The sequence below is a fragment of the Nicotiana tabacum genome, chromosome 23 (assembly GCF_000715075.1).
Source record: "Nicotiana tabacum cultivar K326 chromosome 23, ASM71507v2, whole genome shotgun sequence".
NCBI classification, from domain to species: domain Eukaryota; kingdom Viridiplantae; phylum Streptophyta; class Magnoliopsida; order Solanales; family Solanaceae; genus Nicotiana; species Nicotiana tabacum.
The window spans coordinates 145,503,070-145,554,640 of NC_134102.1; the positions used below are offsets into that span (position 1 = coordinate 145,503,070).

Sequence of the window (51,571 nt, forward strand, 5' to 3'; positions counted from 1 at the left end):
AGGACAATTCCTAGATTTTCGTATGTTATAGTCCACGCAATTTGCATGAATTCGGACGCGTGTTACGGGCCCAACAAAAATGAACTAATGAACAATACTCATCACTTCACCATGATCGTTTCACATTTTTGTCATTTTAGGGCCATAAAATAGAATTCAAGATGATTCCTAGATTTTCATGTGCAATAATCTACCCTATCTGCATGAATTCGAGCGAGCGGTCCCGAATCTCCTAAAATTTAATGGGCCTATTAAAATTACCTAACGAACAATAGTCATTGTTTGACCATGATCGTTACTCGTTTCTTGATATTTTATGGCCATAAAACAGGAATTCAAGACTATTCCTAGATTATTGTGTGTTATAGTCCACGTCATCAACATGAATTTGGGCGACCGGTCCCGAATCTCCTAAACAAATTTCAGGCATATAAAAAATAACATAATGAAGAATAACCATGGCAAATTTTGGCATTTTACGGCCATAAAACAGGAATTCAAGATGATTCCTAGATTTTCATATGCTATAGTCCACGCCATCTAGATGAATTGGGCGCCTGACCTTGAATCTCCTAAAATTTTGCAGGCAAATCAAACACGACCTAATGAACAATAGTCATCGCTTTTCCATGACCGCTACTCATATTTTGGCATTTTAGGGCCATAAAACAGGAATTCGAGATGATTCCTAGATATTTGTGTGCCATAGTCCACACCATCTGCATGAATTCGGGCGATCGGACCCGAATCTCCTAAAATATTATGGTCCCATAAAAAATAACCTAATGAACAATAGTCATTGCTTCGTCATGGCCGTTCCTCATTATTTTTGCGTTTTAGGGCCATAAAACAAGAATTAAGAACGATTTCCCAATTTTCATGTGCTATATAATCTACGCCATCTAGATGAATTCAGGCGACAGTCCCCCAGTCTACTAAAATTTTGTGGGCCCATAAAAGACGACCTTATGAATAATAGTCATTGCTTCGCCATGTCCATTCCTCATTTTTGGCGTTTTAGGGCAAAAAAATAGAAATTCAGGATGATTCCCAGATTTTCGTGTGTTAGTCCACGTCATCTTCCTGAATTTGGGCGACTGACCCTGAATCTCCTAAAATTTTCAGCCGATCAAAAATGACCTAATGAACAATAGTCACTGCTTCGCCATAACCCTTCCTCATTTTTTTGGCGTTTTAGGACCATGAAATAGGAATTTAGGACGATTTCCAAATTTTCGTATGCTATAATCTACGACATTTGCATTAATTCGGATGACCGACCCCGTATCTTCTAAAATTTTGTGTGCCCATAAAAATTGACCTAATGGACAATACTCATCGTTTTATCATGGTCGTTCCTCATTTCTTGGCATTTTAGGGTCATAAAATAGGAATTCAAGACTATTCCGAAATTTTTGTATGCTATAATCCACGCCACATGCATGAATTCGGGCAACCAGCCCCAAATTTTCTAAAATTTTGTGGGGCCATCATGAATGACCTAATGCACAATAGTCACGGCTTCGCCAAATTCGTTCCTCATTTTTCGGCGTTTTAGGGCCATAAAATAGGAATTGAGGACAATTCCCAGATTTTCGTGTGCTACTCTGATAAGTGGGAATTTTGACTACTTATTAGCGCCTTTTAGCTTTTGTTTTAGTCCAGAAACGTTTAATTGTGTTCCCGAAAACTGATACAATGTGCTAAATTGCAGGAATATTGGAAGACAGACTCCCGAGATGAAATCCAACTCAAAAGGAGTAATCTAAACTCAATGCCATAAAAGACATTGAAGCTCAGAAGTGCGGACCGCAGAATATCATTTGCGGCCGCAGATGATGAAGGAAAGAGCAGCAGATCTTTGTGCAAAGTGTGGTTCGCACATGAATTGTGCGGCCGCAAAAGATGGCTAGAAACAAAAGTTCAGAGAATGTGCATTCCAAGTCTCCCAGAAGTGCGGTCCGCACAAGAATTGGGCGGCCGCAGAAGAAGTGCTACGCGACATCAGATGTAATTATGCTAACCGCAGAAGAGCAAGATGCGTCCGCAAATGTAATTATGCGGATCACAGAAGAGCAAGATGCGACTGCAGTTACAATTCTGCGGACCGCAGAAAGAAGGCCTCGCGGCCGCAGATCAGAATTATGTGGCCACAGACCTCTAGTTCCTACAAGTTGAAGAAATTTGCGGACCGCACATGGAATTGTGCGGCCACAGAACCTCCCGAAGGGCATTTTTGTCCAAAATTTTCAGCCTTGTATAAATAGACGAGTTTCATAATTTTAGGTCAACTTTTGACATCAGCAGCTACAGTAGCCGTTTCTCTTTACTTCTTTTAGTAGCTTTTCATATTTTGAGCTATTTTAACATAGAGTTTATAATTTTAATCTTGCAATATGAGTCTAATTATTATTTCTTCTTCTTTTTCTTCAATTTCAAGCATGAGTAGCTAGATTTTCACTAAGGTTGTGACCCAACCCTAGTGTATAAACCTTATGGGTATTTAATTTAATGCATGTTTATGATTGGGTGTTTATTATTTAGCCTTGTTCATGCTTTAATTTGTGAAATTAATGGTTGTAAACATTAGTTCATGCATATTTGACTTGGTCTCTACTTGAGAAAGAGAGACTAAGTCTAGGAAAACTTGGCTAACAAGAAATTGGGTCAATCGAGAGATTGATAATCCTAATTAAAGGGTTCAATCTAGAGATAGTAATAACCCGACTTGAGCTTTTATCAACAGTTTTGTGCAATACCCATTTGGACTTGAGAAAGCCAAATTGGGCAAAATCACTCTCTAACCGAGAGATGTTGAGTGGATAATTGAGTGTTGATAGCTATAATACACCCCGATCAATAAAATAAGCATTAAGGTTTATATCCCGTTAGGCAAATACCTAGGCGATGGCCATAGCCCTAGGCTTTTTACAAAACTTGAAAAATACCAAAAAATAATTTCTTAGTTTTATTTCTCAACATGCACTCTTAGTTTTAAAATTAGACTTAAAAAATCCTCCAATTTGTGAAAGTGTAAATTGAGATAGTCAAATTCACATACTACAATATATACTCATAACTCCCATATATAGCTCCCTATAGAATCGACCCCGACTCTTGTTGGGTACTATCTCGTTGGGTACTATCATTGCATTCGACCGTTTCATAACCTTGAATTGAGGAGTGAAATTGGACGAGATCATTTTTGGCGCCATTGCCGGGGAGTTAAAAAATGGTGTTAACTATATATTTAGGTATGTTTTTGAAATATCTTCTTTTTCCTTCCTTGTTACTAATGTTTTGAGAAATTATAGGTGTAATCATGGCAAATAATGATCTCAGAAACATAGCTTTGGGGGACGTGGACGTTGAGGACGATCAAATGGATGAGGTCCCTCTTGAACCTCAAGCAAATAGACGAGGCCGAGCTCCTCAAGATAATGTACCCGCTCCACCCCCACCTCTACCAAGACGGGCTCCACACCGGGTGTTTCCGAATAAAGGGCATGCAAATGCTATAGTCCCTCCCCATATTTGGGCGGGTAACTTTCAATTAACCAACACGATACTCACTTTGCTCTAGCAACGAGGGTTTTTCACCAGTGCACCGGGTCAAAATGCATGCAAACACTTGAAGGGGTTCGTAGATACTTGTTGGGGGAGTAAACAAACTAATGTCTATGAGGATGCCTTGAGGCTAAGGATTTTTCCCTTTTCTCTACGGGGGAAACCATTAGATTCATTGGAACGTTTGCCAAATCATCCCATTCATACTTGGGATGAATTAGCGGAGAAATGTATTTCTAAGTACTTCTCTCCCGGGCACATGGCTATTTTTCGGAATGAAATTCTAGCATTCAAGCAAGAGCCCAATGAACCACTATATGAGATATGGGGAAAATATAAAACAATGGTAAAAGAGTGTCCCAACAACGATATGACGGAGAACATGATTCAACAAAATTTCGATCGGGGGATCAATACAACCAACCAATGTATAGTGAATCAACTTGCTGGTGGGAACTTTATGACTATGCCTTATGCGGAGGCGTGTGATAGTTTGGATGAGATGGCAGATACTTCATTGGCATGGCAATCCCGGACTAATGTTCCACAAGGGGATCCCAATATGATTTACCTTCACAAAGAATTGCATGACCATGGGCAAGCCATAGACGAATTGACCACCACTATAAACCAATTGGCAAAGACTCAACTTTAACAAGTGCAAAACCCGAGTCAAGTCAATGCAATGGAGGGAGTAAATATGATGGTGAACAAACAGAGAACAAAGGGTCCGCAAGTGCAACAAAGGGTGGAAAATATTTGTGCAAGAAGATAGTGGGTTTGAGCAAGAGGAAACCTATAATGACAAAGAAGGAGAGGTCCAATATGTAAACAACTTTCAAAGGCAAAGAAAAACTTTCAAGGCCCAAGCCAACAACAATGGAGACCTCAAAGCAATCAAGGTAATTGGAGTGGTGGAAACAATCAAAGCAGTTAGAATAACAACAACAATCAAGGTAATTGGAGTGCAGGCAATAATCAAGGAAAATGGAATAACAACAATAAACAAGGCAATTAGGGAGGCAACAATCAAGGCCGGTGGAATAACAATCAAGGAAATCGGGGGTCGGGTCTTCAAAGGCCCCCGATGTATCAACAACCGAGCTACCCACATCCTTATACTTCCCATGGTCCTAGTTCTTCCAACAATGAAATGGGCCATATTGAGAACATGTTCAAGCAAATGATAGAGAAGAATGTCGATTCCGATGCCCAACTTGCTTCACACAACACATCGATCCGCAACTTAAAAGTGCAAATGGGAAAAATCTCTCAAGCTTTAAATTCTCGTCCTAAGGGGGCACTACCAAGTGACACGGTAGTGAACCCAAAGGGTGGGAACAATACAGAGCATGCCATGGTAGTTACTACAAGAAGTGCAAGAGGTAGGAATGCACAACCTCAAGTCAAAGGCCACTTGTGGATGATGAGCAAGTGGTAAAAGAAGAAGAGATCCCGAACAATATGGTGCAAGCAAATATAGAAGTGCGGATTGATATTGATGAAACTGTGGAAAAGACTCAAGAGGAAGTGAACCCATCTAGGGATCATGTTATTGACATACCGGGACCGGTAATGCAAAAGACTAAGGCACCGTTGCCTAAGACACCTCCTTCATATCCTCAAAGGCTCGCAAGCAAAATGGCGAGAATCAATTCAAAAAGTTCATTGACATGATGAAGAGTCTCTCGATAAATGTGTGAGTAGTCAAAGCTTTGGAGCAAATGCCTGGTTATGCAAAGTTTATGAAGGATTTGGTGACAAAGAAGCAGTCGATGAATTTTTAAACTATCAAAGTCACTCATCAAGTGAGTGCAATTGTGCATTCTATGGCTCCTAAATTAGAAGATCCTAGTACTTTAACAATCCCTTGTACCATTGAAAGTGCCGAGTTTTCTAAAGCTCTTTGTGATCTTGGGGCAAGTATCAATTTGGTGCCTTATTCAGTTTTCAAGACCTTGGAAATTGGGCAACCAAGACCCACATCTATGAGATTACAAATGACTGATCGTACAATAAAGAGACCGTTGGTAGTGATTAAAGATGTATTGGTTCATGTTGACAAGTTCATTCTTCCGGCGGATTTTGTTATTCTTGATTGTAAAGTGAACTATGAGGTGCCGATTATTCTTGGAAGACCTTTCTTTGCTGCGGGGAAGGCTCTTATTAATGCGATAGCCAGAGAACTCACTTTCTGTGTGGGTGATGAAAAGGTGGTGTTCCACGTGTGCAAATCTATGCGGCAATCGAATAGCAATGCAGTGTGTTCTTTCGTGGACTTGGTGACCGATGTGATTATTGATGATACAAGTGCCACGATTAATGTAGGTGATATATTGGAGGCCGTATTGCTCAACTTTGATGATGACGATATGGATGGCTTCATGGAATGTGTGAATTATTTGCAAGGAATGGGGTCGTACAACTATGCACCCTGAAAACTTTCCTTGGATCTTGAAAATAGGAAAACTCATCCTACAAAGCCTTCGATTGAAGAGCATCCTACCTTGGAGTTGAAGCCATTGCCTCCACATCTTAGGTATGAATTTCTTGGCGCTTGTTCTACTTTGCCGGTTATTCTTTCCTCTTGTTTGACTAACATGCAGGTTGATTCTACATTGGCGGTGCTCTACAAGAGGAAGAAAGCTATTAGGTGGACTTTGGCAAATATTCGGGGGATAAGCCCCGCATTGTGCATGCACAAGATTAACTTGGAGGAAGATTCCAAACCATCCATTGAACATCAAAGAAGACTCAATGAAGCCATGCAAGACGTAGTCAAAAAGGAGATTATCAAGTGGTTAGATGACGGGGTTGTCTACCCCATTTTCGATAGTTCGTGGACTTCTCTGGTGCAATGTGTCCCAAAGAAGGGGGGGCATAACAGTGGTCACCAATGACAAGAACGAGTTGATTCCCACAAGAACGGTGACCGGGTGGAGGGTGTGTATGGACTATCGCAAACTAAACAAAGTCACGAGGAAAGACCATTTTCCACTTTCCTTCCTTGACCAAATGCTTGATAGGTTGGCTGACCGTATTTTTTATTGCTTTCTAGATAGATATTCGGGCTACAAACAAATCCTTATTGCCCTGGAATATCAAGAGAAAATAACTTTCACATGTCCCTATGGCACTTTCACTTTTAAGCGGATGCCATTTGGCTTATGCAATGCACCAACGACTTTTCAAAGGTGTATGATGTCGATATTTACGGATATGGTAGATGACTACCTTGAAGTCTTCATGGATGACTTCTCGGTAGTCGGATATTCCTTTGATGATTGTTTGGAAAATTTGGATAGAGTATTGGCAAGGTGTGAAGAAACGAACTTGGTGTTGAATTGGGAGAAATGCCATTTCATGGTCGAGGAAGGCATTGTCCTTGGCCACAAGATTTCAAAGAATGGCATAGAGGTCGACAAGGCGAAAATAGAGGTGATTTCTAAACTTCCACCTCCAACTTCGGTGAAAGGCGTGCGAAGTTTCTTGGGTCACGCGGGGTTCTACCGGTGCTTCATAAAGGATTTTTCTAAAGTGGTGAACCCATTGTGCAAGCTCTTAGAGAAAGATGCTAAGTTTCACTTCAATTATGATTGCATGAGAGCCTTTGAATTGCTAAAGTTCAAGTTGACAACCACTCCCATTATCACCGCTCCTAATTGGAGCATTTTTTTTGAGCTCATGTGCGATGCTAGTGATGTAGCGGTTGGAGCAGTTTTGGGGCAACACATCAACATGGTTTTTCATCCGATCTACTATGCTAATAAGACCATGAATGATTCCCAAATCAATTACACCATTACAGAGAAAGAGCTCCTTGCCATTGTGTTTGCAATTGAGAAGTTTCGCCCATACTTAATGGGTGCAAAGGTTATTGTTCATACGGATCATGCGGTACTTCGATATCTTATGAGCAAGAAAAAATAAAAAGCTTGGTTGATGAAATGGGTACTATTGTTTCAAGAGTCTGATATTAACATCCAAGATCAAAAAGGGAGTGAAAATCAAGTGGCAGACCACTTGTCTCATTTGGAGGAGGAGGGGAGGCCGCATAATGGCCTTGAAATAAATGACTCCTTCCTCGACGAGCAACTCTTGGCTATTTCAATGTAGGAGGTGCCATGGTTCGCGGATCTAGGAAAATTCCTTGTGTGTGGAATCATCCCGGATGATTTCTCTTCAAATCAAAGGAAGAAGCTCAAATGGGATTGTGAAGATTATTATTGGGACGAGCCATACCTTTTTCGGATTTGTGCAGATGGGGTAATTAGAAGATGTGTACCGGACAAAGAGCAAAATGTTATTCTTGAGGCTTGCCATTCTTCGCCTTATGGTGGTCACCATGGCGGAGCAAGAACAACGGCCAAAATGCTAAGTTGCGATTTCTATTGGCCTACTCTTTACAAAGATGCAAGTGATATGGTGAAAAGATGTGATGAATGCCAACAGACCGGTGGAATCTCGAAGAAGAATGAAATGCCTCTCACTACCATTTTGGAGATTGATATCTTTGATGTGTGAGGAATCGACTTCATAGGTCCTTTTATGAGGTCTTGTGGAAACACCTACATCTTGGTCGCGGTTGATTATGTGTCTAAATAGGTTGAGGCCATTTATCTAACCAAAAATGAAGCGAGAAGTGTGGTGGAATTCTTAAAGAAGAATATTTTCACAAGATTTGGTACTCCGCGGGCTATCATAAGCGATGGGGATTCACATTTTTGCAATAAGGCTTTTGACACTTTGCTTAGCAAGTATGGTGTCACTCATAAAGTTACGACTCCCTATCATCCACAAGCTAGCGATCAAGTGGAAGTTTACAACCGAGAGATAAAGAGTATCTTGTCCAAAACAGTAAATGCTAACCGGACGGATTGGTCAAAGAAGCTTGATGATGCACTATGAGCTTATCGGGCTGCTTTCAAAACTCCTATCGGGATGTCTCCATACCGGTTGGTGTTTGGCAAAGCTTGTCATCTTCCGGTATAACTTGAGCACAAAGCCATGTGGGCTTTAAAGAAGTTGAATCTTGATTGGGATGTAACCGCTAACTTGCGGGTTGCACATTTGAATGAATTGGATGAATTCCGGTACCATGCATATACAAGTTCGTCCTTGTACAAAGAGAAGATGAAATACCTTCATGACAAATACATTCTGAACAAAGAGTTCAAGGTGGGTGATCTTGTTTTATTGTTCAACTCACGGTTGAAAATGTTTCACGGAAAGCTGAAATCTAAGTGGAGCGGTCCCTTTGAAATTGTGGGTGTGACACCTTTTGGTGCTTTGGACTTGAAGAACAAAAATTATGAGGTATTCCGAGTCAATGGTCACCGGGTGAAGTATTATTAGGGAAAGATTGATGATGGCCACATGGTGGCAGTTATTTATTTCAAATGATGGTAATCCGTGTCGTGCCGCGACGTTAAATCATGCGCTTCTTGGGAGGCAACCCATATTTCTTTTTCTTTTCTTTTTTTGTAGATAGGCGTTATTTTTGTGCTAACTGGATTTGAAGTGTGTTGCAGGGATGAATGTACTTTACAGGAACTGTGTCCGGAAAATTGGATAAGTATGGAAATAAGTGCGGACCGCATGTACATTGTGCAGACCGCACAATTGTGATTGCTACAGCAAAAGGGAACTGCGGCCGCATAATTTCAATGCAGACCGCACAAATTAAAAGGGAAAAATGCAAACTCTCTGAAGTTGGTTTGTCAGAAAAATGGCCAAAGTGCGGCTGCACATCAAAATTTGTGGTCCACAACAAAAATCTACGGTTGCACTACAAATTTTCCGGACCGCAGATCAGCAAGGGCTTTTAAGCCCCAGGTAACAGAGTGCGGACCGCAGTAGGAATTCTTCGGCCACACTCATCGCTTTTGCCCTTAGTCAGAACGTCCAATATAAATAGTAGACTTAGGGATATTGTTCATTTTTGTTCCCTCTCTGAGCACTCACAAATCTAAAATATTGAAATTGTCTATTAAATCATCTGCACACACAATCAACATTTGTGATCCCTCATTTGCACTACTTCATATCTGGTATGCCTCAATTACTTGTAGAATTTTTTAATTTTTAGTTTATTTACATTTTGTTAGTTAGTTTTAGGCCATTTGTCAGTAGAATTCAATTTTACAACCACGTGGGGTTTAAAATGTAGTGTGTCAACTCGTAATTGCTCTAAGAGGAATGAGTGAATTGATTTTCATGTTTAAATGTTAACACCATGTCAAATTTGTGAAAAACATTGTTAACCCTAGAACTCTGCTCGTAAATGTTTTGAAATCTGCGGCCGCACAAGAAATTGTGCAGTCCGCAGATGTTGAGATTAGGGTACATTAGTCAAGACTGATTCTGCGGACACAATGAAAATTATGCGGACCGTAGAAATCCCATCGCGACCGCAGAAAAGTGATTGCGGATGCAAAACAGCCCACTCTCTATCAATAGAGAGTTGGCATTTTGGTGGTATGTGATGTGCGGCCGTGATAGAAAATGTGCGGACCGTACTCCAATTCTGCGGCCACACTGACAATTGTGCGGACCGCACTTTCAACTCTGCGACCGCAATGAAATTTTTGCGGTCCGCAATTCCCAACCCGCGGCCGCACTGATTATTCTGCGGACCGCACTCCCCTACCCTTCAAGCATGTTTTACATTAGGTTGTTCACTGTTTCATTAGTGTGTTCTTGTATGTTTGTACTTGAATTATAAATGACACTTGTTTTTTCTTGGTATAGACAATGGTTAGATCACGAGGCAGAGGTGATACTTCAAAGGGGAGGAGTGAACCTTCCAGGGGTCGAGACAAAAGTACTTTACCCCTCGCCCTCCAAACGATAATCACAAAGAAGGCTACAGCCGACCAAGGAAGAAATGCGAAGCCCTCCGAATCAAGTACTTATGCCCCATCTAGGGAAGCATCGGAGGGCAACTCAGTTTAAGAACAGCCGGTTGTCTAATCAAAGCCGCCGGGGGGGTGGGGGTATCAACTCCGGGACGAGCCTTCCACATCACATAGCACCTCCGAGGGTTCGGAGAGTGCCAGTTAGGCTTCTGAGCCCTGCTCTAAACCTATCCCTGAGGTACCAACAACTACAGTTGATGATATTCCGGATGATGGCTGAGGGATAGATACTACAATTGCCGGCCTTGAGCGGTTGAAGAAGAAAAATGTCTGGGAGGACCGGTTCGTCAGTCTAGCTGCCTTCACAAGTTTCCGTGGGTGGTGGCCAGTGAGATCGCTCACTTTTGAGCTACAGTTCCAACTGAAAGACCTTGAAAAGTGCAATCCGGCAGTCTTGAGGCAGTTCCGAGAGCGAAAGGGGTGGAGTTGGTTCACCCAGAGCATAGTGTATGCAAAGGAGTATCTTGTCTGGGAGTTCTACGCCAATGTGGCGCACATAAAGAAAGGGACAAAAGTGAGGAATCTGAAGGTGTGGTTTGACCAGCATACATTGAACACCTACTTAGGGTTTGATGATTTTGAGCCTGCACAGTACTTGGAGAAGCTGAAAATGGGAGATGCAGCTCGCCTATGCCTTGCTGAGATTCTTGCAACTCCGGGGCCACCACCACCATGGGTCACAGCAGGGTTTCCTATTCAGTGGAACACCCTAAACTTTGAGGCGAAGGGATGGCAAACTAGATCTGTGCCAGAATGAAACAAACCTTCCTATCTCGCGAGCAGTTCTAATCGCCTCCATCATGGTCGGGTACCTGATCAATGTGGGTGCCGTGATGTCGGCCAACATGTCTGTGGTCACTAGGCAAACCGATACCTCCTACCTGTATCCCAACACCATTACTGAGTACCTTATGGATGCATGGGTGGAGCCGAGAGATTTTGATATGAAGGTTTGAGCTAAGAAGCCCTTCTCATGGTATTATCTGATGGATGCACAAAACCCTAAAAGAAAGGGTATGTCCGACTACCACCATAGGCCAATATGATGAGCCATCGGTGGTAGCTACAGAGATAGCCGACATGCCCTCTACTTCAGCAAAGCCTTCAGCCAGTGCAGCAGCCATGCCCCCACCTTCAGCCTCGGTGCCTTCCATCTCGACTTTGAAGCCGGTACCTATGCCCACTGCTCCACTTTCTGTGTTGCGAGTCTCCCAGACACTGGCGAGCCTCAATAACTGGATGAAAACAGCTACTACAAAGCTGTCTGACATATCCGGTCATGTTGCAGCACAATCGTCCATTACGGCACCCCAGATTCCCCCCATAGTTGAAAAAACCTTGAAGAAGCTCTTGGAGAATCAGAACACAATTATGGCCACTCTGGTGCAGCATGAGTCGGTAATAGAAGAGCTAGAAAAGGAAGTGAAGAAGATGCGGAAGTCCTAGGCCTCCAAGAAATCAATGGACAAGCTCCGGAGATAGGTTACCAAGCTTGCAACAGCCGGAGACATTCCATTTGATATGCTGATTGACCCGCACCACCCAGGCCCAGATCCTATAACACCTACAACAACAGCTGGCCAGTCTGAGGTAGGGTTGTTCAAAACCAAGCCAAAATCGGTAACCGAACCGAACCGATAGCTTATTGGCTTATTGGTATCGGATTATCAGGGCAATGGATGGTGAACGGATTGAGATTTTATAATTAACGACTTAACAATTTGGGGGCGGATTACTCAATTTTCTTATCTAGTAAACCGTTAACCCGTTAAATTTTTTTATATTTACACATTTACCCCTATGTATATAAATTACAATTGAAATCCAAAATGGCTAAATTCCTAATTTCTATTTTCTAATTCTCAATTGTCTGCAGCCACCAGAGGTAGAGAAGTCGTCAGTCTTGTCTCTCTCTTGAGCTGAAAACTGAGAAGTAGAAAAATTGAAATCTCAATGATTAATAGGTGTATGTTTGTATGAATAGTTTTAGTGGTATTAAAAATTTGGTTAATACGTGTATGACAGTATGAGTAGTCTTGAAGACTCTTCGATTAAAAAATACTGTTTAGTTAGATCTTAGATGGTATTAAAATTTTGGTATTGATTTGAAACTGTTTGGTATTGATTGAATGATTGTTCAAAAAAATTCTATTTGGTTTAGCCGATAAGCCGCCAGACAACCGTCCGATAATTGTTAATCTAATACCAATCCGCATGTTCTCTTATTGGATGGCTAACGGATTACTACATTTATAATCTGATAACCGTTAAGCCGAACCGTTATACGTAATTATCTGCCTGATAAGCAACCCTAGTCTGAGGAGTCAAACATTGCTGCTGACACTGTCGAGGCAGTACGTCAGATGTTCACCAACCCAGCCACTCCCAGAGTTGAGAATGATGAGATCTAATTGGATGAGGCCGAGATCGGTGCCACTGTTGGGGACACATATAAGGCCACAGAGCCATAGGTAGTTTTCTTCACTCTGACCCTTCCTTTACTCTTATTTTGTTAAGCATTGGGGACAATGCTTATTTTTATTCGGGAGGGGGTGGGGGGGTGGGTTTATTTGATATATTTTGATGATTCTCAGATATTTGGCCTGTAATTAACTTAATATTATTTTTTTCTTCTTTCTCATTATGTATATATTCTCTTTACTCTCTCATTATGTATATTTGTTACGCTTTCAATATTTTTTGTTTTGTAGCTTCTTTTATGTTTGTTTTCTTATTAGTTAGTGTTTAACTAAGTAGCTTCTTTTTTATTTAATAGCTTCCTTTCATTTTTTAGTAGATAATAAGCCTTTGATTTTCTTAATGCCACGGTTCTTTCCAAAGGTAGTTTTTGTGTGAATCAGGTGACTCTTCCCAACGATGGATGGCGTGACAACTTTCTTAAGGGATTGAGTCCGTTTTTGATGTTTAGGTAATAATAGTAGTAGTAATGAATAAAAAGACCTAATTGAGTCATGATCGAAGAGTCAAACATGCTTCACTTGGTACCAATGCATTTAACTACGCGCTTATGGTGAAAAATAATGTTTTTTTGAAAGAAATAGCTCTAGTTAGTGATTTTGTGACTTTTGTGTTGACTTAGGCAATCATCGAGTGATTTAGTCGAACTATTGTGATCTTCAATCTTGAATATGGTCGTTGTGGGCCCACGACTCTATCCTCTTTAACAATCCAGCGATGTGAGAGGTGAGATGTTTTTGTTGCAAGTCCAAGTACCCGTGCGAATGGTCTAGAACTTGCCCCGGATGTGTTTCAAGGCAAAATCTTAAGTGTTGCTTGGCTTGAGAAGTGATTGTAGGCTTTCCTTGACTCACTTGAAGTTTTCCATTGCCCACCAATATTGTTATTCCTAGTCAACCTATTTGAGCCTCAAACCTTTCTCATTTGATAACCATGTCACAAGCCTTTTCCTATTTTGTTGTGACCCTCTCTTGGCACCCGAGCTTTCCTTAACACTCTTGTGAAATAATTGGCTTAAAAACATAAGTTTGGGGGAGGGATGAGGAACTGGGAAAAGGTATCAAGGCACAAAAAGATAAAAGATGTGATGAAAAGGAAAGACCAAAAAGAAAAATACAAAAAGAAAGTGAATAAGTGGAAAAGTTGAAGGGATTCAAAGAAAAGTAATATTGCAAAGCATGGAGAAATCAAAAGGGGAGAAAATGAATGTCATAATCAAGAAAGAGAGATGTTAAGTCCCCCTTTAGTTTCCCCCAAGGAAAAGAAAAATGTCTCAAAGAATTGGCAAAGTATGAGCCAAGAACAGAAAATGGAGTACTTAAGGAAAGATGAACCCGCTTTATCATAGCATATCCACCTTAGTCCAAAAGCCTTCATTGCATTCCGAAAAACAAATACCTATATGATTTCAAGCCGAGTGAGCTTACATTAGTGGTGATCTACATGAGGGGCAAGCCTATGGTACTTAAAGCCGTACTTGCGACCTTCTTTTGAGAGAGATGAGAGAACCTTTCGAAACTCTTTGGATTGAGTGCTAAAATTCTTAAGCGAGTTAGGCAAACGGAGAGTAGAGGAGGAGGAGTTTGGGATCCACAATAACCTACATGAAAGTGCGATCTTCCTTTATGAGTAAAATCAACTCTGGATGCTCAAGTGTCACACAAGATCTATTTGTGCATAAATGTTTAACTTTTTGCCTTGTTGATAATTCATAAGTTGTGTGAGTAATTGTTCCTCCCAATTGATGTGTGAATGACTCACCTTTGATTAGCTGGAATGACCCTTAACTTGTGGAGGTGGGAACTAATTTATTTTCTTGAGGGCAAGCAAAAATTTAAGTTTGGGGGAGTTAATAAGTGGAGATTTTGACTACTTATTAGCGCATTTTAACTTTTATTTTAGTCCAAAAACGTTTCATTGTGTTCCCAAAAACTGATAAAGTGTGCTAAATTGCGGGAATATTGGAAGACGGACTCCCGAGATGAAATCCAACTCAAAAAGGAGTAATCTAAACTTAAGGCCATAAAAGACACTGAAGCTCAGAAGTGCGGACCGCAAAATATCATATGCGGCCGCAGATGATGAAGGAAAGAGCAGAAAATCTTTGTGCAAAGTGTGATCAGCACCTGAATTGTGCGGCCGCAGAAGATGGCTAGGAACAAAAGTTCAGCGAATGTGCATTCCAAGTCTCTCAGAAGTGCGGTCTGTACAAGAATTGTGCGGCCGCAGAAGAAGTGCTACACGGTCACAGATGTAATTATGCGGACCGCAGAAGAGCAAGATGCGGCCGCATATGTAATTATGCGGACCGCAGTTACAATTCTGCTGACCGCAGAAAGAAGGCCTCGCTGCCGCAGATCATAATTATGCGGCCGCAGATCTCCAGTTCCTACAAGTTGAAGAAATCTGCGGACCGCATATGGAATTGTGCGGCCGCAGAACCTCCCGAAGGGCATTTTGTCCGAAATTTCTAGCTTTTTATAAATAGACGAGTTTCTGTCACGACCCAAAATTCGAACACATGCGTCGTGATGGAACCTAGTCTCTAAGAGTAGGTAAGCCAATTTAAATTATCTTTTTTTTTATTTTATTTTATAAAAACTAACAGCAGAAATAATTACAATACACAACCTCCCAAGACTGGTAGTACTGAGTCACGAACTCTAACTGAATATATGGAATGATCACGAGGACCGAATATACAATACTGTTTGATTACAAATTAACAGTACAACGAAATGAAAAGACTCCAAGGGACTGCGATGACCAAGCAGCTCTACCTTGAATCCTTAAGGTCGCGCTTTAACTCTGCTCAAGTCCGATATCTCCAATACCTGGCTCTGCACAAAAATGTGCAGAAGTGTAGTATAAGTACACCGCGGTCGGTACCCAGTAAGTATCAAGACTAACCTCAATGGAGTAGAGACGAGGTACAGTCAAGACACTTACTAGTCTAATAACCTGTGAAATATAATATACAAAATAATAGGAAACAAATAACAATAAAGGCAGAATAAAACAACCAGTGATATGCACAGCAAACAACAAGAATACCATTAATATCACTCAACAATTAATAAACACAATTACACCCAATTAAATCAAGTCCTTCAAATAAATGTCTTTCACATATAATTCTTACAGATAACTCTCTTTCAAATATAATTTTCTCAAATAATTATTTTTCAAATATAATTCTTTCAATAAATATTTTCAAATATAATTTCCTCTAATAAATATCTTTCAAATACAATTTTTTCATATAATACTTTCTAAGTAAAAATTCTTCCAAATAAATATTTTGAATATAATTCTTTCAATTAAAAAGTCACCATGTGACACCTCATTTCATAATTATAAAAATACGGGTCTCATCCCATTTTTATATTTTTCGTAAAAACGGGTCTCAGCTCATTTTCATATTTTCACGGCACCTCGTGCCCATAATTTAATCATCATATTTTTCCGGCACCTCGTGCCCTCATTTCATATCACAACTGCACGGACAATTCACGTGCCAATTATCATTATCATTTCATCACAGCACCTCGTGCCCACATTTCATATAACAACTGTACGGACAATTCACGTGCCAAATATCCTTATTATTTACTCACGGCACCTCGTGCCCACATTTTATTTTATAATCCGCCTGGCAATAGCCACAAGCGCTCAATTTCAACATAAATCAGATTGTTATCAATTTATCAACAAGAAGACAGATTGCACAAGGTATAAAAATAAACATAAGAAAATCACAACATCACATGAAAATTATCAACACCACAACCCCACATCATCACATATCGTTCCTGACAATAGCCACCCTTATCGCTCCTATTGCCACCCTTATCACTCTGCCCAGACAATATCAACAACCACCCTTATCGCTCCTATTGCCACCCTTATCGCTCCTATAGCCACCATTATCGCTCCGCCCAGACAATATTTCAACAAACACAACAACAGTGAAATGCCACCTTTATACCCACATAATATTAACGGTGAAATGCCACCCTTATCTCCCCAAAATAGTAACTCAGACAACACAATAATTTACAGGGAAATTATCACGGCAATATGACAAAATCAATTCATATCACAATTTGCCCAATGGCCACAACCAAATTCCAAAGATATAGCAAAAATCAATTAATTTCACAACAAATAGCCCAAGGCTCCACACAATGTATATAACACCCAAAAAACAATCAATAGAGATAGAAATTACTCAGCATAAAGCAAAACATTCATTAATGCAAATTTAGATAATTATATTAACACTTATTCTTAAGCTTGCTTAAATTAATTATTTGCATATGAAAATTCGTATTTAATTTTCAAGAAATATTAAACCAAGAATACTCACGAAATTTCATAAATATTTCAAGTAACAATTACATCAAATTATTATATAAAAATAAATTCAACAATAAGGATTTAGGCATGACAAACTCATGATTAAATAAATACCGACCAATATCCAATTTATTACACAATATGCCTAAGACTTTAACCCAATATATTTTGCATATATAAGCTCGAGTACGTACTCGTCACCTCGCGTACACGGCTTTTCACATTTCACAAATGGCACATAAGACTCAATGCCTAAGGGGTAATTCCCCCACTCGAGGTTAAGCAAGACACTTACCTTTTTGAAGTTAGGCCGATATTCCAAAATAGCCTTCTTGCTTGAATTGACCTCCGGACAGCTCAAATCTATCCAAATTAATTGTATAACTTCATTAAAATTCATCGAAAACAATTCTGGATAATAATACGCCGACTTAAAAAGTTATTCCAAAAGGTCAACAAAAGTCAACGCGGGGCCCGCCCCTCGGAACCCGACATAATTTTTATGAAATTCGAATACCCATTCCGATACGAGTTCAACCATACAAATTTTATCGAATTCCAATAACAACTCGACCTCCAAATCTTAAATTTTCATTTTCAAATCCCTAAGTTCAAACCCCCGATTTACACCTCAAAAACATGTAATCTAATCAGATTATTCGATGATAATTCAATATTATGGAATAGAAATGATCACAAGGGACTTAACTCAAAGTTTTACCCGTGAAAACATTGCTCAAAAATTGCCCAACCCGAGCTTGAAATGCCCAAAAATGGCAAAAGCTCGAAACCCCTCTGTTTTTGTATTGCCCAGGGATTTTCGCTTCCACAGTGATTTCTTCGCACCTGCGGCTTCGCACCCGTGGTACAATTCTTCGCACCTGCAGCGTCGCACCCGTTATAACTTTTTCGCACCTGCGATGCCTGGCCAACCCATGCATTTTTCGCTTCCGCGACAAATTCCTCGCATCCGCGAGCTCGCACATGCGGCCCTTTTTCGCGCACGTGGGATCATACCAGTTGCCCAACTACTTTAGCTCCCCCTCCAAATCCAAATTCGATCCGTTAGGCATCTGAACTAACCCGAGGCCCCCGGGACCTCAACCAAATATACCATCAAGTTCTAAAATATCATACGAACTTAGTCAAATTCTTAAATCACATCAGACAACATCAAAACGGCGAATCGCACCTCAAATCAAAATTTATGAACTTTGAATTTTCAAATTCTATATCTTGTTCCGAAACACATCAAATCAATTCGGAATGACTTCAAATTTTGCACACAAGTCATAAATGACATAACATACCTATTCAAATTTTCAGAATTGGATTCCGACCTCGATATCAAAAAGTCAACCCCCAGTCAAACTTCCCAAAAATTCAACTTTTGGCATTTCAAGCTTAATTCCACTATGGACCTCCAAATAATTTTTCGAACACGCTCCTAAATCCAAAATTACCATACAGAGCTATTTACATCATCAAAATTTTATTCCGGAGTCATTTGCTCAAAAGTCAACTCTCCGGTCAACTCTTTCCATTTAAACTTCAAATTAAGGATTGTTCTTTAATCTAATTCTGAATCTTCAGTAAACCAAACTCGACCATACCCGCGGGTCATAATACATATTACGAAGCTGCTGGAGACCTTAAACCACTGGATGGGGCACTAATTCTTAAAACGACAAGTCGGGTCGTTATAGTTTCACAATTTTAGGTCATCTTTTGACATCATCAGCTACAATAGCCGTTTCTCTTTATTTCTTTTAGTAGTTTTTCATATTTTGAGCTAATTTAACATAGATTTTATCATTTTTAATCTTGCAATATGAGTTTAATTATCATTTCTTCTTCTTTTTCTTCAATTTCAAGCATGAGTAGCTAGATTTTCACTAGGGTTGTGACCCAACCCTAGTGTGTAAACCTTATGGGTGTTTAATTTAATGCTTGTTTATGGTTGGGTGTTTAGCCTTATTCATGCTTTAATTTGTAGAATTAATGGTTGCAAACATTAGTTCATGCCTATTTGACTTGGTCTCTACTTGAGAAAAAGAGACTTAGTCTAGGAAAACTTGGCTAACAAGAAATTGGGTCAATCGAGAAATTGATAATCCCAATTAAAGGGTTCAACCTAGAGATAGTAATAACCCGACTTGAGCTTTTATCAACCATTTTGTGCAATACCCATTTGGACTTGAGAAAGCTAAATTGGACAAAATCACTCTCTGACCGAGAGGTATTGAGTGGGTAATTGAGTGTTGATAGCTATAATACACCTCGATCAATAAAACAAGCATTAAGGTTTATATATCATTAGGCAAACATCTAGTTGATGGTCATAGCCCTAGGCTTTTTACAAAACTTGAAAAATACCCAAAGTAATTTCTTAGTTTTATTTCTCAACTTGCACTCTTAGTTTTAAAATTAGACTTAAAAATAACTCCAATTTGTGGAAGTGTAAATTGAGATAGTCAAATTCACATACTATAATATATACTCCTAACTCCCATTTATAGCTCTCTGTGAAAATTGACCCCGACTCTCATTGGGTACTATCATTGCATTCAACAGTTTCTTAACTTTGAATTGAGGTGTAAAATTGGACGAGGCCATACTCCATCTGTAAGAATTCGGGCGACCAACCCCGAATCTCTTAAAAAAATTCTGGCCCATCAAAAAGGACCTAGTGAACAGCAGTCACCGTTTCGCCGTGACCGTTCCTCATTTTTGATATTTTAGGGCCATAAAATAAGAATTCAGTACGATTCGCAAATTTTCGTGTGCTATAGTCCACGCCATCTGCATATATTTCGGGCGACCGGCCCAAATCTCCTAAAATTTTGTGGGCCAATAAAAAATGACCTAATGAACAATAGTTACCGCTTCTCCATGACCGTTTCTCATTTTTTGGCATTTTAGGGGTATAAAACAGGAATTCAAGACGATTCCCAAATTTTCGTGTACTAGTTTACACCATTTGTATGAATTCGGAAGGCCGACCCCGAATCATTTAAAAATTTTCGAGCCCATTTAAAATGACCTAATGAACAATAATCATCGCTCCGCCATGATCATTTTTTTTATTGCCAAAAAATGATGAACGGTCATAGTAACTAATGACTATTGCTTATTAGGTCGTTTCTGATTGACCCATAAAATTTCAGGCATTTAGGAGCCCGTAGCCCGAATTCATGAAGATGGCGTGGACATTAGCACATGAAAATTGAAAATCATCGTGAATTCCTATGATATGGCCCTAAAAATGCCAAAAATGAGGGACTGTCATGGCGAGGCGATGACTATTTTTCAGTAAATCATTTCCGTGACGGACTCCGATTGATCTAAAATTAGGTGGATCCATCGCTACAACCTTATGAGCAATACTTACCATGACAAATATTTTTTTTTTTGGTATTTCGGGGTCATTAGAATACTATGCACAACCATATGGAACCTACTCATGCTATGAATAGTCACTTGGATCCAATCGGTACTCAAAAAATTGACGAACTCTAATTGACCTGAAATTTGGTGGTTCAATCGGAAACGGTCAAGTGACTAATACTCATTGCTTAGCTATGACTTGCATCCTCCTTTGGCGTTTCGAGGGTCATGAAATAGGGAATTAATGATTATATCAATTTTTTCATGTGTTTATAAAACATGATAATTTTTTTAAATTTGGTTGACATGCTCTGATTTGCCTAAAAATGGTGGATCCATATATGGCCTTATGTGCAATACTCACCATGATTAACGTTATTTTTTGGCATTTCATATCATAAGAAACTATGCACGGTCACATAGAACCTGCTGGTGCTATACACGGTCACTTGGATCCTACCGGCACTCAAAAAATAACGAACTCTGATTAATCTGAAATTTAGTGGGCCCATCAAAAATAGCCTAATGACTTCTACTCATTGATTCGCTATGACTAACATTATTTTTTGGTATTTTGGAGTCATGAAAAAGAAATTAATGATCATATTCGTTTTTCGTGTGTTTATATACATAATAATTTTCCTAAATTTGGTTAATGAAATTCGATTTGCCTAAAATTTGGTGGATCCATCAAATACGGTCTTCTGAGCTATACTGGCTAACGTTATTTTTTTAGTATTTTGGAATTATAAGAATATTATATATGGACACATGGAACCTACATGTATTGTGCACGACCACTTGGATCTTACCAGTGCTCAAAATATTGACGGTGGACTCCAATTGACTTGAAATTTGATGGGTCCAATAAAAAAGGGCATGTGAGCAATACTCGCCATGTCTAATATCGTTTTTGACGTTTTGGGGTCATGAAACATGAATTTATGATTATGTCTGTTTTCTCATGTGTTTGTATACACAATGATTTTCTTGGATTTGGTTGACATACTCCAATTGACATAAAAGTTAGTGGATCCATCAGATATGGCTTTGTGAGCAATATTCATCATGACTAACATCATTTTTTGGCGTTTCGAGGTCATAAAATAGTAATTAATAATGACGTTCAATTTTTGTGTGTTTATATATATGATAATTTTTCTGAATATGTTATTTTTTAGCTTTTTGAAGCCATAAGAATACTATGCACTGCCACATGAAACCTACCCGTGCTATGCACGACCACATGGAACCTACTCGTGCTATGCACGTCCACTTGGATCCTATCGGTGCTCAAAAAGTTGATGGACTCCGATTGACCTGAAGTTTGGTGGTTCCATAAAAAACGTCATTATGAGAAATACTCGCCATGATTAACATGATTTTTTGACTATTCGAGGTTGTGAAACATGAATTAATAATTATGTTCATGTTTTTGTGTGTTTATACTTTATATATATGTTGATTTTTTTAAATTTGATTGACGGACTCCGTTTGACCTAAAAATTGATGGATCAATCATATATGGCGTTGGGAGCAATATTCACCGTGACTAACTTCGTTTTTTGATGGTTCGGGATCATAAGAAGATTATGCACGGCCTCGTGGAACCTACTTGCTATCCACAACCACTTAAATTCTAACGGTGCATAAAAGGTTGACGGACTTCAATTAAATAGGTCCATAAAAAACGGCTGTCGTCATGACTAACGTCATATTTTGCGTTTCCTTCTATTCTCTTCTTTCCAGCTTGCCTTCGCTTCAGCCACTACTGACGTAGAAAGAAAATATGATGACCCATTAACATAAAGGGCTTTGCAATAGCAGAGAGGCAAAATGTACTGCCCAAACCTATCTCAATTCTCAAAAGTCAAGAATTAGTAATAAAAACGTGGAAAGTTAAAAGGAGATGAATTCATGGGACTGTGGGAGCATTTGTTTGGAGCTCGAAATGTGTCATTCACAACACATCATTGTCAGGTTGGATCTTTTTTAACTTCCCAAAGATGCGACCGCAACTAAATATTATTGCCATTTGATTTCCATTCATTGCCGCCTTTCACTGCAATATGCTTTAACAAATAGCCCACGTTGAACATGCATTTCCTTTTTGCATATTCCGTCCAACGCACTTTAGTTCAAGTACTTAATTGGTATATGATTAATATCTCGTTTGGCATTAGCTTATTTTTAGAATGTTTTTTTTAAAAGTATTTTTGAAAAAATACTTTTGGTGAGAAACGATTTGTGTTTGACTAATTAATTTAAAAAGTAATTCTAAACAGCAATTAATGTTTGACCAAGTTTTTAAAAAGTGTTTATCAAAAAAGTATTTCTAGAAAAAAACTATTTTTTTCTGCTTCTCCAAAACTGCTTCTGATTCTCCTCAGAAACACTTTTTTTTTCCTAAAAGCTTGGCCAAACTCTTCAAATTTGAAAAAAAAAAAAAACACTTTTGCTTTTGAATTTGGAGAAGCTTGGCCACAGGACAACTTAATATTTTTAACAACTAGTTTTCCTTAATAGTGATAACATATTTGGCCCTTGGGTTTTGGAATTTTCCATGAGCTTCAGTGGTTCTTGAATACTAATTCCATCCCCTACTTTTTTGCCTAAAAACTTCCAATTTGCATGATTAAGTTAGTGAACATTACAGATTTCTAGTCACATAGCTTTGATAAACAAAAAAATGGGTCAACATGTGTACTCACCACATGCTTCTTGTTGCTACCTACTGCATTCACAAAATTTACATTACAATTGGAGTAACGAAGAAAAGAATTAAGCAATAATCATATGTTTCAGAAGCTGGTATGCCATATTGCTCCATTGCCCTCTCCACATCGCTGATGGACCTCTTCCATCCTTTCTACTGACTTACAAATTCCGCTACAGCTCCAATCGAATGATGCAGCACAAGTGTTCCCTGCTTGGGCCTTCCACTCGCAGTCTTTCAGTTAAGAGGACAAATAATCCAGTCACGAAAATGAATGTAATAATGCACTATCAGTAGCACTGGTGTGTAAACTTAGGAAGGGGGAGTTGCACAAAGCATGGCCTAAACTATTCTTGAGCAATAGTTCAAATTCATCTCATAAGACCAAAATAAGGTCATCCTGTGGAAGCCTAACTAACGAAGAGTCTGCTTGTTGCCTCCAAATAATGTGTGAAATGCAGGCTAAGTGATAACACAATCAAGTACTAAATTCTGAGAGTATGCAGAGATTGGATTAGGTTGATTTACACATTGAGCTTCGTATTCAGTCCAAGCTCTATGTTGGCACTCTCTAAAAGCACTATTGTTTATGATGGAAATATACGCAAGGAGTGATAATCATTGAATGGATTAGAAATGGAGGGTTGGGTTTCCCACTGGCCGTAAATGGAAGTTGGTGCTAGCAATTTTTGATAAGAAGTTTCAAACCCGAACTTGTAGGGAAGACTACGAGGTCTAGTTAGGGCAGAAGCATCACCGTACAGCAAAAAAAGACCTAAGGACTCTAGACCAGAGTAAGAGCAATTAGCATCAATATCTTCAGTGGCCTCTATGCCTTTTGCCAAGGTGCAAATTGCTGTGAATACTTCATTGGAATTTCAGTTTAATTTCCATGTGATAACATATATATATATATACCCAAGTACAACCGGGCTATGGTAAATTATGAAGAACTTGTTTGAGTTTAGACCAGCTAGCTATGTCAACAATCACCAACTCTGCTAGCAGAAGGAAAAGACCAGAAACCACTGCATCACGTAAAGTGTTCACGTAAATACACGCTAGCGTCTTACCTGGGGGTGTTCCACAGCACAAACTTCGTTCATCAATATGTTCAACATCAAGCCCAATAAACCAAGAGCCAAGAGAAACATCTTCATTTGCATACCTATGGAGAATGTGTCTGAAAAGAAATTCTTTATGAATAAACAGTATGTAACCAATAAAGCACATGGATGTGCAACAAACAGAACCTAGAGAAAAAATTTATGAAGCAAGAGGTATACCCATTGATCGATACGTAGGTAGCCAAATCCTTGGAGATTGCATATATTTGTCCAGTTGCATGCCTAAAATACTTATTTCCCTCCTCACCAAATTTCCAGTATTCTGGTTCATGGTACTTCACTCCTCTGCACAAAAAGTATGTCACACTTGGAAATTTGAACCTAGAAGCAGAACTGTAGAAGCTCATTAGGATCTACAATCTTACTTCTGTGAGAGAACAGGTCCGGATTTCATGCAACCAATATACACACGAGGTTTAGAACGATGACGGTCTAAAATTGAACCTACAACACCTGTGACAAAATATGCAATTAGTATTAAGCACTCTCCTACTTAGTGTTGTGAGAACGCATCATCAACTGATAGCTTTACAATGGGTATAAACCTACCGCAACCCTCCTCCTTTATCCAGGCTTGGGATCAACACTGTGAGCAAGCTACACAGGCGTCACCAATTAATTGGAATTAAGTTTTAGTCATATTGGTAGCAATGTTCACGATGAGTCCATTAATCTTGTGAGAAATTTATATGCTAGTAGAAAATGTTTGAGAATCTTTATTTCTAGAGAACCTAAATTTTTGAATATTGAATTTGACATGTCACTGGAGCGACATGGTTAGTAAAAATATAGCCAATCAAACTAGCTAGGATTTTGAGGCGTAGTTGTTGTACTCTTCTAATTAATGTGGACCTACAATTGCTCAGATAAAAATTCAAATAAGTCTGTGCTAACCCAGATTGACATGTACATCATCATCAACTTTAATGAAGAAGTCAGCATCCCACTTTGCCGCTACAGTTGAAAAGTATATTTGAGTCTTAGAGGACAGCTCATGATATCCTTCGACGTGATTCTGCAAGACAAGATGTCATATCACGTAGTAAAACAGTCAAGTGCTCAGTCCACAAAATCCAAGCAAAGCTTTAAAGAGTTATGACACGACTGCCGTTCTCCCCCTCATGTTGACAGAACTATCAAGGTATATCGTAGATACAACAACAATAATATCCCACTAGTGGGGTCTGGGGAGGGTAATGTGTACGCAGACCTTACCCCTACCCTGAGTAGAGAGGCTGTTTTCGATAGACCCTCGGCTCCCTCCCTCCAAGAACTCCCCACCTTGCTCTTGGGGTGACTCGAACTCACAACCTCTTGGTTGGAAGTGGAGGGTGCTCACCACTAGAGCATATCGTAGATAATAGACTTGAAAATCACAAGACATACTGCAAGTGAAGATCATGCAATATGGAAATGGAAACAAGAGGAAAGAAGCTAAAGAATAAAGGAGCACTGTACTAAACATTAAATACATACCAAATCAAAGGACCTCTTTTTCTACATGTATAAATATAAACACTCATACAAGTTTATATTTATTCATAAATGCATGAACTGTTAAAAGAATTAACAGCATGTATAAATGTAGATTGTTAATGCCATATGTTTTTTTATCAGGAAGGCGAAAGATTGTCAATGCCACATGCATATACAATTGAAACGTTTTGCTATTAACTTCTTCTGGAATGCGGTAGAAGAGGAACTCAGTGAAACTAAAACAGAGTTCAGGTTAAATTGCTATTAGACAAACATGAAAGCATGAGATCGAATAAGATAAGAGCTTTTAAATGACATGCACTTAAAGCAGCGAACTTACCAGTCGTAAGAAATCATTATGTTGTGCATCCTCAGCATCTATAGCACGATCCAAGACTCCACCAGGGGTTGCACTAGGTATCATCTCAGGCCATTATTAATATGAAAAGAAAATGGTGACTGCATGACAAATTTCATTTCTAAGAATAATTCTATCCCCGACGTCAATTTACCTGTGCCCTATCACAAACCGTATAATGATGCCCTTTTCCTTTTCCAACTTTCCTAGATCCTCCCCTATATAGTTAATCAAAACAATGTTAACCAACAACATTTAGTGGCGTATGAAAATTTTCATACAAGGTTAGTGATTAAACCTTGAGGCATCCAAGTTTCCCTAATTGAATCCCTGCGCTTTCTGCTGCTGAAAGCAGTGATGATTCCCATAACAAAGAAAACCTTAGGGCGGTTATTCAAAGGTTCAATTACTGGTTTCCTACCAGCAGTAGATATTTCTTCATTTTCTGCTTTAGCAGATCTGGCAGCAGCGAGCTTCATTTCCAGAGAAGATATGGTTTTGTCCAATGCCCTAAAATTTTTGTGGCACCACAATGCTATTGGATTATTAAGCAGAATTAAATACAAGAATCAAAACTTAATTCTGTTGTATAATCACTAGTTTGGGAGCTATGAACTGAAGGAGGGCACAGAAAGTTACATGATGACATCATGTGTTTTTGAAACTTGGGAGAGGATATCTCCTGCGACCAGAGAAGTATCCTGCATCAACATCAACAACACCAGAAAATCAATTTCTCTACTTATCTTGTTAATCCATGAGAACTTAGAATGTCGCCTTCCTATTGACTTGCCTTCTGCTCGCACTTAAGAAGAGGACGAAGTTCCTGTGACATATGGTCCCCTGATATAGCATCCTCCACAGTTCTAACAGGACCAGGCACTGTCAATAACCTATGAAAAAAGCAATGCAACAGGTTGTCAAGTTATACAAGATGTTGCAAGACAACTAACATAGAAATTCAGATCACATAAAATCCAACTACTTTAATTTGGTTATTCAGTTATATTTTCTTTTCGATTTTGGGAAAACACTACCTGCCACAACACCAAATGAATCATTAACATACCACATTATCCTAGTTGAACTATGAAAAGATACTGAGTGTGCACGTTTATTATGACTTGAATGATTTCAGAAGATCCCAATGGCTTCAACCAAGTTAGTCAAAGCTAACGACTTCACCAGTGTCTCCAAAGCCAAAAGTCGCAGTAAAATCCTGAACTTTTTAGTAGCTTTATCTCTTCTGGAAAAGAATATAATTCATTTCTCCATGGAAAACAGGCGAAGGTGGTAAAGATGATGAAGAATTGGAAGCTCCATTGACCAACCTTTATATGCTAATCCGTTTTGTACATCATTCTAAATAAACAGAGGCTCCACGTAGAAACAAAGAACCAACTTGTCTGTTCAATTTCAACCTCATTGTCTAAACAATATACTGACAATTTAATACAGCATGGGCAAAGATACTAAAGTATTAGTATTGAAAAGCACCATTCTTGTGTCAATATGGCAATTATTCATCCATCATCAACTCATTGAATTCTGAGGCAAAAGCCGTAACCGAAAATACAAAAACCAAAAGTTGAACAGAAGGTAAAAACCCTGACATACAACTCTATCAGTGGTTTGAAAGGGTCTTGAATCTAAAAATCTAAGCTTGATCACATTATAATAAAAAGACCGCATTTTGCAACGACAACAAGTCTCTAAGATCCGTTAAGCAAAGTATGTAACTAATTAAGAAAAAATAGATGGGAAATGCTTTCGAGCAAAGATGATTACGGTTAAGGAAGAATGTACCTGTTGACAACAAAAACACCTAAGCAGAAGCTGGCAATGCAAAGCACAGACACCCATCTACTGGAAACACCGTTTGCACCAGCAGCCTTGTACGCTCCTGACCTACTTCCTATCTTCAACCCCATTTTTTCTTTTCCAAAATCCACACAGTAAAGCTGCTTCAGTGCTGAAGCTGAAACTTTCTTTCTTTTTTTCAATTTGAAATTAAGGACAGAAAACTAATGACCCTCATTGCAAAAAGACTGTTGGAAAAAGAGCACACGCGCTATCATTATCAATCGTACTAATGTTTTTAAGCTAAAAGTATTGGGAAAGGGATGGATTTTCAAAACCAAGCCTCAAACAGGAGAATGAAGGGACTAGGTTGCAAATACACAAGACTTCATGCCCTCTGTTGCACAGATTAATATAATTTCAACAAGAAAGACAAAAAGTCAGTACAGCTTTCACTGGTCGCGAGTCTCCTCTTTATGCTTCTTCAATTACCATTTTGGTCTTTGGCCTCCACTTTTGAACAAATGGATGTTATGAATAAAACAATTATTATTATTGCTAATAATGGGTAATTATTGCTAGGATGTTAAGCGTTTTTTAATCTTAAATATAGAGCAGGAGAAAAAATAAAGGAAACTTTAGGATGTTAAGCATTTATAATTAATTCTAAAAGAACTGGCAGATATTTGAGTTAATGTGCTATCACAATTAGAACTAAAAAAATTCTAATTATTACGACAGAAGCAAAGTAGAGCTGGTGGAAGCAATATGGTATCATACTATCATTAGGTTTATGGAGTATTATTTTGATCATGTGTAACAAAAGCATTGAAAATTTTAATAAGGCTAGAATCTTTTATGACCTCAACCTTAGTCCAAATTTCTTTTATTTGTTGGCTGAATTGTTCATTTAGTACTTTCTTTATTAATTTCATTTTATGTGCCATATTTTTTAATTTTTAAAAAAGAATATTACTTTTTTATATTTTAAAATTTTAATTATAAACTTATTATTTTATTCTTAATGACATATTTTTATAGACACCAAACCTTATGACATATTCAAGGTCATAAGTTTCAAAAGGGTTTTTTTAATAATTTGAACATCATATCTAGTCATACATCATCATATAAAATAAAATGGATAGAGCTAAAATAACATAAGGTATAAAAGACGACTTAAGGAATAAATTCTGTAAACTGTAATGTCAAACGAAACACTCGTAGGAAACAAAACAAAATCAGATTATTTTCTAATTTAAAAGTCCAATTAGAAAGAGAGAAAAAAGAATGCATAAGGGGACTGAGGATAGTTAAGTAAGTTTACAGGTTTAAAACGACAGGGCGCGTCTTGGTTAAAGGGAAATACGGCAAAGTGGTGTCCGAAGACAAGACAAGCCGACGTGCGGGGGATACATTCACAATTGCCATGAATATTCACAAAATGCAGAATGATCTCTATTTGCAAAAGTTTATCGATACTCTTTTTTCTTTGGGGCCATAAAATCATAATACTACCATAAAATGAGTCATTTGCAAAAGTTGCGGTCGACACCCCTTTTTCGTTTTTCTTTTTTCAAAAAAAAGTTGAGTACAATTTTTTTTTTTTTTTTTAGCAAATACCACTAACTTTTGCTAAAAATATTAACAGATTATCTATTTAATCTAACCATTTGTTAAACGTTAACTAAAAATCTATTTACTCAATTTAAAAAATTTATTATACTCTAAGAAATTTGACAAAATCTAAACTTTTTTATTGATAAAGAACAAAGTCACTAATTTGCAAATAAAAGAGAACGAAAAATAAAGAGTTATAACATAAACTAAACTAATGCAATCTATAAAAAAAGAGAGCTTATAAAGTAAATTAACACTTTCAGTATAACATAAATAAACAATTTAAGATAAACTAACATAGTTTTAAATTTCAAAGACTGCACTTGCATATTTTAGTAAAGAAATGTAAGATTTCACTTTTCTAGAAAATTTTGATCCTTAAAAAGTAAAATAGATATGTAGAATATTTCCTGTTGGATTTGAATAAAGAGATCAAATATAAAATAAAATAGACAATAAAGTAGAGATAAAAATAAAACACAGGAAAAAGAAGAATTTAACAAACAAGGCTAGCTATTGATTAGGCCCAATTGACTGGACATTCACGTCCACGTGGAGCATACACGATGATAAAACATAAGAAGTCAAAACTATACAAAAAGTCTAAAACCAAGCGCTGCGAGCAAGTTCAAACTCAGGACCAAGACTTACCTAGCGTTTAGTTATAGATTTTTAAATTTATTTTAATTTTTTTTAATTTGAGTGAAGTTTGATTTGAAAATAAAAATATATTTAAATATAAGAATTAAAAATATGTTTCACTTTTTTTTTTTTGAAAAAATATGAAACATGACTTATATCCACAAGTTCTAAAAACTATCACAAATACCCAACAGTACCTTCATCAATAACATTCATTATCATTATCGCAAACCATAGTCCCGAACATAAATAAATTTGGTACAAAATTATCATTTTTATAATGAATTACATAATATACTATCAGATTACCAAGAAGACGAAGCACCATTGTTACAAAATAATAAATGGTGGGCTCTTTTATAAAATACAAAAGTTTGGGGCAATTTTTAAAATTTTTAAAAAATATAATAGTAAAATTTTGGATTTTGAAATTTAAAAATTTGCCAAAATATGGATAAAATTTATGAACAAACATGTATTTGCCAAAAGAAATTTGGGAAAAATTGAGCAAAATCTATGACCAAACGAGTTCTTAATTTTGAACCCGCTTGACTGTTTCTCCAAAGTATCATGTTCTATTAAGTGGGTTCAACCAATACTTATATAAGTATGAACTTTACAGATTTTAAACCTATATAAAATATCAAAACAATTCTATGAAGCGGGTTTATACGAACCTTCTTGATCCTATGTGGGTCCGTCCCTGACTGTGATGGCACTAAGCAGGCATACAAGGGATGGTAACACTTCAACTTTATCAAAAAAAAAAAAAAAAAAGGAAATTGACAACGTAAACGAAGATATATGAAAGAAAAATTATGTAATTGCGACAGCCAGACCAATCGTGATTTTGCATTTTTAGTTAGTGAGACTTGTTAATGGTGAGAGGTGAGAAGATTTGAAGCACGAGTCAGTCTTGAGATTAATTATTTGATACTCAAAAATAAATGTGATTGACTTAAATCACTTAATTACTGAATATGTTTGAAATAATTTCAGACAAATCCAAATCACAATCTTCTAATGCAGGGGTTATAGTCGTTTTTCTTTAATTATCACCTAATTTTAAGGTAATCGTAGGTGATATTGAAACTTTCAAGACCAGTTCTATGGTTGAGTCGGTAGCTAGAGCACTATGATTAACCAACTAACGATATAGGAAGTCGTTAAAACACTTGGTAAACCTAACTAACAAAAGCACAGGATATAGTATAAGATTAGCTCGCTCATCAAAAACAAAAGCAAAACATTAAACTCAACAAGGCTAGACTGCTAGTTAGTCAGAGGCAACAAAAAACAATTTTATCAGAAGCTGCTAGCTTCAGCCTAAAATCTTTCGAAGTAATTGATGTAAAATTATCTTCTTATCTTATTTTAATTCTATTTGTATGGGTGTAAACTTTGATTTTTTTTGTTTGTTTGATAATCTGTAACAATAGTCAAGTAATATTGGAACTTCTTTACAAGTGAAGAGACGAGCTCTTTAAGCATTTTGCAACCATAGGCCTTGATAATTTATTAGTTAGTCACTTCAATTTCTATGTTAGTGTAACGACCCGGTCGGTCGTTTTGAGAGTTATAGCCCTAATTCCATGTTTACTGCTTTTCCCGTATCTTTTTCTGCTTATGTGACTTGCCGGGAGGTTGTTGTTGTGATTTCGGGGTGAATTGAGACACTTAGTCCCTAAACGGAAGTTTAAGCTTTAGAATTTTGACTGTAGTCGAAACTGTGTGAAGAGAACTCTGGAATGGAGTTCCTCGGTCCCGTTAGCTCCGTTGGGTGATTTTGGACTTAGGGGTGTGTCCGGATTGTGTTTTGGAGGTCTGTAGCTCATTTAAGCTTGAAATGGCGAAAGTCGAATTTTTGGAGATTTTGACCGATAGTGGACTTTTTGATATCGGGGTCAGAATCTGATTCCGGGAGTTGGAGTAGGTCTGTAATGTTGAATATGACTTGTGTGTAAAATTTGGAGTCAATCGGACGTGGTTTGATAGGTTTCGGCATCAGTTGTAGAAATTGAAAGTTTCAAGTTCATTAAGTTTGAATCGGAGGGTGATTCGTGTTTTAGCCGTTGTTTGATGTGATTTGAGGGCTCGACTAAGTTCGTATGGTGTTTTAGGACTTGTTGGTATCTTTGATTGAGGTCCTGGGGGCCTCAGGTGTGTTTCGGATCATTATCGGATGCGTTTTGGACTTAGAGAAATGGCTGAAGTTTTGTGATCTGGTGCATCTGGTTTTCTTATACGCGATCGCGAGAGAGGGGCCGCGATCGCGTAGGCTTAGCTGGGCAGAGAAAGTTTTGTTCTTCGCGTTCTTGGGCAGAAGGATGTGAACGCGTAGTGGTTCTTCGCGAACGCGTGGCCAAGGTCGCGTTCGCATAGAGTTAAGGAGGCTAAAGCTGGGCCACACGCTTTGCTCATGGACGTTCGAGATCGTGTAAGTCTGAGAGCCAGTACATCGCATTCGCTTGGTGTTTTATGCGTTCGCATAGGGTTAAATCCTGGAGCAGCGAAGTTGTTCTTCGCGATCGCGAGGCTATTTCCGCGATCGCGATTAAGGAATCACTAGGCAGACTTATATCATTTCAAAACGAGGGTTTGGCCATTTTTATCAAAACTTGAGTTTGAGAGCTCGGATTTGGACGAGATTTTGAGGAATTTTCAGAGATATCGATTGGGTAATGATTCTTCACTTGTTTTTGATTATATCTCACTAATCTATCACTAATTTCATCTTTTAATTTCGAATTTGGGTGAAAATTTTGAAAAAAATGGGAAGAAGTTCTTCAACTAAGATTTTGGGTTTTGATGGAGATTTTGATATCAAATTTGGATAATTTTTGTACGAGTGAACTCGTGAGTGAATGGGTGTTCATATTTTATTTTATGACCTTTACCCGATTCCGAGACGTGGGCCCGGGGAGACTTTTTGGGGTAATTTTTTAATTTCTCGCTTTAGGTTTGATTTCATTAACTAGATTAGTTTCTTATAGTTATATTTATGATATGTAATTTATTTTGGCTAGATTTGGGCCATTCAGAGTCGAATATTCGTGGAAAAAGCATTGTTACGGATTGATTTGAGCTTGGTTCGAGGTAAGTGGCTTGCCTAACCTTGTGTGGGGGAGATCCCCTTAAGATTTGGTGTTGTTATGATATGTGAGCGTCGTGTACGCGAGGTGACGAGTGCGTACATGGGCTATTTATGGAAAAACCTGATTTTTTACTGAGTAATAGCTTGTTTTCATCTTATCTAAGTATACTAGCATGTGCAGTTATCCTGTTAGCCTAGAATAGCATGTCTACGTGTCCTAATTGCCTATTTGAACTCTTTGCAGCATGTTTAGTAAGTCCTGCTTCTTTCTTGACTTGTACTTAGTATAATTTGTAGGTTTCTTGCTGTAACTGTTATATTCATTTGTTTGAGTTGCGTATTCATTTTGGGACTACGGGACGATATCCCGGGAGATCCCCCTGCATATTTACTTTTGAGACTACGAGGCAGTTCATCGGGAGTTCTCCCTGTATATCTACTTTTGAGACTACGAGGCAGTTCCTCGGGAGTTCTCCCTGCATATTTACTTTTAAGACTACAAGGCGGTTCCTCGGGAGTTCTCTCTGCATATTTACTTTTGAGACTACGAGGCGGTTCCTCGAGAGTTCTCCCTTCATATTTACTTTTGAGACTACGAGGCGGTACATCGGGAGATCTCCTTGCATTTTTACTTTTGGGACTACGAGACGGTATCTCGGGAGATCCCCTGCTGTTTATCCCTATGTTCTGAGTTGCTACTTTGCTATGTTCTCTTTGTTTAAATTCCAGTCTCTTATTATATTGTTATATTCTCCTGCTTATTTATTATATACCAGTAGGCCTGACCTGCCGTCGTCACTACTCGATCGAGGTTAGGCTTGGCACTTACTGGGTACTAATTGTGGTGTACTCATGCTACTCTTCTGTACATATTTTCGTGTGCAGATCCAGGTACTTCTTACCAGCCGCATTATCAGTAAATCGAGGCAGCTTTGGAGACTTCAAGGTATATCTGCCGAGTCCGCAGATCTCGGAGTCCCTTTATACTCTTCCCCATGTCCATTATCTTCTGCATTTCTTTTGTTAGACTCTGATGTATAGAGATACTAGGTTTCCTTCTGTAGCTTGTGATTCACGATGTTTCGAATTTTGGGAAACTGTGTACGTCTAGTATTTTGGTTATTGTATATGCCGAGTGGCGTTATTATTAGTTACTCAGTATCTAATGCAATTAATTATTTAGTTTTGCTTCCATTATTTATATTTCTACAATCTGTTAGATTTACCTAGTCGTAGAGACTAGGTGTCGTCACGACATATCTCGGAGGGATGTTTGGTTCGTGACAAGTTGGTATCAGAGCTCTAGGTTCATAGGTGTCGTGAGTCACAAACCGGTTTATTAGAATCTCGTGGATCGGTACGGAGACGTCTGTACTTATCTTCAGGAGGCTATAGAACTGTTAGGAAAATTACACTTCTTTGATTCCTTATCGTGCGAAATTTGTTGACATAAAAAAAAATATTCTAAACTTCTGTATTCTATTCTTTCTCACAGATGGTGAGGACCCGTACCGAAGGATCTGATAACCAGGCACCCGCGCCCCCTGCTAGAGCCGCAAGAGGCTGGGGTAGAGGCAGAGGATGCCCACGCAGTGCAGTCAGATCCCCCGCACGAGCTGCTACAGAGGAGCCCCCAGTAGCTCCAACTGGAGTGCAGACACCTGAGACACCTATTGCCGCACTAGTTCTCCAGGAGACCCTAGCCTAGTTTCTAAGCATGTTCAACACCTTAGCTCAGGCTGGATTGATTCAACTTTCTCCTGCCATATCTCAAACCGGGGGAGGAGCACAGACTCCCGTCGCCGGTACTCCAGAGCAATGGGTTCAGGCCGACCAGGTTCCAGAGATTATATCGATGCAGCCGGTAGCTCCGGTTCAGCATAAGACTATGACAACCGCTTCTGAGGCAGAACAGCTCAGACTTGAGAGGTACAAGAAGTACCACCCACCTACCTTCAGCGAATTGGCTACATATGATGCTCAGGGTTTTCTGGAGGAGTGTCATCGTATTCTCCGTACTATGGGCATAGAGGAGACGAGTGGGTTTCATTTACCACCTTCTAGCTTAGAGGAGCAGCCTATCAGTGGCGGCGTGCTTATGAGTTGAGTAGTCCAGCTGAGGCAGCTTCACTGATGGACTCAGTTCTCGGACATGTTTTTTAGAGAGTATGTCCCTTAGAGCCTCAAAGACTCATGGCGCGTGGATTTGAGCAGCTGCGCCAGGGTGCTATGACTGTGTCAGAGTATGCAGTCCGCTTCAGTGATTTGGCCCGACATGCACCGAACTTAGTTGCCATAGTTCGAGAGAGGGTTCGACGGTTTATTGAGGGACTCCACCCCAGTATCCAGATTAGTATGGACAGGGAGTTGGAGATGGATATTTCCTATCCGCAGGTTGTGAGTATCACCAGGAGATTGGAGGGCATGCTCGCCAGGGATAGAGAGGAGAGAGAGGCCAAGAGGTCTCGAGAGACTGGTTCTTATTCTGGTGCTCGTGCCCTAGCAGCTCGCCATGGTAGGGGTTATGTGAGTCACCCCGTTCATTCAGCTCTTCCAGCCGCCAGTGGTGTTCCAGCCTCTTCTAGGCCCCAGGAGCCTTATTATGCACCGCTGGTATCTAGTGTGCCTCCTGCACGGGGTGTTCCCAGCGTCCAGTCCAGCAGACCTGGCCCGAGCCAGTCACAGCAGTCATGCCCTCTGAGAGCTTATTTTGAGTGTGGCGACACTCGCCATATGGTGAGGGATTTCCCCAGACTTAGGAGGGGTGCACCTCCATAGACTTCTCAGGCACCGCGTGCTCCACCGGGTCCTCAGGCTATGATTCCTGCACCATGTACCGCCCCACCTGCTCAGTCAGCTCGAGGTGGAGGTCGAGGAGGTCTCCCTAGAGGGGGAGACCAGGCCAGATATTATGCTCTTCCGGCTCGTATAGAGGTAGTTGCTTTCGACTATGTCATTACAAGTATTGTTCTGGTCTGACATAGAGACGTGTCGGTCCTATATGATCCAGGATCTACATATTCCTATGTGTCCTCTTATTTTGCCCTATATTTGGGCGTATCTCGGGATTCTTTGAGTTCCCCTGTTTATGTGCTACTCATGTGGGAGATTCTCTTGTTATGGACTGCGTGTATCGGTCGTGTTTGATTGCTCTTAGTGGTTTTGAGACCAGAGCTAATTTATTATTGCTCAGTATGGTAGACTTTGATATTATCTTGGGTATGGACTGGTTGTCGCCCCATTATGCTATTATTGATTGTCACGCTAAGACCATGACGCTGGCTATGCCAGGATTACCACGATTAGAGTGGAGAGGTACCTTAGAGTATACTCCCAGCAGAGTTATTTCATTTCTTAAAGCTCAATGATTGGTTGAGAAGGGGTGTGACGCATATCTAGCTTATGGAAGAGATGTCAGTATTGATACCCCTACAGTTGAGTCAGTTCCAGTAGTGAGGGACTTTCCATATGTATTTCCAGCTGATCTTCCGGGCATGCCGCCCGACACAGATATTGATTTTGGCATTGATTTATTGCCGGGCACTCAGCCCATCTCTATTCTTCCGTATCGTATGGCTCCTCCCGAGTTGAAGGAGTTGAAGGAGCAGTTACAAGAATTGCTTGATAAGGGCTTCATTTGACCCAGTGTGTCACCTTGGGGTGCTCTTGTCTTATTTGTGAAGAAGAAGGATGGCTCTATGCGGATGTGTATTGATTACCGCTAGTTGAACAAAGTCACAGTGAAGAACAGGTATCCATTGCCTCGTATTGATGATTTATTTGATCAGCTATAGGGTGCGAGAGTGTTTTCCAAGATTGATTTACATTCCGGCTATCATCAGTTGAAGATTCGGGAGCCATATATCCCAAAGACTACTTTCAGGACTCAGTATGGTCACTACGAATTCCTTGTGATGTCATTTGGGCTGACCAATGCCCCAACAACTTTTATATACTTGATGCATTATCTTGACTCGTTACGACCTTATCTTGACTCGTTCGTCATTGTGTTTATTGATGACATTCTGGTGTACTCCCGAACTCGGGAGGATCATGAGCAACACCTGAGGACTGTGCTTCAAACCTTGAGAGAAAAAGAAGTTATATGCAAAATTTTCAAAGTGTGAGTTTTGGCTAGACTCAGTGGCATTCTTGAGTCATGTAGTATCGAGTGATAGGATCCAGGTGGATCCGAAGAAGGTGGAAGCAGTGCATAGTTGGCCTAGACCGTCATCAGCTACGGAGATCCAGAGTTTTCTTGGTTTGGCGGGGTATTACCGTTATTTTGTAGAGGGATTCTCATCCATTGCAGCACCTATGACCAGGATGACCCAGAAGGGTGCTCCGCTCAGATGGACAGGGGAGTGTGAAGAGAGCTTTCAGAAGCTCAAGACAACTTTGACTACATCCCCAGTATTGGTATTGCCTACAGGTTCAGGGTCTTATACTGTATATTGTGATGCATCACAGATTGGTCTCGGTGCGGTATTGGTGCAGGACGGTAGGGTGATTGCCTACGCGTCCAGACAGCTGAAGGTGCATGAAAAGAACTATCTTGTCTATGACCTTGAGTTAGCAACTATTGTTCATGCCTTAAAGATTTGGCGGCACTATTTGTACGGGTTCCTTATGAGATCTACACCGATCACCGGAGTTTGCAGCATCTGTTCAAGAAGAAGGTTCTTAATTTGCGTCAGAGGAGGTGGTTAGAGTTGATTAAGGATTACGATATCACCATTCTGTACCACCATGGGAAGGCCAATGTGGTGGCCGATGCTTTGAGTCGCCGGGCAGAGAGTTTGGGGAGCTTAGCATATCTACCACCAGCAGAGAGGCCCATGGCATTGGATGTTCAGGCCTTAGCCAGCCAGTTTGTGATATTGGATATTTCTGAGTCGAGTCGAGTATTGGCTTGTGTGATCTCTCGGTCTTCTCTTTATGATTGTATCATGGAGCATTAGTATGATGACCCCCACTGCTTGTCCTTAAGGACACGGTCCGGCACAGTGATGCTAAGTAGGTCACTATTGGGGATGATGGTGCATTGAGGATGCATGGCAGACTATATGTGCCTAATGTGGATGGTTTGCGTGAGTTGATTCTCCAGGAGGCTCACAGTTCATGGTACTCCATTCATCCGGGTGCCGCGAAGATGTATCAGGACTTGAGGCAGCATTACTGGTGGAGGAGGATGAAGAAGGACATAGCGGAGTTTGTGGCTCGGTGTCTAAATTGCCAGCAGATTAAGTATAAGCATCAGCGGCCATGTGGATTGCTTCAGAAGATATATATATTCCAGAGTGGAAATGGGAGCGGATAACTATGGATTTCGTTGTTGGGACTCCCACAGACTCAGCAGAAGTTTGACGCAGTGTGGGTGATTGTGGATAGGCTGACCAAGTCAGCTCATTTCATTCCTGTGATGACTACCTATTCTTCCTAGCAGTTGGCTCGAATTTATATCCGCGAGATTGTCAGGCTTCATGGTGTACCGGTATCTATCATCTCTGACCGGGGTACGCAGTTTACATCACGGTTCTGGAGGGCTGTACAACAGGAGTTAGGTACTCGGGTTGAGCTGAGCATAACATTTCACTCTTAGACGGACGGACAGTCCGAGCGCACCATTCAGATACTAGAGGATATGCTCCGCGCTTGTGTGAAAGATTTTGGGGGTGCTTGGGATCAGTTCTTGCCACTTGCGGAGTTTGCCTACAATAACAGTTATTAGTCGAGCATTCAGATGGCACCGTATAAGGCTCTGTATGGTAGGCGGTGTCGGTATCCAGTGGGTTGGTTCGAGCCGGTCGAGGAGGCGACTTGGGAGACAGAGTAGGATATGCGCAGCCGTTATCCTTATCTTTTCACCACTTTAGGTATGTCTCTATACTCGTTCGAGGACGAACGATTGTTTTAAGAGAGGGAGGATGTAACAACCCGACCGGTCATTTTGAGAGTTATAGCCCCGATCCCCTATTTACTGCTTTCCCCATATCTTTTTCTGCTTATGTGACTTGCCAGGAGGTTGTTGTTGTGATTTCGGAGTGAATTGGGACACTTAGTAACTAAACGGAAGCTTAAGCCTTAGGATTTTGACCGTAGTCGGAACTGTATGAAGACAACTCCGGAATAGAGTTTCGTCTATTCTGTTATCTCTGTTGGGTGATTTTGGACTTAGGGGCGTGTCCGGATTATGTTTTGGCGGTCTGTGGATCATTTAGGCTTGAAATGGCAAAAGTCGAATTTTTGGAGATTTTGACCAGTAGTGGACTTTTTGATATCGGGGTCGAAATCCAATTCTGGGAGTTGGAGTAGGTCCGTAATGTTAAATATGACTTGTGTGCAAAATTTGGGGTCAATCAAACGTGGTTTGATAGGTTTCGACATCGGTTGTAGAAATTGGAAGTTTCAAGTTCATTAAGTTTAAATCGGAGGGTGATTCATATTTTTAGCGTTGTTTGATGTGATTTGAGGGCTCGCCTAAGTTTGTATGGTGCTTTAGAACTTGTTTGTATCTTTGGTTGAGGTTTCGGTTGCCTCGGCTGTATTACGGATCATTATCGGATGCGTTTTAGACTTAGAGAAATGGCTGAAGTTCTGTGATGTGGTGCATCTGGTTTCCTTATACGTAATCGCAAAAGAGGGGCCGCGATCGCGTAGGCTTAGCTAGGCAGAGGAAGTTTTGTTCTTCGCGTTCGCGGGCAGAAGGATGTGAACGCATAGTGGTGCTTCGCGAACACGTGGCCAAGGTCGCGTTCGTGTAGAGTTAAGGAGGCTAAAGCTGGGCCACACGCTTTGCTCATCGCGAACACGTGAGGACGTTCGCGATCGCGTAAGTCTAAGAGCCTGTACATCGTGTTCGCTTGGTGTTTTACGCGTTCGCGTAAGGTAAAATCCTGGAGCAGTGAAGTTGTTCTTAGCGATCGCGAGGCTATTTCTGCGATCGCGATTAAGGAATCACTAGGCAGACTTATATCATTTCAAAACGAGGGTTTGGCCATTTTTATCAAAACTTGAGTTTGGGAGCTCGGATTTGGACGAGATTTTGAGGGATTTTCAGAGACATCGATTGGGTAATGATTCTTCACTTGTTTTTTTTACATCCCACTAATCTATCACTAATTTTATCTTTTAATTTCGGATTTGGGTGGAAAATTTGGAAAAAATGGGAAGAAGTTCTTCAACTAAGATTTTGGGTTTTGATTGAGATTATGATATCGTATTTGGATAATTTTGGTACGAGTGAACTCGTGAGTGAATGGGTGTTCATATTTTGTGACCTTTACCCGATTCTGAAATGTGGGCCCAGGGAGACTTTTTGGGGCGATTTTCTAATTTCTCGCTTTAGCTTTGATTTCATTAACTAGATTAATTTCTTATAGTTATATTTATGATATGTAATTTATTTTGGCTAGATTTGAGCCATTCGGAGTCGGATATTCGTGGAAAAAGCATTGTTACAGATTGATTTGAGCTTGGTTCGAGGTAAGTAACTTGCCTAACCTTGTGTGGGGGAAATCCCCTGAGGATTTGGTGTTGTTATGATATGTGAGCGCCGTGTACGCGAGGTGACGAGTGCGTACACGGTCTATTTATGGAAAAACCTGATTTTTTACTGAGTAATAGCCTGTTTTCATCTTATCTAAGTATACTAGCATGTGCAGTTATCCTGTTAGCCTAGAATAGCATATCTACATGTCATATTTGTGTATTTGAACTCTTTGTAGCATGTTTAGTAAGTCCTGATTCTTTCTTGACTTGTACTTAGTCTAAATTGTAGGTTTCTTGCTGTAACTGTTATATTCATTTGTTTGAGCTGCGTATTTATTTTGGGACTACGGGATGATATCCCGGGAGATCCCCCTACATATTTACTTTTGAGACTACGAGGCGGTTCCTCGGGAGCTCTCCCTACACATCTATTTTTGAGACTACGAGGCGGTTCCTCGGGAGTTCTCCTTGCATATTTACTTTTGAGACTACGAGGCGGTTCCTCGGGAGTTCTCCCTGCATATTTACTTTTGAGACTACGAGGCAGTTTCTCGGGAGTTCTCCCTTCATATTTACTTTTGAGACTACGAGGCGGTACCTCGGAAGATCTCCTTACATTTTTACTTTTGGGACTACGAGACGGTATCTCTGGAGATCCCCTGCTGTTTATCCATGTGTTCTGCGTTGCTACTTTGCTATGTTCTCTTTGTTTAAATTCCAGTCTCTTTTTATATTGTTATATTCTCCTGCTTATTTATTATATACCAGTGGGCCTGACCTGACCTCGTCACTACTCGACCGAGTTTAGGCTTGGCACTTACTGGGTACCAATTGTGGTATACTCGTGCTACTCTTCTGCACATATTTTCGTGTGCAGATCCAGGTACTTCTTACCAGCCGCATTATCAGTGAGTCGAGACAGCTTTGGAGACTTCAAGGTACATCTGCCGCGTCTGCAGATCTCGGAGTCCCTTTATATTCTTCCCCATGTCTATTATCTTCTGTATTTCTTTTGTTAGACTCTGATGTATAGAGATACTAGGTTTCTTTCTGTAGCTTGTGATTCACGATGTTTCGGATTTTGAAAAACTGTGTGCGTCTAGTGTTTTGGTTATTGTATATGCCGAGCGGCATTATTATTGATTATTCAGTATCTAATGCAGTTAGCTGTTTAGTTTTGCTTCCATTATTGATATTTCCGCAATATGTTAGGTTTATCTAGTCGTAGAGACTAGGTGTCATCACGACATGTCTCGGAGGGATGTTTGGGTCGTGACAGTTAGTCATGGCAAACTGTTGCATGTAAATTAAATGGGATTTATTAACTTATTTTCAAAAACTTTTAAAATCTTTTTGGGAACTTTCTTGGCCCAACATTGTAAATACTGAAAAGTTTTGTCCTGATGACGTTATATTTAAAAAAAATATTTTCAACGTATTCTTGCAAAAAGAAAGTGTTTTAAATTTTGCTTGTAGTACTACTTACCCGAACTACTTTTAAATCATAAAGTCTAATATTATAGCAAACACTTTTGATTTTTGATTGAAGGCATCTAGCACCAATTTTTTGGAGTTGTTTTTAGCAAACAGTTTGATCCTGGCAACTAGTACTGGAACAAAATAAGCAAGACATTTGGAAGGTACAGCTACCCGCTTAGGCACTTGAAAATATCTGCACAAACAAATAAACAAATGATTCATTATTTAGTTGTGCTTAAATCAGCAGCATCATTTTCACTAATATGCTACTCCAGTATTATTTGTTCGAACAGCTAATTGTAAGACGGATTCAATAAGGGGGAAGTATCCTTGGATTTTTACATTCTTTTTTGAGCGATTATGATTGTATATATCGCCTTTGTTCCTTGTTGTTGTTCCTTACATCTGCATTGCTCTAAAGCCAAACAATGTTATTAATTAATTAGACTCTTGCGTATGTAAACACCAGTTTGTCCGTTATTTTCTTTTATTATAACTTGAATTTGTACATGTGTTTAGGTTACTAGCTTTATAACTAACAATAATGGAGTTGATTGGTCTTTTCAATGCATTTCACTTCCTGTCTATATCCAACATCACTAATTATTTGTAATTCAACTTTTTGAAATTCTCCTCAAGAAATGTTTTTTTACTGTAATCAAATATTAATTCATACTACTATATATTTACTATGATGAACACTGCTTTGACATTTAAGATACTTGTGTATACGGTCGAAATATATTTCGGCCTTTCTACGTTCGATCGGGTTCAAGTGTTAAAAAGTCAAAGTGAGATTTTGGGAGTGAGCTCTGAAGTCAGCACTAACGAGCCTCGAGGCCGAAGGTCGCTCGAGGAGTCGGCTCGATAACCTTATCGAGCCCGTGACCGAATCGATCCGTAAGGCACTGCTTCGAGGTCGGAAATGCGCGATGCCCATCTCGAAGATTGAACTCGAGCCAAGACCGAAGGGCCCGACCCAGTAGCGAGTTCGAGGCAGTATCGATCTCACAGACAAGAGCCGTTGCAGCCGCACCAAGAGAGAGAATCTTGGCGGGAATCGAGGAAGAGACAAATCATCATGGGTCTTCCACTATATGCTTTATTTTATTATTTTTTGTAATGACCCTCTACTATAAAAGGGGGAATACTTATAAGCTATGGAGAAAAAAAAAATACACGGAATAGATTGGAACAAAAAGATCTTTTCTCCTATACAAAGATTTCTCCTTGTGCTCGTTTTACTGGATCTTATTCATTCTTTCTGTTCATCATTGTCATTCTCATAATCAAAATACTCGCGTCGTTATCTTTATATCAAAAGGTATTACGTGTCCTTAAAACCATATATAAATTTAATATTATCCGATTTTTTGGGTAAATAGTTTAGCGCCCACCGTGGGGCTAAGGATAACAGTGATCGTTTGATATAAATCTACAGTACACGCGAGCTTACAACTTCAAATCAGCAATGGCTTTACCTATCGACGACGAAGCCGGCCTTCAAGATGAAGCCAATAACTTGGCACCCGGGGCCGGAAGGCCACTTAACGATGGCACGGAGGCTCGAATCGAAGTACCCGAAATTCGAGCCGAATTACCCGAAATTCGAGCCGAAGTACCATTGGATGTCAATTCACAAATAGCTTTGGAGGAGAATCAACGTTTCGAACCGGAAAGAAGCATTAAGGGCGGTACTCGATTCGTAGCCCGAGACACCTACAATGCGGGGGAAATCGGGGCCAGCTTACGTATGATCTTCGAGATGCTACAAGCCCAACAAGTAGCGATAGCTCAATTACAGAGCCAAACTCGCGTACAAAGCAGGTTGGATTCCAATCTACTTCGAGAAATCACCCCCCAGAATGGAGCCCGCCATAGTGAAATCAAACGAGCAAGAATCGGGGACCACTCCCGGAATTACTAAATTGCTCGAGTAACTCACAAAATGAGTCGAAGCCAACGACAAGAGAGTGGAAACATACAATGCCAGGGTCGATCAAATCCCGGGGGCTCCACCAATGATAAAAGGGCTTGATTTGAAAAAATTCACACAAAAGCCTTTTCCCTCGAGTGCGGCACCAAAACCAATCCTCAAAAAATTCTGTATGCCCGAAATTTCCAAATATAACGGTACGACCGATCCTAACGAACATGTCACCTCTTACACATATGCTATCAAAGGTAACGATTTGGAGGACGATGAGATCGAATCCGTGTTGTTGAAAAAGTTCGGGGAGACCCTCTCGAAGGGAGCGATGATCTGGTATCACAATTTACCACCAAATTCCATCGATTCTTTTGCCATGTTAGCAGATTCGTTCGTAAAGGCACATGCTGGTGCCATAAAGGTTGCAACAAGGAAATCAGACCTCTTCAAAGTAAAGCAAAGGGATAATGAAATGCTGAGGGAGTTTGTATCCCGATTTCAAATGGAACGCATGGAATTGCCACCGGTCACAGACGATTGGGTCGTACAAGCTTTCACCCAAGGGTTGAACGAGCTAAGTTCGACAGCATCACATCGGCTGAAACAAAATTTGATCGAGTATCCAGCAATAACTTGGGCAGATGTACACAACCGATACCAATCGAAAATTAGGGTCGAGGATGATCAGTTGGGAGCTCCGTATGGACCCGTGCATCAGAACAGGAAAGCTACTAAAAACCAAAAGGAGATTGACAGAGAACAAAGGTCGAACAGAGACCGATATCAACCGTATGTCGCAGATCGAGTGAACAACAGTTCAGCATACAATACAGTTTGGAACAATCGAAGGATTGATCGAGGGAAAAATTCTCGGGGACTTATGAGCAAGAGCGGCTTTGATAAATATGAGAACAGAATAATGAGGCTGATGCGCTTGTGAATTTGGGATCGTCGGTCGAGGTAGATAACTTGGGCTTGGTGAATGCTGTTCAACTTTCGAGATTGATAATCGAAGAAGATCACGCCGAGATAAATTCTACAAGCTTAACCTGGGATCGGAGAAACAAGTATATTGAATACTTAAAGAGCGGAAAGCTCCCATCGAACCCTAAAGATTCTAGGACCCTACGGACTAAAGCTGCTCGATTCACGTTGGCTTCGGAAGGAACGCTGTACCGAAGGACATTCGATGGACTGTTGGCAGTATGCTTGGGTCCGGGAGATACCGATTACATCCTACGGGAAGTGCACGAGGGCACTTGTGGGAATCACTCTGGTGCCGATACATTAGTTCGAAAAATAATCAAAGCAGGGTATTATTGGATCGATATGGGCAAAGATGCGAAGGAATTTGTTCGTAAATGTGACAAATGTCAAAGGTTTGCGCCAATGATCCATCAACCCGGAGAGCAACTTTACTCAGTCCTATCCCCATGGCCGTTCATGAAATGGGGAATGGATATCGTCGGCCCTCTGCCATCGACCCCAGGTAAAGCCAAATTCATTTTATTTATGACTGACTATTTTTCTAAATAGGTTGAAGCGTGGGCGTTCGAGAAAATAAGAGAGAAAGAAGTTATAGACTTTATTTGGGATCATATCATATGCTGATTCGGGATACCCTCCGAAATAGTATGTGACAATGGAAAACAATTCGTTAGCAGCAAAGTAACAAGATTCCTGGAAGATCACAAAATAAGAAGGATACTATCGACGCCATACCACCCCAGTGGGAATGGACAAGCCGAATCAACGAACAAAACTGTCATTCAAAACCTAAAGAAGAGGTTGAACGACGCTAAAGGAAAATGGAGAGAAATCCTGCCCGAAGTCCTTTGGGCATATCGGACGACGTCAAAATCCAGTACGGGGGCGACCCCATTCTCTTTAGTATATGGGTCCGAAGCATTGATACCAGTCAAAGTTGGTGAACCCAGTACCAGATTTCGATTCGCGATGGAAGAATCAAATAACGAGGCTATGAATACCAGCCTCGAATTATTGGACGAAAGACGAGAAGCTGCTTTCGTCCAATTGGCCGCCCAAAAGCAGCGAATCGAAAGAATTATAATCGAAGAACCAAGCTCTGCCATTTCAAGCCCGGGGACTTAGTGTTAAGAAAAGTCACCATCAATACCCGAAATTCAAATGAAGGAAAACTAGGACCGAATTGGGAAGGACCATATCAGGTGCTCGAGAACATCAGAAAGGGATCGTACAGGCTATGCATTATAAACGGCAAACAGCTATCAAGCATCTGGAATGTATCACATCTGAAACGGTACTACTGCTAAGGTACGACCTTTCCATATTCGTTTACATTTCAAAACTGACCCCTGCAGAAGTCCGAACAAGGGCTAAGATGGATCTTTCGCTTGAAAGCATGCGTTGCACTCTTTTTCCCTTAGACCGGTTTTATCCCAAATGGGTTTTTTGGCAAGGTTTTTAATGAGGCAATCATTGATCGTGCTGCACTTACAACAATATCCGAGGCCTCTTTACAATCGACCTCGAATACTGAGGGGGAATTAGGCCCTCAAATACATCAAGTTCAGATGCAAGAGAGTTATTTCACAATAACAGGGTTCCAATAGGAAAAATTGTAAGAGCCAAATGGTCGAAACGAACCATGCTCATGTAGATTGGCTCGAACCCAGGCGCTAAACATGAACACATGTGTAATGACGTGCGAAGAAAGTTCTCTTATTTATCGACATCTTATATTCAAGGAAAATTCCTCTATTTGGAGATTTATTATGCAAACAGAATCAAGTTAAATTTGACCAATTAAGCCTACGGGCTATATTGCATCAAGTTCGAATCATTCACTCGACTGTTAAACCTACGGGCTACTTCGACCATTACGCCTACAGGCTATATTGCATCGAGTTTGAATCATTCACTCGACCGCTAAGCCTACGGGCTACTTCGACCGTTATGCCTACGGGCTACATTGCATCGAGTTCGAATCATTCATTCGACTGATAAGCCTACGGGCTACTTTTTATTTCGAGTTCGAGCAAGCACTTACTCGACCACTAAGCCTACAGGCTACTTCGACCGTTATGCCTACGGGCTACTTTTTATTTCGAGTTCGAGCAAGCATTCACTCGACCACTAAGACTACTGGCTACTTCTACCATTACGCCTATGAGTTGCATTGCATCGAGTTCGAATCATTCACTCAACGACTAAAGCCTACGGGCTACTTTTATTTCGAATTCGAGTAAGCACTCACTCGACCATCATGCCCACAGGCTACATTACTTCGAGTTCGAATCATTCACTCGGCGATTAAAGCCTACGGGCTACTTTAGTTTCAAGTTCAAGCAAAGCACTCACTCGACTATTACGCCTACAAATTATATTTCTTCAAATTCGAATCATTAACTCAACTAGTAAGCCCAAGGTCTACGTCACTTCGAACAATCAATCATAGAGACTACGAAGTCCAAATTTGATTGAATTGTTAAGATCCTTGTGAAAACATTTGTAAGGCACGCATAAAGTCTTCACAAATCGACCAAAGTTGTCTATATACAAAAATTTCTACAAGATTGATTACAAACATAAAAAACTATGAACTAAGCTTCCTGATCATCCTCAGGGGCGTTTGCTTCTCTGTCAGGCTCTCCCCCATCCTCAAATCCGCTCTTGCTACCGTCATCATCATCATCGCCATCAGAAGCCAAGGCTTTAGCTTCAACTTCGAGCTCTTTAGCCTTTTTTATTTCTTCAATAAGGTCAAAACCTCGAGCATGTATCTCCTCTAGGGTCTCCCTCCGAGACCTATATTTAGCAAGTTCGGTAATCCAATGTGCTCGAGTGTCGGCAGTGTCCACCGCCTGTCGTGCCTCCATCTGAACAGTCTCGGCATCCGCCCGATACATGGCAATGGACTTATCCGCCAATATTTTTGACGATTCAACCTCCGCCTTGGCTTCAGCAAGCTGGGCTTCAAGCTCCTCGATCCTCTTAGCTTGAGCTGAACCCTTTTGCTTAACGTTTCAAAGCTGAACATCGACCGATAATAAGTTGGTCAAAATGGTCTCTTTTTCCGCAGCCAGGCGATAGATAGTCTCCTTCCACCGATTACATTCAGCTTTGATTTGATCGACTTCTTCCCGAAGTGACCTGATCTTTTTAACCTTTTGGTGCAGCTGAGAAAACGAAGGGTTTACTTCCACAGTCGAGTCAAACCCATACTTTAACAGAACGAGGCTCACCTGCTTATCAAGTTCGGCCTCTTCTTCATGAGCCTTAGCCAAATCCGCTTGGTGGTCCTTTATAGCCTCGTCCTTTTGGTTGCAAAGAAGCCGCAGGGCGTCTCTCTCCCCCGAGACCTTCTAAAGCTCGACCTCACACTCGCTAAAGTCAACTCGAAACCTACTAATGGCCTGCACAATAGGGAAAGAACATGAGTCAAATTCAGAAAAGAACAAAGAAACCAAATGTAGTAAAATCCTTACCCGAGTAATAAAACGTTGGGCCTCTTCTAGTAGAAGAGAAGCGTCCCCAATATCGTAAGCATCATCGACTCCAGTAAAGCAATCCTGAAAGGGATCACCTACACTAGAGCCTCCGCCTATATCGGGGGTCTTCAATTCTCGAGCTTCCTTCAACGCCTCCTCAGAAAAAGTAGGAAGAGAAGGCGAATAACCCACTGTCATAGTCCCAAGCGAATCACTCGGGGCGTTCCGATCAAGACACAGGATCCCGGGGTCAACCCCGACTGGTACAGCCGCCATCGGCTCAGGAGCTTCGGTGATCTCGATAGCTCTCGCAAATCGGGTTACCAAAGCCGAGGCACCTCCTTCTTCCTCTTCTTCTTCTTCGTCTTCTTTTTCTTTTCTCAGTCGTTGGACCGAGTCAATCGAAAGGGCAATTTCCTTCCTCCTCACCCTTCGAGTTTTGGGCTTGGGGCCCTTTAACCGAGAGACAGCTTTTCGCTTCTTGTCTTTTCTCGGTTTCGGGACCGGGTACTTGGTTCCTTCTTTACCGCTCGAAGGCCTAAAAGCGTCGTCCTTGGTTACACCTGCATGAAAGTAAATCGGTAACGAATGGAGCACAAAGAACACTTCGAAGGAAACGAGAAGTAAAACCTTACCATAGTTCTTGGCTTCCCATCTGCCTTTTGCCAAATAACGCCAAGCGCGTTCGGCATAAGAGAAAGTCGAGGTTAACTTCCGAACCCAATCCTCGAGGTCGGGCACCGCTTGTGACATCCAAGGGGCAGTTGTATATCGGGAAGAGACATCAGAAAAAATCGGGAAAGGATACAAAAAGCAGCGTCTTATGAGAACCACTTACGGTCGAAATTCCATTCTTCGGGGAACGACATCTTCTCTTCCGGAATAAGGTCATGGGTCCTCACCGAATATAACGTCCCATCCAACCCCAATCCTTGTTTTCGTCAATGCTCGACATCAAAGCCTTCGATGCCCGACGATGAAGTCTAATTAATTCTCGAAAGATTTGAGGCCGATACAACCGTATGATGTGATTCAGGGAAAAATCCAGCCCCAAACTTTGATGGAGAAGAAGCGAAGTAGGATTACTATACGCCATAGAGAGGGATGAATTTGACCAAGGGTGACCTGATATCTCTTGCAAAAATCAATGATCACCGGGTCGACCGGACCCAATGTGAAGGGATAAGTGTAAACACTTAAAAACCCCTCCACATGGGTGATGATGCTCTCTTCGGGGGATGGAATTTGCAACACAACCTCGGAACCCCAGTTGCAGTCTTTTCTAACGGCCTCGAGATGACCCTCAATTATAGAGCACATATACATCGACACGTGCTCGCATCGACCCGGGACGAATGAAGGATTCTCAACCTTAAAATCGATCTTTAGAGTACACGGGCCGGGAATGTAGTCATAGGTGGACGGCTCCACCGGTGCCTTGTCACTGGACGACCGTGAAGAAGAAGCTTTCTCCTTCTGAGGTACAGATTTCGAAGTCTTGCCCATTGATATGAAAAGAAGAAAGACAAAGGGAAGTAAAAAATTGACGACACCAAAACTCTGGTAGCGACAAGATAGGAAGAAAAGATGAGAAAATTTGGGGGAGTGAATGCGTAAAAATGGTAAATGATAGATGGAAGAGTTATTTATAGGCTCGCATCATGACGGTTCAATATCACAGGTGGCCGACCGCCATCTGACAAGCATTAAATACCTTGAAAGGCTAAATCGATAGGACAGCTATCACATACGTCATAATTGATCCCTTTGAAAATGTCGGCTTATGACCCGATCGAACCACCAAAAATCACATCGATTCTCACCTCATCCTTCGTGAGAAACGAAGGGACTATTTGTATACGGTCGAAATAGATTTCGGCCTTCCTACGTTTGATCGAGTTCAAGTGTTAAAAAGTCAGAGTGAGATTTTGGGAGTGAGCTCCGAAGTCAGTATTAATGAGCCTCGAGTCCGAAGGTCGCTCGAGGAGTCGACTCGATAATCTTATCGAGCCCGTGACCGAGTCGATCCGCAAGGCACTACTTCGAGGTCGAAAATACGCGATGCCCATCTCGAAGGTCAAACTCGAGCCAAGACTGAAGGGCCCGACCCAGTAACGAGTTCAAGCCAGTATCGAGCTCACAGACAAGAGCCGTTGCAACCGCACCAAGAGAGAGAATCTTGGCGGGAATCGAGAAAGAGACAAATCATCATGGGTCTTCCACTATATGTTTTATTTTATTATTTTTTATAATGACCCTCTACTATAAAAGGGGGAATCCTTGTAAGCTATGGAGAAAAATAACACACGGAATAGATTGGAACAAAAAGATCTTTTCTCCTATACAAAGATATCTCCTTGTGCTCGTTTTACTGGATCGTATTCATTCTTTCTGTTCATCATTGTCATTCTCATAATCAAAATACTCGTGTCGTTATATTTATATCAAAAGGTATTACGTATCCTTAAAACCATATATAAATTTAACATTATTCAATTTTTCGGGTAAACAACTTGTTTAACCCGTAATCCCAACTACTTAACACTTGGCTAGCGTTTGGCCATAGATTCCCAAATCTATTCTGAAAAATTTAATTTGGGTGAAGTGTGGTTTGAAGATAAAAATGTGTTTGGACATCTGTTTTGGGTGAAGTTTGGT

The 51,571-nt window shown here is 40.2% G+C and overlaps 1 protein-coding gene across 1 annotated transcript; it reads right to left on the reverse strand.

The window, feature by feature from the left end:
* Positions 1 to 23,312: 23,312 nt before the first annotated feature.
* On the reverse strand, positions 23,313 to 28,499 carry LOC107779654 (beta-1,6-galactosyltransferase GALT31A-like). The gene is made up of 11 exons (XM_016600112.2): positions 28,192 to 28,499; positions 27,179 to 27,278; positions 27,025 to 27,086; positions 26,684 to 26,895; positions 26,540 to 26,603; positions 26,368 to 26,440; positions 25,446 to 25,566; positions 24,917 to 25,004; positions 24,711 to 24,836; positions 24,498 to 24,607; positions 23,313 to 23,658 (listed from the first exon to the last, which is right to left on the reverse strand). The coding sequence occupies exons 1-11, from the start codon at positions 28,314 to 28,316 to the stop codon at positions 23,510 to 23,512; spliced, it is 1,230 nt and encodes a 409-aa protein (XP_016455598.1). The 5' UTR covers positions 28,317 to 28,499; the 3' UTR covers positions 23,313 to 23,509.
* Between the last annotated feature and the right edge of the window lie 23,072 nt (positions 28,500 to 51,571).

Bases quoted from the DNA above. Each gene is read 5' to 3' on its own strand.
- LOC107779654 (XM_016600112.2), bottom strand. From the start codon at position 28,316: ATGGGGTTGAAGATAGGAAGTAGGTCAGGAGCGTACAAGGCTGCTGGT. The intron at 25,567-26,367 runs GTAAGTTCGCTG...CTTGTCTTGCAG, and splicing joins ATAATGATTTCTTACGACTG to AATCACGTCGAAGGATATCA. The intron at 23,659-24,497 runs GTAAGACGCTAG...CTTAACTGAAAG, and splicing joins GTGCTGTGGAACACCCCCAG to ACTGCGAGTGGAAGGCCCAA.